Raw genomic sequence first — 72089 nt, forward strand, 5'->3', positions numbered from 1 at the left:
AGGCCTTAGACTGCCCTCACCATTTGCATAAAAGTCCCTCGTCACCGAGAAGATAAAAGGCACTTTTGCCAGAGGAAGGAGGAGGCGAACTCCACAAAGGACAATCCGATGTGCAACCAAACCGAAAAAGTACGTGTCCTCTCCTCTAAATCTCATGTCATACACTTTTTAGTCATTTTTTTCTTAAAGTGTTATTATTGAGGGCCCAGGTGAAACCAGACTTGGACCCAATTTTCGGGTATGATATTGGGTCTGGATCCTGGTTTAATCGAGTCTCATATAAGAGAAACCATACCCGAACCTGATAAGAACTACATGAACTAGACCTTGACTATACCAGGTAAAATAATATTTTTTATTATTTTTATATTAAAAAATTATGGGTCTTAATCGAATCTCAGACCGGTATAAAATTTCACAAACTATACCTGGATCCATGTATTAGTGGGACCTTTGGGTCCAAACTTGGGTCTTAATTGGGTCCTCTTATTTATCACCATACCCCGGTCCAGTCTGGATAAACTTGACCTGTTGACACTTATTACCATTGATTGCCTTTGTCCTCCACCCCTTAATTGAAAAGGGGATAATAAAAAAGAGTAGAATTAGGGATGAAGTGGACTGAAGAAAAAACTAGGATCCATCCTAACCGTCCCATTTAAACTGGGGATGAAGGACCTAAAACAAGAAATGAACCGGAGATGTAGGTGAAAATCAATACCTCTGTGGGGATGAAAGTGGGGATAGACTTACTCTCGCCCCGTCCCCCATTCTTGTTAATGAAATTATATTAATATACCCTTATATATTATAAAATCTTTATATATATATATATAGGATATCTCAAATATAAATAGTAAACTAGTATATATATATATATTCTAAAATTTTACCGTACAATGCAAGATGCTTTGTTTTACTTGAAAATCAACAACTCAAAATTTTTGTAAATATACAACTATAAAAGTTCATATTTCTTGATCAGATTACAATGATCCAATATTTCTTTATCCGATTATAATGATCCAATATTCAATTCCAAGCAAATGGACTACGCTGAATGCATCTATGTGGTTAGATTTTATATAAAACATATGAAAATCTCGGTTCGTACCACCCACAAAGTTCTTCACAAATCAAACCCGCCAAAGCTCACGTTTTTCCCATCTTTTTTCCTTTCTTTTCATTTTTTTTTTCAGAAAATTTTCAAGTTTAGGCAAAAATCTCTTTCAATGTCTTATAATTTGATTTTTATACGAATGAGCAATAGCATGACCTTTTATTGGGCATAAGGGCTCTTGAAAGCCAATGAAAAGCCTTTATTCAAATTGTTTGTATTGTCCTCCCCTCTTCTTGGCTGGCCAATAAAAAGCCACCAAGAGAGAATGGACTGATAGCCTTGGATGACACTTTCATTCTAAACCAAAGATGGTTGAGAGAAAGTATGGTTGGTCGCTTAATTCCCTACCTTCCTCAAAAGCCAATCACATACACTTGTTGAGTGAATCTCTTTCAAAATTAAATTCAAATTTAGATCTAAAAATTTTAAAAATTATCAATGGATCTGCTACACCCTTTAGTACCACAAAATGGATCATACTGGGTACTAAAATTATCCTAACGATAAAACCAAATATCAAAATGAATTTTGTGAAAGTAGGCAAAATTCTCAAAAAAATTATGGAGGATAAAATTATCAATTTAAATTTGGATCTCACTCTCTCTCTGGATCCCTGCTTCCGTGAGAATGAGAGAGAGACCTATAGATAGAACGTGAGTCATGAAAGAGAGGCATGCATGTCATTCCATCATATCGATTGCTCATCACATGTTATTTATATTTCAATTTTCCTACCCTAATTTAATTTGTGGTTTTCAATAATAATACAAAGGCTTGAAGTACTAATTACCCATTGATTACAACTAGGGGTGGCTATTTCTGACACGACCCGCCAACCCGCCTCTTAGGCGGGTTCGGGTTGGGCTTAAGCCAACCCGTTTAATAAACGGGTCGACCCGCATAACTCGTTTATTAAACAGGTCGGGTTCGGGTTGGGGGTATGCCAACCCGCCAACCCGGCTGACCCGTTTAATAAACGGGTTAGGCGGGTGGGTCAACGTGCCAACCCGCCAACCCGACCCGCCAACCTGACCCACGAACCTGAAAACCCGTTTACCCGACCCAACCCATTTATTAAATGGGTTGGCGGGTCGTGTCGGGTTACCCGTTTATTAAACGGGTCGGGTTCGTGTTTGCCACAGCCGACCAATTTAATAAACGGGTCGGGTTCGGGTTGAGGTATGCTGACCCGCCAACCCGACCCGCCAACCCGACCCGATTGCCACCCCTAATTACGACAGTTGGATATGTTATGATCCAATGGATGTGAATAGGGGAGGAGTAGGTGACGCGGGGGAGGGAATTTAACAATGGATGTTACAACCAAATTTAACACTCAAATCTTTCTTAAACTTAAGATTATCAGCTCATGTTGAGGAATGCCAAGCGACAGACATAGATTTTAGTGAAGGGTGAAGCCCCACAACAAACAGCAGAGGATGTAGTCATTGGGGTACCACGGACACACAAAATGACAACACCATCCTTCCTTAAAAACTCGGCATTCTCCACCGAACTCGACCCACCACAAGGGTAGCGTCCGTCATTAATCCCAAGCCAGGGAAAAGCGTTACGGGGGGAGGAGCGGCTCCTCGTTTCAATATGTCGACATCCTCATAGAGAAATTGATCCCACCCAAAAACCTCGAAATAATCTATTAGAAAAGGGGGCAAGAAACCCAAATGGGCACCCATCAGATTCCTTCAACACACCCACGAATTTTTAGTGCTGATTGTTTGATTGATACCAACAATTCTGTTACCCGTCGATTCATAGACTGCTGCTACTCGCCACCACCATGGTACTCTCTCTCTCTCTCTCTCTCTCTGGTTTTATTCTTACATGAGTGAGAGGGATATGTTTTAATATCCCCCTTTGGGTGTATCCTCAGATGGGGATTGAGAGAGATTGATTTGGCTTGATTCAATTCTCTCTCCCTCTGGTGTTATTTTTACATTAGGAATGAGAGGGAGATGAGAGAATTTCTCAGATGGGGACTATTGAGAGATTGAAGTTGGTTTGAATCTGGACTCTGACAGATCGAGTTGGTTTGAATCTCTCTCTCTCTCTCTCTCTCTCAATTCTGTATATCTCAAGTATACAGAATTGGGTAAAGCAGAACAAGAAGCAAAAGTTTCTTACTTTCCAAATTTCAGGATCTAATGAGCGAATGGGGATTCGATCTGTCCCTCACCTCCTTATGGCGCAAGACCAACACCGTCGCAGGCAATTCTTTACATAATAAGCTTGAAAAAAACCTTTCTTCCTTCCTTTTCTGGCCCCTTCACAATACCAAAATCGTTTTTTCTGTTCGGTGGTGGTGGTTTGTGCAGAGGTGGTGGCGCGGTCGGTCGCGACCAGCGGCTGCGAAACGAGCGGGCTGGAGGCGGAGTGCAGGGACAAGCCGGCGGCGCTGCGGCTGAAGAGCGCGTCCATCTTCATCATCCTGGTGGCGGGGACGGTGGGCGTGGCGCTGCCGTTGCTCGGCCGGAAGCGGCGGGTCTTCCCGACGGACGGCAACCACTTCGTCGCTGCGAAGGCGTTCGCGGCCGGCGTCATCCTCGCCACCGGCTTCGTCCACATGCTCCCCGCCGCCGAGTCCGCCCTCACCGATTCCTGCCTCCCGCCGGTGCCCTGGTCCAAGTTCCCCTTCTCCGGCTTCGTCGCGATGGCCGCCGCGCTCGCCACCCTCGTCGTCGACTTCGTCGGCACGCAGTTCTACGAGCGGAGGCATGACGCCGCCCGGGGGGGCGGAGGCGCGGCGGTGGCGGCCGAGGCCGATGCGGTGGCGGACGAGGCCGGGATCGTCGTCGCCGTAGAGGCGGAGGACGCGGCCGCGAAGGAGCGCGAGGACGGATTCGGAGCGGGGAAGGGGATGCACATCGTCGGGATGCACGCGCACGCGGCGTCACACCGGCACAGCCACCCGCACGGCCACCATGCATGCGATGACCTGACCCACCCGCACGTGCACAAGCTGACGGGGCACGCCCACACCTCCTCTCTCGAACCCGATTCTCACGTGCGCCACATCGTCGTCTCTCAGGTCAGCGCTGACTGGGCTTGGTTTTTTTACTTGGCCTTTGACTAGGGCCGGTTCGGGCTCGTGGCGATTCGAGCCTAGGTAGTCGCTTCGATAGCTATCATCTGTTATGGGTTTTGGCTTGAATGGTCCTGCTCAGGTTTACCCACAACGCTATAAGAGGTTGAAAAACGTGTTTTCTGATAAACTGTTTCCGAAACGTTTGGGTAACACAAAAAAAATCTTGGAAAACACGTTTTCCATACTATTCATTTCTCACAAGAAACGTTTGGAAGCCAATTAGATGTAGAAAAAGTGATGCAAAATGAAAAATCTGCAAGGATTTTTTATCCTTCCAAACAACAGGATAATTTTCTCTGAGAGAATTTTTGTAAAAAGTACATTTTTTTTATATGAATGTTCCCTATCCAGAGAAAATTGATGATTTACGCTCTCCACCACTCATCTCACCACTACCAAATGTTTTCTACCAAGAGAAAATGGTGATTTACACTCTCCACCACCCATTTCCCCACATGTCACCATCGCCACCACCACTCATCTCACCACCACCACCAAAAGTTTTCTACCAAAAGAAAATGGTGATTTACACTCTCCACCACCCATTTCACCACATCTCACCACCACCACGACTCATCTCACCACCACCACCATCACTATCTCACCACCACCCACCGCTATCACCATCACCCATCGATGATATCCGGCAATCCAAACCATCTGCCTCCAGCAGCACCGTCAACAGCACGGTGTCCACCTGCCATCACCACCTCTGGCAGAGGCAAACCTCCACCCTCCTCGTCGACCCAGACACCTCTGCCCCCAGTTGGGCTTGCCGTGAGGGAGATTGTAGCCGGTGATCCAGTCACTATGCCGCCGACGTCCTTTTTTATTTGATCCGGCCACTATGCTATGCCGCTGGTGATCATTGTGAGGGAGAGAGGGAGCAGGGGAGAGAAGGAAAAAATTCTCTCATACTACACAAACAAGAGAACTTTTCATTTAGAAAAGTTATATCAAAACTTCTCATAGGCAAAACTTTCTTTTCCTACGAGAGTTTTTCTCGCTTTCAAATGTGTTTCTCTCATGCTACACAAACAAGAGAAAACTTTTCATTTAGAAAAGTTATATCAAAACTTCTCATGGGCAAAACTTTATTTTCCTATGAGAGTTTTTCTTGCTTCCAAATGTGCCCATAGTATGGGAAACACACTTCCCATATTTGGGAAACACGTTTCTCATACCTTTCCCAAAGGTTTCCCTTTAGTGGGATACATGTTTTTAATAATTTTTATTTTATTAATTCATTATATAACTTTTTGTTAAACGTTTTCCATGCGTTTCCCAATCGTTTTTTATTTTTAGGTTGGTTTCCTGTTTCGGTTTTCCTTTCTGATGTCTAAAAAGTGGTGTGGACCACGTCTATTTTCACTTTTTCAGCCGGGCCACCCAAAATCCAAGCGTTTCATTGCTGAACAAGACAAGAAGTTAGTTGATGTGAGAAATTGCATTGTGGAGTACAACACAAATTCTTAATTTATCATGCTTTTCTAGATAAATGGGTGCATTTTTTGCAAATGGCGTGATAAATTGAAAATTTTTGTTTAAAAATACGTTTTATTGTCATAACAAAGAAATGAAATACATTGAGCACATCATGAGTTGCCTTTGACATCTCTTTTTATGAAGACAGGCTAGGTAGTTCCCTGCAAGATATTTTCAAAAAAGGTGATATTTTGCCATTTTCAGGAACGCTTCGACCCATGAGATGTCACAATGTTTTCAAAATATCACCAATATTTGTGTCTCATATTTCTATGCACCACAGTAGCTTTTATCCATTTTCCTTGAAATTTTGCCTACTAGAAGAAAATCCAACCGAAGTTCTCATCAGCAGTAGGAGTCTGAAATTCCAGAAAAATCTTGTTTTTTAAGACATTGGTTGGTACATTAAGCGCTTGTTTGCATGCAACCAACTTGTAGCTATAAAAGTGGGATTTAAGTTGGAACAATGACTTATTCCTCCAAGTGCTATCCAACATATCCTACCATTGTACTCACTATCAATTGAAACTACCTAAAGGTCATCCAAGTGTGGTTGTTGTGCTACCCAAAAGAAAGACAAGTTAGTTCAGGTGACACAGTGTTTATGGGACTCTTGTTTGAGGCAAAAAGATTTTCTTGAGCCACCAAATTACTTTCCACCATAATTTTCTGATGTTTGTTTGAATTATGCTGGATTTTGGTTTGAAGGTGTTGGAGCTGGGAATAGTATCACATTCGGTGATCATTGGATTGTCTCTAGGGGTGTCCCAGAGTCCCTGCACCATTCGGCCTCTCATGGCTGCCTTATCTTTCCATCAGTTCTTTGAAGGCTTTGCACTTGGTGGATGCATCTCCCAGGTATTTGCTGTTTTTTTTTGTGATTTTTCATTTCTTCAGTTCATTGGGTAGGCCATTTATCTTCGGCCTTAAATGGGTGATTTGATAAATCAGTTGCATTCTTCAATTGTTAATAGATATTCATGATTCAATTTGATGTTGAGACTTGTTGCTTTTACCTGATTGTGTTGAGATTTCTTTCCTTGAGCTGTCTTTGCACAAGGAATATATTGTTGTCTTCTTGGCAGTGACACTAGAATTTCTTTTGGTACTTTGGTCCTTTTGGAGGAGTGAAACCTAAAATGGGGTCTTAAGTTCATCGGCCTAGGATAAGAGTTATAAAAGGATACAAAAAATTAAATAAAAAAAATTGTTTAAGAAGCAGGAAAACGATTTGGGAAGCGACACTTCTAAAATTTTAAGAAGCAGGAAGCGCAGGACGACTTAGAAGCGAATCGAGCATCGTCTCGGAAGCGAATCAAGATTTGAAGGGGATGAAGAAGGAAGCGATATAGGCTTCGAGTGGAAAGCGAATATGTTTTGAAAGGGAAGCGAAAATGTAATTATTATTTTTTTTTAACTTACCAAAATATAAGATTTATGCTATTAATTATCATTGACAAAATAAAACATGAGTGTCGAAAAATTGAATCATATATTCATATATGCAAAGTGCAACCATTTAACAAATACATTTGTTGCAAGCATTTAATAAATAATATATCAAGTAAAATTCAGAATTCATATTCATGTTGCAACCATTTAACAAATGCACTATGTCACACAGACTCAGCTAGGGAGGCGCCGCACCCGAGTCGACACGCCCCGACACGGGTGCGGCTTCGGACACGGCCCAAACTCGGTCAACGAGTCCAGACCGAGTCCATCTTTTTTTGGACTTAGTCAACGTTGATTGAGTCCAAAAATTGTCCATTTTTAGGGTAAAAAACAAAAAAATGTTCTTTTTATATATTTTTAAAAAAAATATATATATATATATATATATAGCATGAGTCTCAAACACTCATGTTGGTGCAAGGGCAAAAGTACAATTTGCAAAGTTTATAAAAACACTCATGCTGGTGCCAAACTTTAGAGGACAATATCCACATATATGCACACAGGATATATATATATATATATATCCGAGTCCCCGTGTCCAAAATTTTTAAAATTGCGCCGCACCCGTGTCACACTCACACCCGCACCCGCACCCATGTGACATAGCAAATGCATTATGTTGCAATCCTTTAATAAATAATACATCAAAAAGGTCCATAATTCATATTCTTGTTGCAACTATTTAACAAATGCATCCTGGTACAACTTACAAGCATTTAGTAAATAATACATAAAAAAAAATCATAATTCATATTCTTGTTGTAATCATTTAACAAATGCATGTAAGCATTTAATAAATAATACATTAAAAAAACTAATAAAATTGATTAACAAGCGTAAAAGATAGAAAATGAGAAATCAATAAACTAAAAGATTACATGGAGATATGATTAAAATTTTAAGTGCAAAAAACAAATTACACATTTAAGCACTAAAAAGTAAAAACATAATTCCAAGGGATGATTATAAAAACAAAATCCAATAAACAAGCGAAATCAAGGAATGCCACTTGAGATGGTCTCGACATACCCTCAAGAGACCAGAAGCATTATATGAACGAAGGGATGACTTAAATAATACATAGGACAAATCTTCTGGAAATTTCCAAGGGTTTGTGATAGCGGATAGTCTATGTAAATAGACTCAAAGATTAGTTTAAGATTTAGAAAAAAAATAAACAAAGCTTACAAAACCAACTACATGCAGATAGGAGAATGCTCAGTGCTTACAATGACACATTAGGAGTGCTAATATCTAGGAACAACTTTTAGTGATTTTGTCAAGAAAAATAGCATTCATAAAAATAAAAGACATCTATACCAACTATTTTTGACATAAGTTATATGAACCTACAAAACCCTCAATTGACATAAGTTATGTTAATTAATTAAAGTAAAACCTGATGAAACTTTAAGTGCTTTCACCCAACATGGTGTTGTGACAAATATATAGCTAACAAAGCTAAACAAGAAAAAAGTAGAGAGAAAAAAAAGAGACAGACAAAGAGGGAGAGGGAGAGGGAGAGCGAGAGACAAATAGAAAGTGATCGAGAGAGGGACAACAAGAGAGAGAGAGAGAGAGAGAGAGAGAGAGAGAGAGAGAGAGAGAGAGAGAGAGGCGTACCTTGCAATTCTATCCTTGGTGCTTCGCCATTGTCGGAAGGACAAAAATGACATGATGGAGCTTGCCGGAAAATAGAGAGAGAGAAATTAGGTTTCGACTTTCCCTTTTATAGGGTCTATTTACCATAATACCCTTTAAAAAAGTATTTTAAATTTTAGTTCATTTTTTTTTATAAAAAATCAAAACAGGAGGTCAAAAAGGGAATATTGATTCCCCAAAATGGGAAGTGTGATTCCCTCTAATTGAGAATCACACTTCCCAATTAGAGGGAATCATGCTTCTCATATTGGGAAAGCATGTTTTTCATTTTAGGGGGAAGCACACTTCCCAAAATAAATGTGTGCTTCTCGTGCCTTTTCGGAAGCACGATGTTTCACGCTTCCAAACTGTGTTTTGGAGCACACTTCCCAATGCCAAGTGGCACTTGGCGCTTCTGATAACCCTGGTAAAACCTTTGACATCTCCTCTACCCGACGGGGAGTACACCCAGTCTCAACCTTGTGGCAAGAGATGGCCTTCATGGGTTTTGAATTGCATTAATGTCGGGCGATGAACCATGACCGCTCCTAGCCAGGAAGGTGAAGCCCTTCTGGGACTTTTAGTGGCCGTTTTACGTTTCAAAGCACGCCCTTTTGAGTGTTTGTCTCATGTCAGTGTCCTTGTCTTCTGAGTTGACTTGGGCGATTTGTGTAGGTTGAGATTAAGTTATAGGAATCATAGAATTAGGGCTTTAAGAACCCAAGTCAAGTAAATTGAAGCATGAAGTTTTGATATAGGCAACTAAGATCGTACTGAAAGAAAGAGTGATGAGCATTTTTTAATGGCTACTTAAATCAGGTGTGACATGCAATTTGCTATAGGTGGGGAGTGTATACAAGTCACTACATGGTGTATATCTACATATAACATGAAAGACTTGTCTAGTCCACACGGATGTTTGACATTCAAATGAGGTTTATAGAGTTTATCAGAGGCACTATCTACTCAGAGAAACTTGCCTAAAATCTCAAAATTGTGCATGGGCCTTAGCAACCTGACCATGATTTCTTAGTGCTTGCAATAGGCAATTGCTCTTTATCATTTGTAATATTATTCCTTTTCTGGCACAAGGACAGGATCATCAGTTTATTCAGATTGCCAATAAAAAAATCAGTTTGTTCAGATTAACACAGGACTTACAGAACAGAAGTGTAGAAAAAGCAAAGCAAGTTGTTGAAACAAAGACATGTTTGACATGTTCGGTTCAGCAAAAAGGAAAAAGCTTTTCAGTCTCTTTGTTCATGACATCAAACTATCCTGCTGCTATTATCATATTTATTTTGTCCAAGGTTGCTAGACTAGGAAGCGGAAGTGGGAAACGATGCGGGAAGTGGAAGTGAGAAGCGACACATTTTAAAATGTATAGGAAGAGGGAAGCGAGGAATAAAACGAAGCAATATAAGAATTGCGTGAGAATCGAAATGGAATGCTAATAAAAACTTAAATATATGTGATTATTCTTAAATTTCATGATTTTTTAGTGTAAGAATTAAATTTTTAACAAAATCTAAAAATGATGACAGTCAATTTAGAGAAAGCACATGAAAGTGAGTAAGAAGTGTGAGAGAAAACACATAAAAAACATGAAAAGTAGAGTGAAAAAACATATAAGAAGAATAGATGAAGCGCGTGAAAAGCATAGGAGAAGCGTGGGAGAATCGAGATTCTCATCAAGTTTCGGAAGCGAGGAGCATCATGCTTACGAAGCGAGTTTCCGGGAAGCGGACTTCCCACTTATCTAAGAAGCTTTCGGTAACTTTTATCTTGTCTAATATGGGATCTTCTACAAGAGCCCATTTATTTTTATGGATGGGATTTATATATTTTTAACATGATCCTGCTTTAGCTATGGTGTTTTTGGGTTTAGCCTGTAGTAAGACTGCCAAAGCCATCAATCGGTAGGATAGGACATTGACATCTCCAAGTTGATAATATAAACAACTTGCATCATCCTCTATCCTTTTTCCAACTCACCTTATGTTCAACTTCCCTTCAACACAACCTAGAGAAGTAACCATGATTTCTGCTATTGGTGTCTCCTGAAAGTTTTCATAGGAAAATTCTTAATTTCCTTTCAAAAGTTAGCATGATATACAATCATGTTTTCTTCCTAATCTTTGTTCTTGGTCTGGTTGGTTAGGCATGGTTCTTGTTTTGGTTGGGCTTGAGTGAAAAAGTGTGCCTAATAATAACATTTAGAACCTATGGAGAGGCTTTAGAAATTGATCATTTATAGCATTTAAATGAACTAAGTTACTATCTCCTTCGGTCATGTTGGAAACCAAACTCACATTAGGTTGATTATTCATAAGGTACTACAATTAAAGCATTCTGATGCCAAGTAAGGAAGTTACTGATAGCCTTGAAATTAATAAGACATTGGTTGGACTGATCCTTTTATCCGTGAGCATTTTTCATTCACTGTTATGAGGCTGAATATTCAGAATTAAAGAGATTAATGGTCAGCAACTTTCCTGAAGTCATATATGGAAGCCTTGCTGATATGCTTTATTAGAGGCATAAATCTTAGTTGTATTTTCTTTTTGCTATTTTGAATGACAACTTTTCTTTCTTTGGAAGCATGTTGTATGTCAAGGTAAGTTTAGGGTGCAAATGGTCATGTGCCCCAACTGGTTTGGTGCAGTGGAAGGGGCCTTGGCCACTAGACGGGTGTTCAGTGTAAGTGCCAAACCCCTTGCATTAATGAGGGCAAGGGATAAAAGTCAACGGGTAAGCCCTTGCTCAGCGAATCCTTGAGGGAAAGGTGTGCGCCACAGGTTTACACTGTCGGGAAAGCAGCCGTAAGTACGGCAGGTTTAGCCAGCACAACTAAGTCCTGATCCTGAGGGTGGTTTCCCCGTCCATGGAAGAAAAAAATGGTCATGTGAAACATGGCCCGCTTCATGAAGTTCAACGTTCATGCTTAGTAGAACTGAGTTTGTGAGATATTAATTTGCCTTAATGAACTTTGCCAAGTTTCCCATTATAAATACATTTTTTTTGTTTGTGGTTTAAATTATTGATAAGGAACACTTAAGTGAACTGTATTGGGGTACAACACCCTTTGTCTGATAGGCCATTTGAATTGACTTGTAAATGGGGAAAGAAGAATAGAGAAATCATTTGTTTTGGGCAAAATGACTTTATATTCAATCATATTGGTTAATGCAGGCACAATTCAAGACATTGTCTGCTTCCATCATGGCTTGTTTCTTCGCGATCACAACTCCAGCAGGCATTGGCCTTGGCATCGGGTTATCTTCGTTTTACAACCCTAACAGTCCTAGGGCATTGGTTGTGGAAGGCATCTTAGACTCGATTTCAGCAGGCATCTTGATTTACATGGCGCTAGTAGACCTGATAGCTGCTGATTTCTTGAGCAAGAGAATGAGCTGCAACACCCGGCTACAAGTCTTGTCTTACTTTGCTCTCTTCCTTGGTGCGAGTCTTATGTCACTGCTTGCAATATGGGCATGATCATCTCTCTCTCTCTCTCTATATATATATATATTTTGTTTTCTCCTTTTGGTCTTACAAAATTTCAAAAATATTATTTTTTCTTTTCCCTTCTGTTTTGTAATTTCCACAAGTTTTTCTGTACTTCCTGTATGACTTTAGAGGAAGTAAGCGGTAATTACCCAAACAGCTTGTTCAACATAATAGTGCTAGACTATCAATATCTCTGTGCAATATTAAAATTTGTTTCCATGCATGTTGCATTCATGATGCCAATTACAGCCATAACATTCCATTTGCAGAAACATTGGGCTTTCACCATGAACTTGAATGACACGTTAGGATGTAGTCATTACTGGATCTGTCATAATCAGATCTGTCTAATCGGGATTTGGAGTCTAGTTTGGATACAGATGAAAAAAAAGTAATTTATCAGATTTGGATGGATCCTATCAGCTATTTAAGCTAATCTGGTACAACTTTACGGCTGTGACTGGGAAGTAGGCATCATCATAAATGGGTGGACATTGGAAAGTTTTTCTTGAGTTCAATTTGGAACCGTTTGGGAAAATGGAAACAGGGTAAACCATGCAAAGAATCAGCTGATTCTATTTTTGGAGTCTAGTTTGGATACAGATGAAAAAAAAGTAATTTATCAGATTTGGATGGATCCTATCAGCTATTTAAGCTAATCTGGTACAACTTTACGGCTGTGACTGGGAAGACATTGGAAAGTTTTTCTTGAGTTCAATTTGGAACCGTTTGGGAAAATGGAAACAGGGTAAACCATGCAAAGAATCAGCTGATTCTATTTCCTCCATTTCCATTGTTTTTTAATCCTGCAGTGGGAGAAATATTTGCCATTACAGGGAGTATAGGCTTGGTTGCAAACTAGAAACGTCAGGATTTAATTCCACCTAATACATGATTCAGATCTAAGTAGATGTTGATGGTTCAGCTATAAAACTGAATCAGAATCCATTTGGTCAGGTTTTATAAAGTAAATGCACGATTACATCATTGGATTTGGATTCATTGTTGAGTTTTAAATTGTAATAGGGTTCCAAATGAATATGAATGAATCTCAATCCAGCGGATATGTATCCAAATCTGACTAAATATTAAATGTGTATCTCAGGCCTGTATTCACTATTATCTCTTCTTGCCTGAATTCCGGCATGATTCTGGGTCCAATTAGGTAACATTCTATTAGGTCGGTTTCAGTAATGCCTACAGCTGAACTAATTCCAACCATTATTCAAATTTAACCCTGAATGTTTTGAGTCAGATCAAGAGACCTCATCTGGTCCACTTAACTCTTATATGTAACCCATGTTACAATTAAGAGTTGTTCCCCACAAGATAGAGAACCAGGAGGATTTCAAACAATAAGCACAATCCCTATAATGATTTAGTGGGTGCTTCCAACCAAAAAGCAGAATCCCTATTTCCCTCAAATTTACTTCTATATGAGTTCCTTCTTTTTCACTTCCCATAATTCCTTTCCAATCCCTCCAAATACCTCCTCCCAAACAGATACTACACGCATTCAGACTTGGATGTTAATAAGATCTGAATTCGAAAATTGAAGTTTGTTATAAATCAGAATCCAACCCATTTATTTAATCTGATCAATGGTTTACACGAGGTTAATCTGATCAACAGTTTACACCTTATATTCGGATTCAGATGTATCAGGTATTGGTTTAACTTTTTGTACATCTGGCTAGGCCGGTCAGCTTAAGACATTCTAGTTGAAGGATGTCACGAGTTCCATATCTGGATTGTGCGTCCCCTGCCTTAGGCCAAAACATCAGGCTCCCTGGTGGTCAAGGGGGGCTTTAACCGCTTGGGGATGAGCCATACGGCAGTCTCTCCCATACCCCACCACCTGAACTTGGTGGGGTTTCCCCTTGATAAATATCAACAAAAAAAAGTATAGGTTTGTATTCGAGGAAGAATGTCTAAAAATCATTTAGTTAATCAGATTGATATTTGATGAATCTGATTAAAACAGTAATCGGTTTGGTTGGATATCTAATTCAAACTTAGCCCATTGACATGACAGGCACCAGTGAGAATGTCCCTAACACCTGAAGTTCAGGTGCAAGTAACCCAAGTCTATGGCGCAATCCAACATTCCCAAATTTTGGATATTTTTATGGAATGGTCTACTGGTGCCAACAAGTTTTTTCATGTGAATTGGTAACAAGTGACACTACCGCTAGAACTTTGACGGTTTGGGCATTAGAAAGACAAGGCCTTTTAATAAAGCACTTCACATGATCACCGCGTGGGCGCCTGCATGGCCAGAGGGGTAGTTGTGAAGGCATTGAAATCAAGGCCTTGAATCAAACCTTGCTGGTGCACAGGTGTATCCATAGCTTTATAAGGTCAGCCACTTAAGGTAGTGTTAGTACGCTCCACCCGAAGTTTTCCTCTCTAGAGGGTGGTCTATTAAGTGGCCCAGTCAGTTTGACTGAAGTCATAAAGTTCCTTTTCTTCCTGCAGGACTTCGATCAAGAGATCTATGTGAACATGATACTTCATAGCAAGAAATAACTGCGGTTTTAATGTGCTGGGACATGGTTATCATGTGGTGAGTCCTACTGGCATGATGATCTTCAGGTGACACTTGGGAACTCTACTGATGGAGGCAATATGTCAAGATTTTGGTTTTGGAGTCCTGTTTCTTGAGCTTGAGAGATAACATGTTTGGGACCTACCATCACAGGGGCAGGCAAGGTGCTAGTTGAGGACGTTTCAGGAGTTTGTCTCCAATAGGTAGCTTTCTTGTTAATCATACAAAAAATTGGATTCATCAAATATAACATGCTTGAAAATAAAAGTTTTTCTTCAAATAAGATCATAACAGCTATAGCATTTATAATTTACACTATAACCAATAAATACACATGCTTTTGATCTAGGTGACAATTTTGAGTCAACATAAGGTTTTAAAAACGGGTAACATGTGCACCAAAATTTTTTAAGATACACATACCTTAAAAATAATTTAATAATAACTCATATAAAAACTTGTCACCTAGATTTTGAGCTTGAGAGCCTATTGATCTGGAAAGCATCAACCCAAAATTTAATATCTAAAGATGGATGAACCAAACGAATCATCCCTGTCCCGCGAACATGCTTATGTTTACATTCAATAATTCTATTTTGTTGAGGCGTGTGTTGACAGGTGAACTATTTTTTATCTCATGTTTGTTCAAAAATTCAGAGAAAGTACCACTGACAAATTCATCACCTCGACCACTATGAAATATTTTAAATTTTCTTTCAAGCTGCAACTACAAACTTAAAAATTTCAAAGCAAAACAAAGTATCAAATTTTCTTACCAAAAAAAAAAAAAAATTCATGCAAAATGAGAATAATTGTCTACTAGAAGCAAGCAGTAAACATATCATTCCCATGAAGGAGAAGGAATGGGGCCCCACATATCAATATGCACAACTTCAAGAGTAGAACTAGCAAAAAATTCAGTATTTTCAAAAGGGAATTTGCGATTCTTGTTCATAACACAACTAGGATACAAATATTCACCATCACATGATATCAACTTATTATTTTCAAGCAAATTTAAAGTTCTAAAATTAATGTCCCAAATAGTAGTGCTACACAATTTTAGAAAACTTGCGAGAGACATGAGCAAAATTAGCTTATCTTACGACCACTCCATAATTCTCCTTCTTACCTTGTGGTTGACTTGAAGAACATCTAAGAGAGAAAACTGATTTAAGGAAACATTACCCATGTTTGCAATTGGTAGATTTGAACCGTTACCAACCGTAACTCCATCCTAACTGTTGTATTCTGATTTGTTTACCATACTATGATTATCTGCGACCATGTGATGAGTGACTCCCATGTATGGGTACCATAAACTGTCCTGCAAGCTGTTTAAAGCCATAGTTGCGAAAGCTTTTGAAATATCATAGCATGTGCGTGTTGTGTGGTTTTTATGCCCACAAAACTGGCGCACCACCGGGCCATCATTACCATCATGCAATTGGATGCCTGATGTTTTTTTTTTTGAAATTCCAACTCCATAGATGCGTTAAGCATAGTTGATTTACTAGAGATCGACACAGATCATGCAGTTTAGAAATGAAAAAATGATATTTTGATCCTAAAAAATGTATGAAAATTGTAGGCAGCTAACTTTCAAAATGCTATAAAACCTATCCATTCATCAAAATCAAATGCTTCAAGAAGTGATTCCTATAAAAACAAGCATATAGATCACATATGTAAGATCAGAATTTCGAAAAGAAACTAAAAATCTAATAGCATGTTTCATTTATCATAGTGCTCATTTTAGTATATTCCCATCTCTCTCTCTCTCTCTCTCTCTCTATATATATATATATATATATATATATATATATATATATATATATATATATATATATATATATATATATATATATATTAGGGAGTAGGTGCTTACCAAAGTTAGGATCATAATATGAGTGAACAGGTGTTTTTTGCAAATTTGACCCCCAAGATACATTCTTCATAGTCAATTTGCTAGAAAACAATACTTGGATCTTATTTTTTGATTAAAAAATATGAAAATTTCAACTTGAATATTTATGAATATTATAGACCATCGAATTTCAATCCTTTTAAAGACTTACCCATGTGTTTAAATAAGATAATCCAAGAGTCCATTCCTATAAAATCAAGTACTTAGAACCTGATTTGAGAAAAACATGAAAAAAATCCTTCAGAAGTATGGTAGGTTGTTGGTAGACATGGATTGGAGTAGGTAGCTACTCTCTCTCGCTATATATATATATATATATATATATATATATATATATATATATATATAGGAGAAATGCGTTCGAATAGACCCTTTTTTGGGCTGATCGAACCCGTCTCATATGGACTGTCTGATTGCTTGATTAGACAGTCCAGACTAGTACCCTTTCAAACAACACATTTCAAAAAACTTTCAGGCATTGTTGACACTGATCATGACAAGAGGGGGTCCCAAGGGTGGGATCATTATTTCATTCTCAAATTTCAAAGTTTTTTGACAATGTATGGTTTGAAAGGGTACTAGTCGGAATGGGCCCCAAAATAGGGGCTGATTGAATGCATTGCTCATATATAGAGTAATGCGGTCAACTGCCCACCTTCTAGTTCTTCCTTCTCAAAAAGTGTCATTTTTGAGTTTTTTTCCTCATATCTAACACCATAGATGTGATCTATAGGTTTTGTTTAGTGAAAATTGACTTTTGATTCACGGAAGTCTGACCTGTATACACTAGGCGATTTTTGTTTAACCTAAATCCTCCTGCCATCATGACTCCTGAGGTGGCAATGAGAGTCTCTAATCTTCCTCAAACCAGTGGGATAGAGCATCGATTATGGGGTTCTCTTATCCGTTCTTGTACTACAACTTAAAGTCATGCTCCATCATCTTGGCGACCCATTTTTGCTAGAGGGGTGTCAATATACGTTGTTTCATGAGGTATTTATGACTCTCATGGTCGGTGTGGACCAAAAAATGCCTCTCGAGTAAGTACGACTTTCATTTCTCGAGAGCGAAAATGATTGCGAGCATCTCCTTTGTATAAGTTGATAGTGCTTTGGCACAATTTGAAAGGTTCTTACTGTGGCCTTCCTGCATTAACATTGCTCTGGTTTCGCTATCACATACATCAGTCTCGATGATGAACTCTTTAGAAAAACCCGAAAGAGCTAGCTCCGAGGCCTCATATATAGCTTGTTTGAGCCTTTCGAAAGCAATCTTAAACTTCTTTGACCAAGCAAAGGCATTACCTTCCGACTTTGCTTCCACGAGGTCAGCCATGTTTCCAATTTCTACTTTGCATCCTTGACCCTCTACGATAGGACCAAAGAACCTTCTCAAGGCTTCGAAAGGGCCAAGAGGTCATGGCCATGGTCTTCTCAGGTTCCTCACCTATGCCTTGTTATTCTACATTACGACCATGGTAGGATATTAGAGGATGTCCTAATTTTCAAGGGGTCCATCGAGCCATGAATTCATGCTCTTCGAAGGGTGAGATGACCATCCTTATTAGTTTCCATGGCCCAACCCACACACTAAGCTCCTTCCTCTTGATGCTCATCAGGAAGAGCTCTCTCATGCAAACGAAAGAGTAGGCGATTCCACCTCCCACATCACAATATCACAAGGGCCTTCATACACCATGAGTATGAGCTTTAGGTTAATTATATTTTGGACATGGGAAAACGTGTCTCTAACTTCTTTCCTAAAAAATTTTTGGCATGCGCCTACCAAGGTGGGTTTGGTTCGTACCTCATGCATGATATATAGGTCTTTACAATTAGGAAGTAAAGACTCACTTCAGGGTCCTTTTTTAAACGCGACCTAGTAGGTTTCCCGAGGCATTGCTTGTGCCATAGGTTCCACTGTCTATGCTTGCCATTGGGGCGATCTAAGGCATACCCTAAACTCCTATTGCAAGAACTCGTTAGGATTATACATCATCTAAGATCATTTAACTCAACAAGTGAGTTCATTTATGAGAGAAAGGGAGAAATAGAAGAGATTTCTTCTACTTGTGAAAGTGGAATACCGCCTTGTTGCACTTGTGCCTCTTTCAGTAATCCTTTGGGATCTACATCGACCTCAACAACTACATCAAACTCAAGAACCACATTGTCCTCGAGAATGATGATAAGGTTACTCTCATCTAGTTGGTCAACCGTTGGAGGTAATGGAGTTAATTCACATGTCGAAGGTTGACATGCTCTTTGAGAATATTACCATTCCAGATACGGGTTTGACACAATGATCAGAGTGCTTGCATTTCCTCCAGGCTGCACTCCACCAAGTTGAGAGCTTTCTGCAGACAATTAAGGATGTCTTAATGGACGCTTTAGGAATCGCTTATGCAATGCCCAATTACATTGCACTTGGTGTTACTCCTTTTTGTTGGCAAACTGGTTGGCAATTTTGGAGTCTATCATCAGGGTTAATTCACAAGTTTACACCAGGTGATACCAAGTTGTTATGTTATGAGTGAGCTCAGGGTGAAATTGGGTTGAAACTAGGCTCGAGTTTGGTCGGTAAAGTCAAAACAAGTTCTGAAAATTTTGATAGACTTTAGGAAAAATGTGATTTTTCCTAATTGGCTAAACAAAAATAACTCAATTTAGAGGGTAGCTAGGGGACATGCAACAAAAGACACTGCAATAAATCGTAAGTCAAACTTCACTCGGTTAGGGATTTATGAGTCTGTGATCATACCATAGGAAATATGGCCGAGTCTGATTTTATGTTTTGATAGGTTTTTGTGAAAGAGTGGTTCTCCTAATTGGTTAAGAGTTTATGACTGGTTTTTTATGGTATTTTGGGGACATATGGATTGAGTTAAGATTCAAATTTAAGAACCAAACTCGTTCTGGTTAGAGAGATATAACCTAAGAAAGACAAGCTAAATTCTGCAAATCTCAATATTCATAAGAGATTGGGTTAACTATATCTGGTTTGGGTCAAGAAGGTCAAAAAGTGGGTTTGAGCCTAGGTGAGGGTAGGTTTGACTTACCAGGCCTAGGAGAGATGTCTTATAGTACTAGAAAAGGCTTGATTTGCACAGTTGGGGCTGAGGATGGCTGAAAACATTGCGTAGACCTTGGTCTACTAAGTGGGCTTGACCACAAGGATCGAGCACACCCAAAAGTTGAGCCAAAAAAAAGACTTGACTAGATGAAAGAAAGACTTAAGAGCTTAGGGATTCAAGGTAATAAAGGCCTAGGGGCAAAGAGAGAGAGAATATGCAAAAGCTTAGGAGCTCAAGTATATATATATATATATATATATATATATATATATATATATATATATATATATATATATATATATATATATATATAGACAATATTCCAATATAAAACTTTTTTCAATTCAAAATGCTTAGCTACTTTTTCAGCACAAGAGAGCCTCTATATATTGGTTCAAGGGAGCTCATAATTGTCAAATATAATAACAAGAAATATTAAAGCAAGATTAAAACCAACTTGGAATTCCTAAGAGCCTCGTGAAACCTAAAGAAGCTCCTTGGAGTCTCCACTCTATTTTTGGATAAAACCTTTCATTAATATCAAGAATGCCCCTGCATGGATCGGGCTTAGGTGGCTGGACCTTGGCTTGAAAGATCTGATCCATTTGGTTCTAAAGTGAGCACCAAACAAGCCATACTTCTGCTGCAGTATCATACTCTGATACTACAAGCCATGTTTGCCTGTTGTACATCTCAGACTACTTCTCACGAATCCTCTGCAAAAATAATTCAGCAACTACACGAACCGGCAACTGCCTCTCTGCTCATGTGCATAGCCTGCTCACCAATTACTCACAAACAATACTATGTTGTGCACAAGCACAACAACCAGCCGGCATGCATCCCTTTCTAGCTGAGTGTACTCTCAATTGTGCACCACTTCTGCGAGAATCCAGTTCTGCAACACGTGTCATAGTCCATTGCAGGAAATGTCTGCTCAGCTATTGCATTTACCAGCTGAATCCTTGCTGCACCATAATGGTTGCAGTTTGCATCACCAAATCATCTTCTGAATATAATTGGGTAGTTGTCATGGTTGCCTGCACATCAGCACTCTGTTAGAAACTCATCAAAGAATTGAATCAACCCAAGGGTCCAGTAACCTGCTTAGTCTCTAACTCTATGGCATCCTATGCAGTTAAGCTTGAAAAGTGGTGCTGCAACTATGCAATGCATCAAGGCCAAGGCTAGTATATCATGTTCATCTCCATTGGTTGTTCTACACTTGCCTTGAGGATAAAGCAAATTTCCAAGGGGGTAGGGATATCACATGCCCTTCTGCTCTTTTACCGAGCCATCATTGTTGGCCAAACATGGATAACACATGCACCTCACACCAACCGGTTAGCCTAAATAGGCACTTATATGGGCGGCATGGCATGTAACCGTGGGTCTTTTATGTACAACTTGGAATATGGGGGCATGATTATAATAATTGGATGTATTAGGGATAGTTATGAAAGCTACGGTCTATATAAGGTCCAACCCAAAGCCTCTTAGCTCATTATCGTCATCCATGTAGTTTGAGTTTGCTTCTAATGCAATCTTACGAGAGAGGTTCACTTGTGAAAGCTTTCAGGGAGTTTACCCTACTCTAAAGGATAAGGCTTGACTACTAGAGATTCTTCACAACCACTTACCCAACTCATTTTTATCCTCACTAACCAAACCTAAGCCAATTCCCAATTAAGTCTGTCTCTCTCCCCCTTCCAAGCTAGCTGACCCCCTCTTCCTTCCTCTTTTGTTTACCCTCTTTCATCTCCCATCTCCCATATCCCTACCTCACACCTTTATTACCTACATCTTAGGCCTTCTAAGGTGGGTTTATAACAGACTCCCAATAGTAATAATTCTAAAAATCAAAATAGTGAAGGAGAATTATCGAGTTCACTTAATCAAAATCAAGAGATTCAAACTATTGTCACACATAGCATGCATAGGATTTTCAAGTTGAATCCCAAAGATGCATGAGTTTTTGATGCAGTGAGTTTCCCTGCATCAGTCATCATACCAAAGCTAAAACCTTTGAAGAATAATGTTTAGAATTTATTAGGATTTATTTTTGAATTTTTTATATATTTTTATTTATCATGTAATTTTGTTTTTATTTTTAGTTTCAAATCTAAGCTTAGTTGAACCTAGCCTTAAGTGGGTCTGTGCCCAACCAATGCATATTGAATCTAATAAAGCCTTTAAGGCTTGGACGGTGACATTAAAAAGAGAGGGTATACGTTGGGATCTCTCATTTCCCAACATCTTTCCATGTTCCTTTAATAGGGAAATAGTAGCTAGAGTTTTAAATAGTTTAGGTAGGTTTTTAAAATCTTATTTAATAGTAGGTATATAGGTAGGAATATTTTTAACATAGTTAGCTTGTCTTATATTAGTATAATAGGTTAGTTTCAATATTTATTTGGGTTAGGTAGGATATTTTATTAAATAATTAGTTGACTTAAATATTTTATTAGGTGGGGGGATGACAAGTATAATGTCTTTGCCTCTCATCTTTTTCTTATTTAAATCCATGTAATGTTTTAAGTGATGTATGGGTTTCTAAATGAAATCATTTTTTTTTGAAAGTTTTATTTTCTTTGTGTGTTTGTTATGAGAGACACTAGAGAAAAAGAGAGAGAGAGAGAGAGAGTCAATGAACCGTGCGCCCTAACCCATGCCAAAATGTCCTCACCCCTAAGTGTAATCATGTTCACGCACGTATCTTGGTCGGCCCATGCTTGAGCTACCTTGTTGCAGGACCTCTGGCCAGTCCCCACCTTGTCGTGTGCTACTAGTTTGCTACATGACAACATTTTAGTAGATGTAAGATCTCCTTTGATGTTGATTGTGTTACGACCAACATCCACCATGTTGCGTGCTCTAACTCTGTCTGTCGTGGGCCTCGACCATTGTCATCATTTAGTATCAAAGAATAGGTTATTGAGCTTCTTAGTTTGACATAATCTATGGTGTGAAGCGAAGATGAAGCTGAAACTGCCCCGACAATTTGCGTTAAACCTCAAAGGTGCTGCATGGATTGCGCGCTTCAAGGATAAAGTGAATCGAATTCCAAAAGTCTGATACAGGGAGTTTTATTGCCTTAGTTAGCGTAACAAAGCTAAAACCTTCAAAGAATAATGTTTACGATTTATTTTTGAATTTTCTGTATCTTCTTTTTATTTATCATGTACTTTTTTTATTATTTTTAGTTTCAAATCCAAGCTTAGTTGGATTCAGCCTTGGGTGGGTCTGGACCCAACTAATGCATATTGAATCCAGTAAATCCTTTAAGGCTTGGATGATGGCATTAAAAGGAGAGGGTAGATGTTGGAAGCTCCCCCCCCCCCCCCCAACATCTTTCCATATTCCTTTAATAAGGTAATAATAGCTAGAGTTTTAAATAGGTTAGGTAGCTTTTTAAAATCTTATTTAATAGTAGGTAGGTAGGAATAGTTTTAACATAATTAGCTTGTCTTATGTGAGTATAATAGCTTAGTTTTAATATTTTATTAAATAGTTAGTTGACTTAAATATTTTTTTTGGTGAGAGGATGGCAAGTAGAACGTCGTTGCCTCTCCTCCTTTTCCTATTTAAATTCATGTAATGCTCTAAGTGATGTATGAGTTTCTAAATGAAATCAACTATTTTTGAAAGTCTTATTTTCTTTGTGTGTTTCTTCTGAGAGACACTATATATATAGAGAGTCGATGAACCATGCACCCCGACCTGGGCCGAAGCGTCCTCACCCCCCAGTGCTATTGTGTTCACGTGTCTTGGCCAACCCATGCTGGCGCCACCTTGCTACGAGACCCCTGACCGGACTCCACCTTGCCGTGTGCTATCAGTTTGCTGCATGGTCAGTGATTTATTCGACATAGGATCTCCTTTATCATTGATTGTGTTGTGACCATTATCCACCATGCCGTGTTCTCTAACTCTATCCACCGTGAGCCCTGATCGTCGTCATCAACTAGGCATTCCAAAATAACCAAGGTTTATAAATGATGCTCTTGCATAACCTAGGTGGTGAGCATCTATGGATGAGGAGATTATAGCATTGGATGCCAACAAAACATGAGAACTTGTCCCTAAGTCTTCTGTATGAATGTTATAGGGTCAAAATGGGTATATAAGGCCAAATTAAAGCCTAGTGGTAGTCTATAAAAACTTCAAGCAAGCAATGGATTTTTATGAAACATTTTATCCTATTGTTCAACTAGGAAGTATTAGAACATTTCTAACTGTTGTCACCATTAATAAATGGGAAATCAATTAATTAGACGTTAAAAATGTCTTTCTTCTAGAAATTTTAAAAGCAACAGTTTTTATAAAGCAACCACTACGATAAAAAAAATTAGATTTTCTAAAATCTATTTGCAAATTAAAAAATGCCTTGTATGGGCTTAAACAGGTGCCTCATGCGTGGTTTGATTGTTGGAGTTCCTTCCAATATTCATTATGTTCAAGATAAAGTAGCTAAAAAACCTTGATTACCAGATTTGTTCCTTCACATCAGCAGTTGGCTGACATGATCACCAAGCCTTTGGCAAAGGCACAATTTTTGTTATTGAGAAATAAACTCATCCTTTGCTCTTGGCTGAGTTTGTTTCTCAATGAGAAAAACTGTCCAGAAACACTTTAAGACAAAGTTGTAATCCAACCTTTCAACAATCTATAAGATTTTTTCCAAGCTATGTAAACTAAAATTTGTCCACGTGCAAACTTGTTATAATAGACAAATATTATTTTTAAATATGAAAAGCATACATGCTTTGTAACACTTCCCCGACTTTTGAGGAAGTGTTATGCTTCATGCTTCATAAGCAAAGCACACTTGCTTAGGCACCTAAGCATTTCTGATAACTAAATGGTAAGATTCTCTTAAAAAAAAGATCTATAGGGTAAGAGTTGTGAGATGTTCAAATGTATGGTTTGGGGAGCATCCAATGCTCAGTTAAAAAAATTGTTTCTTATTTTGTGGACATGTTCCTTAGTGGATGGTGTTAACAGTTTTTAAGTGGTAACCGTTGAAAGTGGTAGCTTTCTTTTAGAAGGGGTTTTCTTGTTTGTACGGGTAGTTAGGATCATGCCAATGTGAAGTTAGTGGGTCAGTTATGTGCCATTTTTTTGTTCTTTAAATTTCTGTAATAGTGCTATGCTTTATGTGAAGAAAAACTAGTAAAAAAATTTTTTAGTTTCTCTATTTCCCCCTTACTTTTTACAATGACAACACTCCTAGGCCTCTCTTTTGTTCTCTTATCCTACAGGTTGTGGTATCAAGAGCCAGGTTATAGATACAAGGGTGTTGCAAATGTGTGAAAAAATCAAGCTAAAGCAAGTGATCTTCATAAAAGCTGAAAACTAATTCAAATACCTTGAATTTGTCAGTCTTTGGTGCCCATTTTTAATGGTAAAAACTATGAATTTTGGAATATTAAAATGAAAACTTTTTTCATTTCACATGACCATTGAGAATTGGTTGAAAATGGTTACACACAAATAGAGGGATCAAAGGAAAAGGTTGATGTTAAGGAATATAGAAAAAAAGATGCAAAGGCTCTTTTAGTACTATAACAAGAGTAACTGATTTCATCTTTTCAAGAATTGCAAATGCTACTAAGTCAAAGGATGCATGGATCATGTTGAGACACGAACTTCATGGTGACATGAAGCTAACTACGGTTAAGCTTCAAATCTTGCGCCAAAAATTTAAAACTTTTTCAATGAAATCATGTGAGTCAATTCAAAGTTTTTTCTCAAGATTTTCAGTTGTCGTTAATCAAATGAAAACCTTTGGTGAAGAAATCATTGATAAAAAATTGGTTGAAAAAGTTTTACAAAGTTTACCTTCAAAGTTTGATCATGTTGTGAATGCTATAGAAGAATAAAAAAATCTTTAGGTTTATACTCTTAATGAGTTAATGGGTTCTCTTTTAGCACATGAACAACGTTTGAATAGGGGATCAAAGAATACAGTGGAACAAGCTTTTTCTACCAAAGTTAAAAATAAAGAAAGCAATAATGGTGACTCAAGAGGTGAAGGTAGAGGCCATGGATATGTTGGTGGTCGTGGAGGCTATCACAGTCAGGGAAGAGGTCGAGGAAGACCAAATGCAAATCAGCAAAGATATAATAATATTGATAAAGGTAATCAAAATTACAAAACCAAGCAGTGCCATTTTTTAAAAAATATGGGTCATATTGAGGCAAATTGTTTTGCAAAAGCCAAACAAGTCAATTTTGTGGAAGAATACACTCTTTTTCTTACTTATACTAACTCAAATATTAGCAAAAAGGATGTTTGGTTTTTGGACAGTGTAGTTGTAGTAATCATGTGACAGGTGAAAATGAACTATTTCAAAGTCTTGATGAATCAGTAAAGTTGCAGGTTTGTCTTGGAGATAATAATCATATTCAAATCAATGGCAAGGGAACCATGGCTATTAAGTCTAAGTCAGTTAAGAAAAAATTAATTCATGATTTAATTATGTACTTGTATTAGCACAGAACCTGCTTAGTGTGGGTCAACTCATTAAAAAAGTTCATTCAGTTTTATTTATTGGTGAAATATGTAAAATGAAGAAGGCTAGACAACTTGCTAGAGTTCATATGGTGCAAAACAAAATTTTCCCCTTGATACTTCTTGTCTTGAGGATTATGCACTAGTAGATAATGTTCACAAGCAGTCAAGTCTTTGGCATTTACCTTATGGTCACCTAAAATTGTTAATCCAAAAGAATATGGTGTTAGGACTGCCAATAGTTACTTCTTTGAGTAATGTTTGTGAATAGTGTGTTTATGGAAAACACCAATTAACATTTCTAGTTGAAAAGGCATGGAGAGCTAGCAAGCCATTAGAGCTTGTTCATTCCAATATATGTGGCCCAATGAAAACCATATCAATTAGTAGTAATAGACATTTTTTATTATTCTTTGGCGATTTTACCCGAATGAGTTGGGTATATTTTCTTTCTAAAAAATCGATGGCCATTGAAATATTTAAGGAGTACAAGACTTTTGTAGAAAAAGAGAGTGAACATTCCATAAAAATCCTTCGCACAAATAGAGGGGGTGAATTCTGACAATTTTGGTCTTTTTGTTAAGTAAAATGAAATTCACATGCAATTGATAGTAAGAAAAACTCCTCAACAGAACGGGGTAGCCAATAGGAAAAATAGAACAATGATGAAAATGGCTCATAGTATGCTAAATGAGAAGCAACTTCCAAACATTTTTTGGGCATAAGATACTCCAACACATTTGCCGAACATATCACCTACCAAGGCTATATAAGAGATAAGAGCCCTTATGAAGCATGAAAAAATATAAAGCCCAATGTAAGTAATTTGAGATTTTTTTGTTGTATTGCTTATGCATTACTCAAGTTAATGCTCTAAATTGGATAAAAAGAGCAAAAATGTATCTTTATGGGATACAATGTTGAAACCAAAGGCTATCATCTGTATAATCCTATTACAAAAAAGTTAATTATCAAACAAAATGTTTTTAACGAAGGAAGGGCGTGAGAATGGAGCAAAGAAGATGCTCAACATTCAATTTTTGATGTAAGCATAATAGAGTTTATGGAATGCAAAGAAAAAGAAATTGAATCTTAGTCCTCTTTGGATCTTGATGACAAGATCATGCTGAGCTTAGAGCCATCACCCATTGATGATGTAACACCTATGATATTGTTTTAGTTTTAACTTTGAAATTCAGGTTAAAATTTGTTTTTAATTCAGGTGAAATTTGAGAGTCTAAGTTGGCTAAGCAGTATTTTGGAATCAAACTAGGTTCCAGAAAAGGCTCATAGGGGTCACGCCCAGCCCAGTGAGAGTGCCAAGAACGGTCAGTATGGCCCACAGGGGTTCAGGGGTGACTCAGTGCTATTTGGATCTTGGATGAGTTAGGTTCAGATCCAAACCTGAGTTTGGATCCAATGTGGATTTGGATCTTATATTTAGATATGGATATTTAAATGGATTTTAGATTTTGTATTTTTTTATTTAGTTCCTAGATCTAACCCAAATGGAGATTAGATCTAGATTGAGTTTTGAATCTGGATCGATTTTTTGGATCTGGGTCATTTTAGATCAAGACCCAAGTGGGATCCATTCTAGACTCTAGAGACCTTATTAGGAGGGCCTTTAAAACTCTATAAGGATCTAGAGATGGTGGGATGCCTTCCTAGTGGACCCCTCAACTAATTAAATTAATTAGTTAGTAATTAAAATAAATTAGTAGTTAATTAAATTAATTAATTATTTAATTAAAGGGTTAGTTAGTGAAATTCTAGAATAGGATTCTTAGGGATGAGATTATGTTAGTTTTGAAGAGGATTGGACTCTAAGGAAAGGGACCCCCCCCCTTTTGTAGACTTTCTAATATAAAAACAAAAAAAGAGAGAAGGACTCTCTCCTATCTTCTTTCCTATTCTCTTATTCTTCTCCTTCTTTCTTCTTCTTCCTTAGGATTTTTTCAACAGCCATTGAAGTTTCTTTAAGGTGCTAGGATATGAGACGAAGGTGTTGGAGGTTTCAAAAATATTTTCAGGTAGGATTCAACCTACTCGTAGCATAGATCAAATGCAAATGCATAAACCATGCGTCTTGCCGATTCTATGGGCTGATCCATGATAGATTAAATCTGAAATAGGTTTGAAAAATGTTTTGAAAGTATTTTTAATTCATTATCATGCTTTAAACTAGATTTACAAAATCATTTTTGGTAAATCTATACCCGAGTGGCTAAACTAAGAAATCAGGTAACCCAAAACGCATAGTTTCATGTTCCTACACAATTTTAGATGGTTAAATCTTTGTTTTTAGCATGAATATATATTTTCTTTATTGTATATGTTTACAACATGAATCATGTCTCTGCAAATTTATTTTATTCGTTTCATGGTATTTTCACATGCTAACATCTTAAACTAGTTATTTTTGTGCAAAAATCATGATTTATTTTCATAGATTAGATTCCAAAGCATGTATTATGATCATATGGTGTCTCTTTATGACTCTATATAGTGTTTAGATACTGTCCATGTGTTGATGCATGATTAAAATTTGATATTTCATGTTTATGGTTGAGTTTTCTTGTTTTTCTCATATTTTATATTATATTTCTCATGTTGTCTTGATTTTTTTAACTGATCCATCGTAGTAAAATAAATTTACCTCTCAAATCGAATCACCAATGGCCAAACCCTTTTATGAAGACCTTTCAGATATCTAGAAGGTGTCTTAAAAAAATATTGGGCCTTATTGGTAGTACGAAAGTGAGGGTTATGACTGCTGCATCCCAAGACAAAAATTTTGTCCTCCGTGCAGAGTGATTTTTGAAAGTTGATTTTGCAGAAAATCTAATAAATCAAAGATTTAGAGTTAATGGCCGATTTTTTGATATGTCATTTACATCATATGAATAGATCTGATAAAAATAAAATAAAATTACATTTTATTTTTTGTAAATCTTGAAAGCTCACACAAATCATGTAAAATTCAAGATTTTGCAGAAAACATAGATCTAGAACTGTCTCGGGTAGAGTCTGATCCAGAAAATATAGAAAATTTATATAATAGAGTTTTTTGACAAACTCAGATGATTCTGAAAGCTAACAAGCATAGATTTCTTCAAAAATTTTGGGAGATTGAAATCTCTATCAGATTGGATCTAGTGACAGTTTCTTTGAGAAGCAAGATTCTGGCAGGTTTTGTCAAGAATAGAAGAATAGTTTTGGGTCTGTGAATTTTTACGGGCAAATAAAATCATTTTCTGAGATATACCACTTGAAAGTGAAAGTTAATATCCTCTGATATGATTATAAATTTTTAGAGTTATATCTATTTTTTTATAGTTTGTTAGATCCATGAACAACATACAAATTCTAATATTATACAATTTTTTATTTTAGATAATATCTTGACTTGTGAAATTATTTTTCTAAAATCATGTGCTTGATTATGATATGAAATGTTAATCATGTATATATCACTATAGAATTTGCCATGAATATGTTGTATATATACATGTGGATTATTTGTGCATGATGGCATATGAGACTGCATATTAAACATGAAAATTAAGCATCATAATTAGACCAAATGATATGCATGATCATGTATGTATTATTCTATAAAATTTATGGTTCATGCTAAATTAAAATGAGTCTCATGCTTCATGGAGTATGGGATGTGGCATGAGATATGTTGTAAGTCTTGTGAGGCATGCATACATGGGAATCGAACGCAAGTCAGGTTTAGTGGAACCAATGGAGTGCTTGTGAGTACTTGGTTTAACTATGTTAAACATGCTCACATACACACACTTTAACTAGACTCATAGTTTCTCCTTATTAGAGAGCATGTGCCTTAAGTTGGGTCTAAATGAACTATGTTAGGACACCTCAGTGACTATAGGGGGTGTTGGTTCTTGCTTTGTGAGGCCGTGGTTTGAACTGCCCATAGTGGAGCTTGGGGCTGTTAAGCCTGGTGTAGAGTGCACCTAATGCGTAGTTGAACCTATTGTAAATAACACCTAATAACTCATTTGTTTCAGTGACCTACCTTGTAGAGGGTATGAGATACACTCGCCGACTAACATGTTTTAAGAGTATTGACACCTCTTGGGCCCCCAGTCTTAGGTGTAGGGGACTGGGGCTGTCAATTTATCCTAGGTAGACAATCAGGCTCTGCAGAGTAAAAATCGATTCCCTAGACTACTGTAAGTTTCTCTCTCGGTTAAAGACAACTTCAGTGGATGTTTAACCTGGCTCTTCGAATTGATGGGTTAATTAAAATATATAACATAATAAACTCGTATCTGATTGTTGAGTCAGGATTAGGTCTTGAGTGTATACCCTTTAGAAAAGAAAAAAAAATGCATTAGATTAGGTTCACCAGTAGTTAAATGATTCATTAAATGTTGGAATAAATTTCTATGCATGTCATGTATAATTTCTAGTTCAAGTATATGTTGGCATATATGTATCTGTTTGATTGTGATTTTAACTACTAATGATATTATGCAGGTGCATCACTTGATGATAAGAATGAATTATTGTGTAATCTTGTATAATTAAATTATTATTTTTGTGATCTTTAACTTTGTTGAGTTTATATGCTATGATTTGTTTGCCTTGAGAAAAATGTATGCTTTGTGTATTTGTATTCTTTCCATGACTATGTGTAAGGTGTTTTCTTACTTGAGTTGTGACTAATGCCCCTACATTTTAATATTTCAGGTAATGAATAAGCTACAAGGCGATCAGAAAAGGCTCAGGGTAACATCAAGAGGGTCATAGTCCTCTAGGTTATTGGATAAACTAAATCATTTTATTTACTTTATTATTTTTTTATAGTCTTGTAAACTCTGATATTTGGAAGACTAGTAATTGATTTTTGGCAATTCAATTGATGATTTAATTAAGTTATTCTAGTCTTTCAAGTGTGTGTTGGTAACTGTAACCCACCCAAAGGTTTGAACTGAATCTAAAAAGAGATTCCATTGTATTCTTAAAAATCGTGTAAAGGGATTTAAAAAAAAATCCTAAAATTTCTGATTTAAAAAATTAGAGCGTTACAGGTGATAGCAATTTTGACTCTCTACTAAAAAAAGGTACATTCAATGAAAGAAACTTATAAGTGTGCTTTTGCACTTATGATTGAGCCGTTAGGTTATGCACAAGCATGTGAGAATGAAAATTGAAAGCTCTCTATGAAAGAAGAATTACATGCCATAAAAAAATGATACATGGGAACTAACAAATTTGTCACCAGAAAAAAAATTGATTGGTATGAAATGGGTGTATAGGGTAAAATATGATGAAAATGACAATGTATACAAATATAAATCCAAGTTGGTAGCCAAGGGATATGTAAAAAAATATGGAGTGGATTTTCTTGAAACATTTTTCCCTGTTGCTAGATTTGAAACTGTTAGAATGTTTCTTGCAATGGTAGCTAAAATGAAGTGGCATGTATTTCAATTTGATGTTAAGTCAGCCTTTTTGAATAGGTATCTAAAGAAGGATGTGTATGTTGAACAATCCCATGGATTTAAAATTAAGAGAAAGGAAGAGAAAGTTTATAAACTTAAAAAAGGCTTTGTATGACCTTAAACAAGCCCCACTAGATGACATCATATATATATGTACAGGTTCTTCCAACATTCTCATGGAATGACAAAAAAATTCAAAATGACTGATTTGGGTCAATTACATTATTTTCTTGGGTTGCAAGTGAGACAAACTAATAATGGAATTTTGTATCATAGGAAAGATATGCATTGGAGTTACTTAAAAAATTAGCATGTCAAATTGCAAGGTTTGTTCGACTCCCATGAATGCTAAGGTGAATTAAACATATTTTTGAAGTTTGGTTGGTGGTTTGATGTATTTCACTCACACCCAGCCTGATATTATATTATGTTCTCAGTGGGACTTATTTCCAAATTCATGCGAAATCCTTCAGTCCATCATTTGGGAGTAGCAAAACAAATTCTTCATTATGTCCGAGCTACATCTAACTATGGAATTTGGTTTAAACCAGTTACTAACTTTAAATTGCTTGGATTTATTGATAGTGATTGGGCAGGTTCTTTGGATGATGAAAAAGCACATGCAGGTTTATTTTTGGACTCGATCTGGTGTAGTATCTTGGAGCTCTAAAAAGCAAAGTACTACAACCTTATTGTCATCAGTACATTGCCGCAACTGCAGCGACATGTCAAGCTATTTGGATGAGGCACATCCTTGATGATATGCATCAATCACAAAATCATGCTAAAGAAATTTTCTGTGATAACAAGTTTACAATTTTGATGACACGGAATTCGTTGCTTTATGGAAGAATGGAGCATATATAGCTCAGGCATCACTTCAATAGAGAAGCAGAAGCAAATGGTGTAACTGAAGTCAAGTATTGTCCGTCAAATGACCAGATTGCTGATGGTTTTACAAAGGCACTCCCATATAAAAAAAAGTGTAAAATTTAAGGAGTCATTGGGAGTGACTGAGTTTTCACATCAAGGGGTTGAACTGTGAGATGATGTTCAAACGTATGGTTTGAGAGTGGCCCAAAAGTTTAGGAGCATCCAATGCTCAGTTAAAAAATCGTTTTTCTGATTTCGTGGACATGTTCCTTAGTGGATGGTGTTAACAGTTTTTAAGTGGTAACTGTTAGGATCATGCCAGCGTGAAGTTAGTGGGTCAGTTATGTGTCATTTTTTTGTTCTTTAAATTTCTAAAATTGTGCTCTGCTTTATGCAAGGAAAAACTAGTAAAAAGATTTTTTAGTTTCTCTGATTCCCTCTTACTTTTTACAGTGACAGCACTCCCAGGCCTCTCTTTTGTTCTCTTATCCTACAAGAGCACCTTCGGTTCAAAGTGAAGTAAAGCATAAGAGAAAGGCAAAAGAGCAAAATTTTATTTCATTTGGAATAAAAAAACAAGCGGCCAAGTTTGTGAACCGAAGAAAAGATCATGAACACCACTCAAAAATCACTAGTACTATCTGAAACACTGACGTTCATTGACTTAGTCATGTTTTAGATGTCATACATGTGACCATGCAATGCACCTAACATATAAAGTTAGAACACGTGTTGGTTAGACAAAGGCCGAAAAATCAAGGGAACCCCAAATAAAGGCCTCATGGTGAGCCTGATGGCTGGAGAGTGAGAATAATTTGGCGACAGAGACCATGAAAAACTAGTGAGAATCATGGACAGGACAAGCTTGTATTCCATCCTGAATTGGTTTTGGCCCAAACACATCCTCGATCCACATCCAAAAGGGATGAAGCCCATTCTATAATTGCAGGCCAATGACTGGCCCTCCTTAAACCTCTCTGGCTTGAACTCATTGACATCCTCGCCCCACAGGGTTGGGTCATGGTTCAAACCCACAATGTCCAACCAGACGTTTGTCCCTTTAGCAACCAACAATTCCCCAATTTGTATGTCTTCCTTGGCTTGCCTTTGTGCATTGGGCCCTGGTGAGTAAAGCCTCAGTACCTCATTCATCACACATGTCATCTGCAAGCGTATATCAAGAGTTATTCACCTATCATTTTCTCACACATATATATATATATATATATATATATATATATATATATATATATATATTCAAACAGTTCAACTGTTTAAAGATACATTGGAAGAAGCACCACCGTTGATTGGGCATGATCAAATGGTGATGCTGCACCATTTTTTTGTTTGCACACTCAGGAGATTTAGGTCTTGACCGCCGTAAGTCTCTAGGCAGAAAAATGACAGCAGCTAGATGTCAGTTTTTTGAAAAAATAAAAGAACACACGACATTACGCTGTGCATTTGAACATGCTCGAAGGAAAACCCATTCAACCAAAGAAAGGTCCAAAATCTACCAAAGCAGGTTATATGTCCCCCCCCCCCCGAACAGGGCAGTTAGCTACATCTCATGTTCGGGGGTCCCAAAGAGCACCACGTATGTAAGAATGTGCGTCTCGTATCCCCATGTTTGTCAGCATTAATTAGCATTGGAGTTTGATGCGATTGCAAAGACTTAAGTACCCTCAACTCCATTGGTGCCAAAAAAAATGACGATTCTTGAAAAGGAGTGGTTGTAAAGACTTAAGTGCCCCGAAGATGATTATTTAAGACCCAGTCTCTGCACTGCAGGATTATCTGAGAAAGAAATCTCCCCTGGAGGAGGCCATGAACATCAACCCTCTCACTCTCTCTCTCTCTCCCTTCTCTTTATGCTTTTATGCACATCCAATAGAAGATCTTACATTGCTCCATCAAGCATCGACTGACCTGCACATTGACTGTTGTGGAGCCGGATTCAGAGTTTTTACCCTTACAGGAGGAGGGTTTGGGGGCTCCTCCCAGCGTGGGTAGCATCATTCAACTAAATGAGTTGTAGATCCTGATTCAGAGTTTTTACCCTTACAGGAGGAGGGTTTGGGGGCTCCTCCCAGCGTAGGTAGCATCATTCAACTTGATTCGTTCTGGAGCCTGATTCAGAGTTTTTGCCCTTACAGGAGGAGGGTTTGGGGGCTCCTCCCAGCGTGGGTAGCATCATTCAGCTAAATGAGTTGTAGATCCTGATTCAGAGTTTTTACCCTTACAGGAGAAGGGTTTGGGGGCTCCTCCCAGTGTGGGTAGCATCATTCAACTTGATTCGTTGTGGAGTCTGATTCACAGTTTTTACCCTTATAGGAGAAGGGTTTGGGGGCTCCTCCCAATGTGGATAGCATCGTTCAACTTGATTTGTTGTGGAGCCTGATTTAGAGTTTTTGCCCTTACAGGAGAAGGGTTTGGGGGCTCCAACCGATGGTCATCCGACGAAACAAACCTGAGCCATAAAAAATGTTTGTTTGAACTTTTCATCGTCATCTTCTTCTTCTTCCTTCTTCGTAAAACACTGTAAAACCCTCTCTCTCTAGAGAAGAAATCAAGAGAGGCAAAGAGTTCCCCCTGAAGAAAGCCATGAACATCAATCATCTCACTCTCTCTCCCTTCTCTCTCTACTTCTGTGCACATCCAACAAACGATCCAATATTTCTCCATCAAACACCGACTGACCTGCACACTGACTGTAGCATCGTTCAACTTGATGAGTTGTGGAGCCTGATTTAGAGTTTTTGCCCTTACAGGAGGGGGGTTTGGGGGCTCCTCCCAGCGTGGGTAGCATCATTCAACTTGAAGAGTTGTGGAGTCTGATTCAAAGTTTTTACCCATTCATGTTTTAAGGCATTTAGCTCTCATGTTTGAACATCCACGCATGTGCAGTTTGCTTTCATTATGTTTAGTTGCTTTCTAGATTATACTTTAAATTCTGGTGCATTTTAGATCTATCGATTTATATGTAACCAGAGCTCATTTTAATCTGAATTTTTTACTGCAACTTCATGCATATGTCTTTATGCTCTCCACCAAAAATCAGATCATTCTGAGTTTGTTTGACCCACTTTAAAAATCGAGATTCAGAACCTGTTATTTTGCACCGTCAGGATTTTAGCAGAATCTGGACCAACTTGCGGAAGTGATTTCTCCCTAACCAGAGATGATCTTTCCAATCCGTAAAAAGGGTTGTTTTTTAAATTGAATCTAGTTTGTTCATACCAAATTTCAGCAATTTCTATGGTGTTTTTATACCAGTTTTGGATCAAAAACCATAACCTTGTCACCATGTGTTATTTTAATGGCTCAGATTTTTATCCATTTTGTTTAAATTTTATTTTCCTAATGAGAGATCATTTTTCAATTATGTAAAACGGGTTCTCTTATTTTATGTGTCTAGTTCATCTCTGTAAATTTTCAGAATTTTTCATGGTAAATTACTATTTTATTTTGATTAAATACTAGAACCTTGTATATAGATTTTATAAATGTTCTGATTTTGGCCCCCATATCATGACTGTTGTAGCACTTCTTCAACAAATCGCTATTTGATTGACAATATTCTTCAGCAAATCGTTGTTATGATTTTTTTGGGTCTCTAATGAGTCCCTATAATGATTTGTAGTATTTTTGGGTCTCCAACGAGCCTCACAATGATTTATAGTGTTGTCCGGTCTTTTAACTATGATTTATAGTGCTTTGGGGTCTCCAACGAGCCCCACAGCGATTTGTAGTAGTTTTTGGTCTTTTAACTATGATTTATAGTGTTTTCGGGTCTCTAACGAGACCCACAGTGATTTATAGTGTTGCTAGACCTCGCTATAGCGATTCGTAGTGTTTCTCGCTAAACACTACAGCGATTTGTGATACAAATCGCTATCCGAATCAGGACCAAATTGTCTGGGCCATATCTCCCTAACTAGAGATCGGATTTCAAATCCGTAAAAAGTGGTGTCTTCGTTATGAAGTCTAGTTTATTCCTGTAAAATTTCAGCGATTTATATGGTCATTTGATACCCCATTTGGATCTAAAACCAGACCCCTATCAGTCTGCCTTATTTGAGTGACATAGGCTTTTATTTCATTTTGTAAAAGTCATATCTCCCCAACGGAAGATCATTTTCCAAATCCGTAAAAAGGGTTTTCTTCCTCTATGTGTCTTGTTTATATCTAAAAAGTTTTATAACTTTCTATGCTCATTTGATATTTCAAACCTATTAAAAACTGAGACATGTTATTATTCCCTTTTAACTGAGTGGATGGAAGTTAATTATAACTTGTTGGAGACATGTCTCGGTTTTTAACAGGTTTGAAAAATCAAATGAGCATAGAATGTTATAAAACTTTCCAGATATAAACTAGACACATAGATAAAGAAAACCCTTTTTACGGATTTGGAAAATGATCTTCCGTTGGGGAGATATGACTCTTACAAAATAAAATAAAAACCTATATCACTCAAATAAGGCAGACTGATAGGGGTCTGGTTTTAGATCCAAATAGGGTATCAAATGACCATAGAAATTACTGAAAATTTACAAGAATAAACTAGACTTCATAACAAAGACACCACTTTTTACGGATTTGAAATCCGATCTCTGATTAGGGAGATATGGCCCTGACAAGTTGGTCCTGATTCGGATAGCGATTTGTATCACAAATCGCTGTAGTGTTTAGCGAGAAACACTACAAATCGCTATAGCGAGGTCCAGCAACACTATAAATTGCCGTGGGTGTCGTTAGAGACTTGAAAACACTATAAATCATAGTTAAAAGACCAAAAAATACTATAAATCGCTGTGGGGCTCGTTGGAGACCCCAAAGCACTATAAATCATTTTTAAAAGACCGGACAACAATATAAATCATTGTGAGGCTCGTTGGGGACCCAAAAATACTATAAATCATAGTAGGGACTCATTAGAGACCCAAAAAAATCATAACAATGATTTGCTTAAGAATATTGCCAATCAAATAGCGATTTGTTGAAGAAGTGCTACAACATTCATAATATGGGGGCCAAAATCAGAACATTTATAAAATCTGGATACAAGGTTCTGATATTTAATCAAAATAAAATAGTAATTGACCATGAAAAATTCTAAAAATTTACAAGGATGAACTAGACACATAAAATAAAAGAACCCGTTTTATAGAATTGAAAAATGATCTCCCATTAGGGAAATAAAATTCAAACAAAATGGATCAAAATCTGAGCCGTTAAAATGACACAGGGTGACAAGGTTATGGTTTTCTACCCAAAACTGGTATGAAAATACCATAGAAATCGCTGAAATTTGGTATGAACAAACTAGATTCAATTTAAAAAACTACCCTTTTTACGGATCAGAAAGATCATCTCTGGTTAGGGAGAAATCACTCCCGCAAGTTGGTCCTGATTCTGCTAAAATCCTGACGGTGCAAAATAAAAGGTTCTGAATCTCGATTTTTAAAGTGAGTCAAACAAACTCAGAATGATCTGATTTTTGGTGGAGAGCATAGACATATGCATGAAGTTGCAGTAAAAAATTTAGATTAAAATGAGCTCTGGTTACATACAAATTTATAGATCTAAAATGCACCAGAATTCAAAGTATAATCTAGAAAGCAACTGAACATGATGAAAGCAAACTGCACATGCATGGATGTTCAAACATGAGATCTAATGCCTTAAAATATGAATGGGTAAAAACTTTGAATCAGACTCCACAACTCTTCAAGTTGAATGATGCTACCCACGCTGGGAGGAGCCCCCAAACCCCCCTCCTGTAAGGGCAAAAACTCTAAATCAGGCTCCACAACTCATCAAGTTGAACGATGCTACAGTCAGTGTGCAGGTCAGTCAGTGTTTGATGGAAAAATGTTGGATCGTTTGTTGGATGTGCACAGAAGTAGAGAGAGTGAGATGAGGTTTTACCCCTCTCTTGTAAGGGTAAAAACTCTGAATCAGGATCTACAACTCATTTAGTTGAATGATGCTACCCACGCTGGGAGGAGCCCCCAAACCCTCCTCCTGTAAGGGTAAAAACTCTGAATCAGGCTCCACAACAGTTAATGTGCAGGTCAGTCGGTGCTTGATGGAGCAATGTAGGATCTTCTGCTGGATGTGCACAAAAGCAAAAAGAGAATGGAGAGAGAGTGTGAGATGGTTGATGTTCATGGCCTCCTCCAGGAGAGATTTCTTTCTCGGATAATCCTGCAGTGCAAAGACTGGGTCTTAAATAATCATGTTTGGGGCACTTAAGTCTTTTCAAGAATCCTCCCTTGATTTCTTCTCTAGAGAGAGAGAGAGGGTTTTACAGTGTTTTACGGAGAAAGAAGAAGAAGACTTTGAAGAGTCAACATCATCCTCGACTTTCTGGATGGAGGACATGTTTGTCCTTTTTTTGAACTGTTTGTTTTTTCTTTTTTGAATGAAGGGCATTTTTGTCATTTTCTCAAACCATCACTTTATGAGAAGAATAGCAAGAAAGGGTACTTAAGTCTTTGCAACAACACCAGAATCTGATGCAAAGTTATGTCAACATACACGGGAATACGAGCCCCATGTGCTTGTATACGTGGTGCTCATTCAAAGCCCCGAACACAGACGTGGGATTCAGTGAATCATCGGGGGCGAACATACACCACCCTCTCAAAATCTACAACCAATGACGACATGATGACTCTCTTCCTCCAATGCTTCAACGTCTTGTCGATAGAACTTCATATATTTGTCCTTTATAATTTATTTAGTAAAAAAATATGCTTTACATGAAGACTTTACTACATATAAGAATGTTTTCCAAAATGTAAAGAATTCATGGCTCACAATGCAGTTAAAACTTTACAATACTAAGTATTGTGGGCCGTTGATTTTTAGTGCTTTCAAAAGTGCATCTAAACATTAAAAATTCATAATCCAAAACATATAGTTCATTAAATAAATGATAGAAATCCAATATGTAAAGTCTGATGGATAAAAACTCAATCATTAGAGGAGAAACGCCATCAATTATTATTGTTTGTAGATTATGGATCTTTTAGTTGGATGGTCCCCTTTCCTATATATATATATATATATATATATATATATATATATATATATATATAGAGAGAGAGAGAGAGAGAGAGAGAGAGAGAGAGAGAGAGAGAGAGAGAGAGAGAGAGAGAGAGTACCTTTTTAAGCTCAAGAAGCATGTTGGCATCAATAGGCTGGCCTCTACTTATTTCTGCAACTTCTTCCCTGAGCAAGTGTTGCCACTCTGGATGCAAGGCTAAAAGGAACAAGGTCCACGAGAGTGCGAGTGCAGTTGTTTCATGCCCACTGAAAATGAAAGTCTTGCATTCATCCACCACATCTTGGTCCGAGAGCTGCTTCTCTCCATGCTTTAAGTCAGACCCTTTTTTCTCAAGTAGAAGGCTCAGCAGGTCCCGGTGGGGACTGGGCACTCCAGGCCTTGGTGCCTTTACAGCAGTGAGAAGAAGCCTGTCTATCTCCTTTCTTAGTCTTTGGATTTTCATGAACTTCTTGGGGTTGAAAACATTGCCAAAAGGGACACCAACCAGCCGCTTGGGACTAAAAAGTACATTCTGCACCATGCTCATCTTCTCAAACACTTCTTTCAAGTCTTTGTAGCTCAGACCAATGCTGGCTTTAGCTATGATATCAGCTGTTATTCTTGTGAGATCCCTTTCAACATAGATCTCAACACTACCAGCCTTCACTTTATGTCTCCATTCATCCAACATATTGCTCGTTGAATCCACGATTAAACTTGCCATGTTCTACGAATAAGGAGAAAAAACAATTAAGGGACTTTGAGAGAGAGAGAGAGAGAGAGAGTCGTTAGAAGGATAAAAATGTGATTAAAAGATAGTTGGCTGGTTTTCTAAAATTAGCCTTAAGTTTGCTAATAACATGACCGGAGTTCATGGAGACAAACGTGATCTACATCTTTCCACTCATCCCTATGTCATCCCTTCATACTCCTCTTTGAGATTTCATTGATGCAAGTTGTTTTGGTCAAATAGAACTCCATAGATGTGATCTACATCATTCATTTAGTGAAGATTGATTCAAAAATCAACGGTTGACAAAACACAAAATTGTCATTAAAAAAATAAATTTTTTTGTTGAAAAAATACGTTACAAGGGTAGTTTTTTTATTACATTGATCGTGCTAAATCCATTTATAAAGTCAGATTTTATCAAAACGACTTGCATCATAAGATTTAGGAGGGGTATGAAGATGGAGGATGACATAGGGGATGAGTGAAACTCATCTCTGCTTTGACACTGCTTATATTCTCTATGGTGCTTCTTTATTTGCAAATTTTCAAATTGCTGAGGAAGGTAGAAAATTGTCTTATTAATACTTTTCAGCGATTTATTTGGTCTGGTAAATCCGAGAGCACATTCACTTCTTTAGTGAGTTGGTCTACTGTTTTCAAGTCTAGTGATTCAGGGGGTTCGGGAATTCATAATTTGCATAATTGGAATAAGTCCTTGCTATATAGCTGTGGTTGAATTGTAACAAAGAGGGTTGGATTGCGGTTGGCCTTCTAGTTAATTGGTCCAAAAATCAAAAGTGAAAGAAGGGTTCGGGAATTCAGAACGGTTGGGTTTCGGTTCTGGCCAACTTCTGTCATGGTGTCCCATTGATCATTGGGGACGGCCAGGTGGTCTTCCCTTTCCTAGAGACACCCTAATCGCTCCACACTTGGATGACAGAGGGAAACGTTGAAAATTAGTCTCATAGCTTATGACGTGCTCAATTCATTTCAAACAGGGTGAGTATCGGGGATGTCCACAGATAGAATTTTATCTGATATCTAACCGAAGCCAACATCATTTAGCCGGATTAGGTAAGCTAAAACCATATATAACTAATACGAAGCAGGTTATATGCCCCCCCCCAAGACGGCCGTTAGCTACATCGCGTGTTTGGGGGTCCCAATGAGCGTCTCATATGTAAGCACATGCGGCTCGTATCCCCATGTTTGTCAGCATCAGTTAGCGTCAAAGTTCGGTGTGGTTGCAAAGACTTAAGTACCCTTTCCTCCATTGGTGCCATAAAATGATGATTCTAGAAAAAGAGCAGTTGCAAAGATTTAAGTATCCTGAAGATGGTTATTTAAGACCCAATTTCTACTGCAGGATTATCCGAGAAAAGAATCCCTCCTGACGAAGGCCATGAACATCAACCATCTCTCTCCCTCCCTTCTCTTTCTGCCTCTGTGCACATCCAGCAGACGATCCTACACTGCTCCATCAAGCACCGACTGACGTGCACACTGACTATAGCATAGTTCAACTTGATGAGTTGTAGAGCTTGATTCAAAGTTTTTGCCCTTATAGGAGGAGGGTCCAGGGGCTCCCCCCGGTGCTTAATTCAAATTTTTTTTGGGCCTTATATAAATTTTTTCTTTTTTTTCCCTCTTGTAACTATCGAAAAAGAGCAATAAAGTGTTTTGTTTGATCGTGACGCTCATATGTTTCCTTCGGTTGTTTCTTGCTCGAGGTTTTCGTAACACCCTTTTCCGCGATTTTCTATTTTTTTTTGCTATGCGATTTTCGTAAATCGCTACTCGATTTAGCGATTTTTTATTTTTTTTGCTACATAATTTTCATAAATCGCTACTGGATTTAGCAATTTGCCATTTTTTTGCTATGCGATTTTTGTAAATCGCTACTCGATATAGCGATTTACGAAAATCGCATAGCGATTTGACATTTTTTTTTTGCTACGCAATTTTCATAAATCGCTACTCAATTTTGCAATTTGCCATTTTTTTGTGCTACACGATTTTCGTAAATCGCTATTCTGTGCAAATCATAAATCGCAATGTCGAACACCGCCCCCTTGAGCACGATCTTCATCGTGATTAGGCTGTAGTCACCAGCCGTCCTGATGGCAGTCTTGAGGTCCGTGATAGGGAAGCCAGAGGGGAACGTGTCATTCCTGACGTTGGTGGGGAGGTAGGTCCTATCGAAGAGCACAACGCTGGAGGTCGAGATGATGACCTTGCGGTGCTAGAACCTGATGAATGCCTGCCAATACTTGAGGGTGCGAACACCCGTGTTGAGCAGCGTCAGGGTGGCCTGGAAGGCATAGCCCTGATCGAAAGTATTGCCGACGTAGGGGTAGATGAATTATACTTTGAAAGAATCTGTTGTAGGTGTACTGGAGGAAGATTTCGTTGTAGGTGTCCCTCGAATGCGGCGGAGGGGCCGCCGCAGTCGGTTGCCCGTTGGACGAGGGCAGCATTCCGACCACTGCTAGCAAAAAGAGGACGATGATCACCATCGAATCGCCGACTCTTTGCCTCCCTTAATTTCTTCTCTAGAGAGAGGGGGGGGGGGGTTACAGTGTTTCACGAAGAAGAAGAAGAAGAAGATGACAGAAAGTTCAAACGGAAAAGAAAGAGAGTGTTTCATGTTTGTTTCGTTGTTTGGACTTTGAAGAGTTAACATCATCCTCGACTTTCTGAATGGAGGATATTTTAGTTCTTTTTTTGAACTGTCGTTTCTCTTTTTTGAATGGAGGACATTTTTGTGATTTTCTTGAACCGTCGTTTCATGACAAGAATAGCAAGAAAGGTACTTCAGCCTTTGCAACCGCACCAGACTCCGATGCTAAGTGATGCCGACAGTCCATCTTCGGGGGAGAACACACACCACCCTCCCTAACTAATAATGATATTAGGATATGACTTTTGATTTCCGCTATAGAATTTGATGGATATCCAGGTTTGATGGATATCCATTTATGAATATATGTAAAAAGTTAAATTTGGTTGTACCTTTTCTCCATCTGAATCAAAATCTGTTTAGCCAATATCTGAATAAAGTTGGATCTAGTAATGTCGACATCCAACCCAAATCCAAACCGCTTACATCCCTAACGAGAATCAACGTTTAGTTCAGTCACCAATCAACGCTTGAGCCCCAACTATCTAAATGATGAACAACACTACCTACCTATGTGACACATGCTAATCACATGACAGTTCTCTCTAAATGTTAGATTGTCATGTGATTGGCATGTGTCACTTACTCATGCATTTAAGCGATCCTTGTATCCCTGCTCGCTCATTATCTCACAGATGTCAGTTAGCCTTTCCATCCTCATACATATCTAATGAGTCTATTCACGACAATAGATTTAAGAGATCAGCTCCAGTGATCATGCTGATTATACAATAAAGTACTCGCCACGAAAAATCTTTATGGGAGAGTGATGATTACTCAGCCAACTACTTTGTTACATATGTGGATTGATGCTCAGGTCTTATTAAATGGGCTTATGTTTGTGTTAAAAGCATTTGGTTGGACATTCAGATGAGGGTCAATAGCGGCGACTCTTTAACAATGACATAAAAAGTTGCTATTATTGACTAAGCAATAACTACGACTTTAGATATCTTCGTTAATACCTTGGCCTCAAACAAGCGTTGCCATTATGGACATGTCTATAATGGTGCCTTAAGATATTGCCATTATAGATATGTTTATAACAACAACATTATATGGCTATTAACTATGTCATCGTTGTAAACATACCTATACTGGTGACCTTAGCTATCGCCGTTAGAAGTATGTTTATAACGACAACATTATATAGCCATGACAAGGATGAGGTCAATACCAATGACGCTTTAATGGCGATAATAAAAGTTGCCACGATTGATCAACTACGACACACATGTCGCCATTATAAACATACCTAAAACAACAACTTTATATATCCCATTAAATATACATTTTTAACAACGATATTATTTGGCCATTAAATATTGCCATTAAAAACACTTTAACGGAACAACCGATAATCTTGCTGTTAAAGATGAATAACGACGACGTATAAATGTCATTGTTATAAGGTTTTACTTAATAACGGTGATCTTGTATGTCGTCATTATATGGTATACTTATAGACTCTATAATGGCGACATAAATGTCATTGTTATTGAGCCTATAATTAGAGCCCGATGGGCCCTTTTGAATTTCTTTCACTCTCTTTCTCTCTCTCTGGCCTCTCTCTTCCTTGCTCGGGTGATTCTGTCGAACCCCAACCTCCCTCCTCCCGCTCGGGTGATCGATGTCATTGAACCCCAGCCTCCCTCTCGAAGGTATCTCTTTCTTCTTCTTCTCCCCTCATTGCCATAGGTGTTGAGGCTGGGTTTGAATCCATCAAACCCAGCCCCGACATATTTAATAATTTATATTTTTTTGTTATTTCACATGACACTTCACCAAATCCTTGAGTACATTGGATTGCTCTCTTTGATTCTCTTACCTAAGTAGTTACTACCATATTCCCTATGTCACATGGGTACAAGTACATGGAACTTTTAAATGTATGTGTGAGTTGGCGCTTTTTTGACAAAGTTTATTTGTTTCCATAGTTGGGGCAGAGTTTAAAAGAGAAGAAAAATATACTTTTCTTATTTCAATTAAAATATTAGTAACAAAGTTCATGTTGCTATGCAATAAGGTACTCTTCACATCTAGTTGATATAAAAGCCCCAATCTATGAATCATTGGAGCAAGGATAACCTAAATAGAGTTCAATTTTGCCATATGACAATTGTTTTACATAATTTATGCTTTAATCTTGTGTATATCCTTTTTTCACCAATCTAGCCTTTTATCTCTATAGATCATTTGACTTGAATTTCAATATGTGTGCCCACTTGCATCCTATAACCTTCTTTCCTTGGATAAAGAAACAAGGTCCCAAGTTTGATTCTTTTATAGGGCATCCATTTCAGTGGTCATGACATCCCTTTACTGAGAAACTTTAAAGTTTCCTTCATATTCTTAGGAAGAACTAAACCATAATTAGGAACAATTATCATGTAGGACAAGAAAATGAACAGATAAGAAACAAAGTCATACAAAGGGTAAGTAGCATAATGTCTCTTTCCTTTCTGGATAGCTTTGGGAAGGTTTAGGTCGATGTCTTGATAAGAAGAAATTTTTAGCTCTTCAACTGGCACTTCCTCTAGGTTTTTACAATTAGATATCTCTTCATGCATGCATATTGATAGCATAAAGATAATTTTTTTACCTCTACAACACATCCTAACAGTTTCAAACTTAGAAAAGTGATTGCTAGTAGGAAAACATTCAAGAGGAACTCTGCATAAATATGGTACTGGAGTGTCAATAAAAGTTCATTTAATGACTACTTCTTGTCATAGTATGGTGTACTTGAAAAAGATGATATTCATATAAAAAAATTTCCTTGTCTATGATATTATAAAAAATTTGTTACTTCTTTCGAGATGAGGAATATCAATAGTTCTATATCTCTTATAGAACTTCTAACTTCAATTACTCCAGCATGTCTGCATTACAAGCGGAGAAGGAAGACCCTGTGTCGCCAGAAAGTCTTAATTGGTTGGTGGACTCATGACTAGATCTATAAATTGATATAAATGCAATTGAACATCTATCTATTGAAGCGTTGACAAAGCATCTAGAGTCACAAATGAATTGTATTGTAAGTGCATGTGCTATTGCTCTGTCTAATATTGTTTTATATAATATAGTATGATATGTTTTTGATATTTTTATATGAATTAATATTATATAGTGTAGTGTGATTTAATATTGTTTGCATAAAATTAACAGATGTTGATACATAGTCGTTCACGACAAGTACATGCACATTTCTTCCCGTAAAACGGTTCACCACTTGCCAGCTAAGGTGAATTCATATCACATGTGGGTGATACTTCAAGGGAGGAAGAGATGCCCCCTCAAACACCACAAGCCACTGCAACTTCAGAGTTGTCCACAATGACCTTAGATAAATATTAATCCAATAAATTTTTTTGTATAATTAAAATTTTATTATTGTCATTCTTATTAATATATATTTATTTTTTACAATAAATTAACAACTATAGAATCTTCTCAGTGCAAACGTGGGAAGAAAAATGTGTAGTCTACCAAAAGTAAATTAAGCAACAAAATGTTGTATTAAGTATCAAGCCTGGGACACAAGAAGTCGTAGGCGAGGGCGTCTCTGTATTCTCTAGGAGGCTTTCCTGCATCATCAGGGAGCAGGCCAACATGACTCACAAGTTGTAGATAAAAGTTTTAGCTGATGAGAAAATAGTGTTGCGTGAGACAATTTATGTAAGTATATTGCCTAACTATGTTTTGATAAACAGATTAATCCATAAAAAGAATGTCACTAACTATATTATGATAATTTGGTACAAGCGGAGTTTGATTTAGACAAGGATATAACGTAATATCGTTCTACCGCGGATAAACAATTTTAGCTATCATATTCAAGGGTGAAAAAAAGTTTTTACAAGCATTATAAGATGTTTGAAAACTATGATGAATTGAAGCAACAAAACATCTTCTTGAAAGAGTAGATTATGAAGCGTAGAAAGGGATTTGCAATAGTGAACTGATTTGTAGTTATGGGATTGTGTTTAGCTAAGTTTTAGGAGACTTTTTGTGGTTACCACTTTTTGTAGGAAGTGACTAGCTAGTTTTTAGGAAAGACCATTGTGGTTAACCTATCCTTAGAAAATGGTAAAATGGTTGTACTAGAGAGTAGAAAGCGGCCCAGCCACATTTCATGATTTGTTTTTCTATATAATATAATTGAGTCTTATCTTTTGAGTGTGGAAATGAAATATTAGTTTTTGAGTGTTTTTACATAATGCTCGGTGTTTTTATATTCCATATTGGTCCCTTGTTCTACTCTTTACGTCTGACACAACATATTCGGCCCCAGTACTGGATAGATGGATGCAACAAGTGATGACATCCAAGATAAACGATCACATATCAGGAACGGATAAAAAGAAGGTAAATACCTTCAAATTGCCTGAAAAAAAAGCAGGTGAAACAGTATGTCTGCGATGGGACCAATCGTCTCCGTCGAGCATAATCAAGCCGTTCCCGAACAAGGCTTTTCTGTCTCGCCTAAAAGCAGATGGTTTGCTCCAACTCTTGGACTCAACTGTTGACATCATCTGTTTTATGAACTCTGGCTCAGCTACATACAAAAATGGCTCTGTGCCTATCCAGTAAACAAAAATTTTCCCTGCAAAAAAAAAAATAGACCAGAACTTTTAGGACGAGAGAGAGAGAGAGAGAGAGAGAGAGAGAGAGAGAGAGAGAGAGAGAGAGACTATACGAGGCAATGCCATTTATGCCGTTAAATTAGATTCAATGCCCTAATATTTAGTATTGATTAAATCTAGAGTATTAGATTAAATCTAAACAAGGCTGTCAATGGTCAGGTTTTTGTTGGATACCAGGCCCACGCCAAACTCTGACATCCAGGTGTGGACATGAAAAACCTTGACCTCATGAGACCAGAAGCTGACCTGAGAACTTACCATATGTTTTCCTCCACTTTGCAAAGTGAGGGAAAACCAGGGGATGGATATCATGAGTAATGCGTGGAGATTCAAGACCTTCACTGCTGGCTATCTTCCTCATGTCTAGAATGTTTCCAAGAGGAAACAAGGGTGATGGTCCTTGGAAACCACTCTTCTGTAGCCTTCTCTTCAGTATAATGGGACGAATCCAACACCTGTGAAGCGCAGCAATACAAACGTAAAGGAGGAAGCAAATAAGGGTTAGGTTAAGAAGTTGCATGATTTCCATCTCCAGTGGGTTTAGACTAAAATTTTTTTTTTTAACTTCCACAGTTTACATAGAGATGCACATAAGTGTTGTATTTATAGAGAGAGAGCATATGCGTTTGAAACTGAAATGTGAGTGGGTTGCGAACAAACACAAATGATCATGACTCATGAGAGCAGATCATTGATCTGCCAAATCATTTTTGGCATCCTCACCGTCCACAATGTACACATGGACTAACGGAACGGACCTAATCTGCTCTCTTTGACCACCGGCCTTTGTCAGAGATGATTTTGTCACACAGTGCACATTTTAAAGGTTCTATTGTATACCTGGCGGCGTCCAGGTACAGCAGCACACTAAAAACGTGCTCACATACCCAAGTAGTAGCCACACGATTTAAGGTTTTGTGTTTTTTTGTCTTCCATATATATATATATATAGAGGATGTTTGATGTTTGACGGCCTCCTGTTTGTTGTACCAAATTTGGGGTCAACTGCAAGATAAATGTATTCAATTAATGTATCTAAAATAGAAACATTTTAAAAAACGGGCCTAATGTTTTGGCATTAATAAAAAACACACTGAAGTTTTGGATATTTAAAAAAAGCCCCTGGCTAAATAATATTGCGGTTAATTAAAAGGGCCCAAAGTTTACTTCCACCAAGTTTGCCATTAAATGTGAGGCAGATTTACCATTTTATCATCAACATCATATTTAACACCTAACTTTATATTAATTTTTAGAAATAACCTATGCTTCCAAAATCTATAAAAAAACACACCTAAGTTTTCCAGCAATATAAAAAACATAAAAAATACACCTAAGTTTGAATAGTGAATTAGTGTAAAGGCCAAGAAATAGAAAAAACAAAGAGGGAAGGAGAGTTTTAAAGGTAAATTAATAAATTTACACTCTTAACTCAATCTAGGGTAGTGATAACGGTAGACACCCCAATTTTGATCGAGTTATTTCACGTAAGGAATCATACACCAAAATTCAGTGTTTTGGCTCATTTTAAAGTTAGCTAACTTCAACTTTATTTTTAGTATGCAAAACAACATCCTCAAGATTTTTATTCAAAATATCAATTAAACTAGAACATTTTAGCTTGCGGACAAAACATAAATCAAGTGAATTTGACATACATAAGAGTCAAAAAGTTATAAAAAAAAAATGACTTGTTCCGTAAAAATCATATTTTCATGTATGACCTACTTTAAGAACATTTTTTATCATCAAAATGATTGAATTTGGGTTTTTACCTAAAACATGAATTAAAGTAGATGATGAGAGTTTTCCAAAGCATAAAAAATCACCTCAAAAGGATATCCAAATAAAAGTTATGGCCAAAACAAGTTAATATATTGAATCTTTCAACCATTTTTTGCTAACGACAATCCATGTGTCATTAGCAACATATGTCATTTATAGTATGTGTTGTTAACAATTAGTTTAGTTCAAAAGCACACCATTTGGAGATAAAACCTCTCATTTCTTTATTCCTATCTCAAAAAATTGTGAGATAGAATCCAATGGATCTAGCCGAATCCTAAAATCCTTAAATCTTATCTAGCCTACCCAATCCTTAGATATTAGGCTATAAAACCCCATTGCCAATCAAAAGAGCTATTTTGAATTATGGCCAAAAGGATCCCGCCATCTTGGTGTTTTGCTTACTTGCTTTAGTTTAGGGAATATAACTAGAAAACACTTGTTGGAGAATATCGTGAGACCGTTTTTTTAGTAAAATTTTGATAACCTCTAACAAGTTAGACTTACATTTTGTGCGGGACCTTGTTTGCATTGTCTTTGTTGTCTCTTGACTTATCCATATTTTGTTAAGACTTTGATTGTAGAGTCATTGTTTTCTTGCTTGAATTTTTAAAACACCCTTTCATGTCCTACATTTTTTAATCATTAGATCCCCCCACTAATACAAGAAGCTATCAACTTGGGTATATCGAAGGTAGATCAAAGAGGTTGAGCACCTGCTTGCATGTACAATGAGCCATAGTTTGAGTATATATCAAAAGGTTCAGCAAGAAGGAACTCCTAGCCATTAGAACCTATTAAAGTGACCTCGTAGATCTGTGAAGCATTCGAGGAGACCTAAGAAGCTTGGTTTTCAACAAATTGATTTGTGTGTTATGTAAATTGTGTGGACTTGTTTGTTGGTTTAGAAGAAAGATTCCCATATGGATCCTCTTAAGAAACCAAGCTCCTCTACCCCCACCCAAATATGCAACTTGAGTCTATAGCCCAAGATCCACCTAGAAACCTTGGAAATAATGATGACTTTTTCATCTAGAGAAGATTCAATATGAGATGTTAGATAGGGTGAAAGGAATAGTGCAAGATTTCGCAAGATGGTCTACCTTGGAATAATTGAAAAACTCCAACACCACCTTGAAATTAATGATGCAAGAAATTTAACAGAAATTTATGGAAAATGAGGTCAAATTAAGGAACTACAGTTAGGTGCATAAACATAAAGGCCATAGTGTTCCTATTAGAAGTGTCCAATCTGCTAATGTGCCAAAGATAATAGTCTTAACAGTTAGGTCCCCATCATCTCAGTTCAATGAATATGAGGAGCAGGTTCAAAATTTGGAAGAGTTGAGGAACATGAGTTGCTAGATAAGGGAAACAAAATATGCAATAAGACTGTATGAGATCCAGGACTTTATCCTGAGTCAGGATAATGAACCTCTAGGAATTACCTCCAGAAAGTTTGTCAAGTTCAATGAGAAATAAAATCTTGAGACCCATGTCATTTTGTTCCCGGATGCCTCTTCAAATTGCTTAAAGAATGACCATGCTCTAATCCGTTGATTCACCATAAGCCTGGGAGGGGAGGCCTTTTCATGGTTCTTCATCTTAGGTGTGATGACCAAAAAATTAAGCCATTTTTTTAAACTAAAAGGAGCACACGACAGAAGGAAAAACTATTTCAAGTTCTTTTTGAAACCCAGATGAAAGAAAATTCAATCATAATGAACAATATGATACACAATGGAACAAAACATTTGTATATATTGATTTTCAAGTTTTATTCACAAGATTTAGTGAACTACAAGTACCTTTTACAAATTTTTCAAAAATCATATTACAACAGTGATGGTCCCAAAATACACAAAAGCTCCAAGACTAGAATAGGTCTACGATTCAGCTCCAGAGATACTCAAGTCTACCATATCCATCACCACCAAAGCATGCCTACCCATGGGTACTTGAAAAAAGAGAATGTAAGTAGGGGTGAGACCAAGCACATGTCTCAGTAGGAAACTCGACCTCCCATCTCACGATAGCAAACATGGATAGGTTGATGAGCCAAATGGGACTCCAACCAAGTCCACAGCTCAACATGAGTCCAACACCTGACTCCATGCAAGATCTAACTCGACTCAACCTCTAACTCAAGAGGGAAAAATACAACACATGCACAACCTAGATGCATGAACATATTTTTAATTTATTTCTCTATTTAAGTTATTCTTTTGCTTTTCTACATGATGCACATACAATTATTTTGTTTCGATATTAATTATTGTTTTCACGAGGGCACCATTGTCTCAAAACACTATAGGCTCACCGGTCTATATGGGGGTGAATTTTCAAACACCAGTATTTTATATCTTTTATTAACCCCAAGAAAACTCGATTACACCAGCACCAAGGTCCAGTACCCTTCATCAAAGTATTCCTTTCCTCAAACAAAGTCGTAGTGTACTACCACTGGCGTACGTAGTAGGACCTCAAACACAAAGGAGTCCTCACCCCCTAAGCCACCATGGTTGAGGATTGGTCCACGATAGTGACCAAGACGGGACCCACAACAATAATCTATCATCGTTAGCTAAGGAGTCTGTCAACAACTCAGCACATCCCACAGGGTTGGTGCAAGCTCACTCACAAGACGAGTACAAGGTCACTCACAATGATAGGTTACCCCATCTTTCAGGGTGTAACCAAACAATCTATGTAACTTATTTCATATTAAATAAGTGTTCATTTTCATACTTGTTTTAAACGCACCTTTTAGGTACATAGGGCAATGCCCAACAAGCAACACTAAGTTATTAACATAAGAGATTAATTATTTAACTTGTGCAATCACTTTATTGCATACATGGGGTCACCTACGTACCGCCAAAAGCATCATGTTCAACTAAGGCCTTACTGTCATCCTACAGTAGGCTCACACTTGAAGAATTATTTTTTATGATAGAGTCTTGACCGACAACTGCCAAAGGCATTCTCAAGTAGTTTAAATATTGATAGTTTGTCAACCACAATAACTTGTTCTCCATCATTATTACGAGGTGGGCAAGTGTAACATGTTGGAATATGAGACTCAAAATACATAAATGAGAAATTTGAAATCTCTTCTAAAGTGTACGCCTCACAAATTGAACATTCTACTCTTGCTTTATTCTGAACATTTTTTTTGAGGTCAAACATGCATCTGTCAACAATATACATCTCGTAATACTATAAATTTCCAATAGCATTAGAGAGAAAAATATAAATAAAAATATACCTTTCAAATGGATACATCCACTAATATTGCACAGGACCACCAACCTTAAGTTCATATGGCAAGTGTATGATCACTTGTTCCATAACATCAAAAAATGTTGACAGAAATATCTTTTCTGGCTGACAAATAGTAGTGACGGCAGAATCCTCAAAATTCTTTACTTCGGTTACTACAACTTTCAATGCATACAATGTTCTAAAAAATCGACTCAACTCGCATAATACCTCCCATATAGGTTTGTCTAACATATCATGGAATGCTAAGAGAATCAACCGTTGCATGATGACATGACAATCATGGCTCTTCAACCCATATAATTGTTCCTCGTCTATCTTTACAGCCCGAGCAATGTTAGAGATATATTCATCTGAAAAACTCAACTGTCTCAACCACTGACATACCTGCTTTACTTGATCTAGTCCAAGCACGTACCTGTCCTTTGATTTCAGTACTTTGATATTGTACTCTTGGAGTTCCAATTCTGGTCTTTTACATATTACTTTTAAATCCATACGGGCCTTCGGATTATCCTTCATTTTTTCTTTGACATTCATTACTGTATTTAACACATTATCAAACACATTTTTCTTCACATGCATCACATCTAAATTATGTCGTATCAATAAGGTCGACCAATTTGATAGTTCCCAAAATATAGATTTCTTTGTCCAATTGTACTTCTTCTCAAATCCAAAGACGGGTGTCGCATTACGGGCATCTGTCAGTTCATATGAAAAGAATCACAATCATCTTAAGATCTTTATGTCAGACAACCGTGTAGGTGGACCTTCTATTTCAGTTGTGCCTGCTCGAAACATGTTCCTTTATCGTCGAAACAGATAGTTGCTGGGTAGAAATCGACAATGACAATCAAACCAACACAACTTCCTTCCATGGGTCAATCTAAAAGATTTTGTATCCTCCATGCAGTACGGACATGCCAACCTCCCATGTGTGCTCAAACCAAATAACATGTCATATGCAGAGAAGTTATTAATTGTCCATAGAACAACAACCTTCATATTGAAGTTTTGTTTTTGTCGGCATCGTACGTGAGAACACTGTCATCCCACAGTATTTTTAATTCATCAATCAATGTCCTTAAATATACATCAAGATTTTAGCCCAGAGACGTCGGACCAGGGATCAATAGAGACAAGAAAAGATTTTGATGCTTCATACACAAGCTTGGAGGAAGGTTGTATGGGGTGACAAATACTGGCCAATACGAGTAAAATGTTGATCTACCCCCAAATGGATTAAATTCATTTGTACATAAATCGAGCTTAACATTTCTCACTTCCATTGCAAAGGTCTGATGAGTACGATCAAAGTGCTTCCAAGCTTCCGCGTCAACAAGATGCATGATCTTGTCTTCATCATGTCAAACTTTATTTGCATGTCATCTCATGTGTTTAGCTATGCTCAAAGACATATACAATCGTTGCAATCTAGGGGTGAGAGAGAAGTAACAGAGTGACTTGTATGACACTTATTTTGACCGCGTGCTAGCATTGCCCCTTGTCTTTGGCTTGAACCGAGGATGCCCACATGACGGACATGCTCTGCTATTTTTTTGTTCTTTGAAATACAACATACAGTGATTTGGACAAGCATCTATCTTTTGATACCCCATACCTAGAGTGTTGACTATAACCTTCTCATGGTAGAAAATTTGTGCAATTTCTCATCTTTGGCCAACATACTATTCACAATAGAGCACAGACGGTCAAAACATGATTCACTCAAATTATACTTTGACTTCAAATTCAGTAGTTGAAGAACTGCAGACAAGATGGAGGCGGGGGTGGAGGTTCGGATTTTGAGACGAAGCCGGGGTGGAGACCTCCGCGTCCGCCCCCACCCCGGTCCATTGTCATCCCTAGTGGTGACGATGGTCAGAGGGGCATATAACCAACGCAAATTTTCCACGAAGAGTCCAACTTTTGCCAGTTGCCGTTAAAATCTCTCTCTCTCTCAAAGGGTCTAGAAGTACCCAGCAAGAGAATTTCTCCCCCCCTTGAATTGCTTCAGCAGAGAAGTTCGGTCGCAAAAAAAGCAAATTGGTGCAGTAAATATTAGAATGATCTGAAAATTCAACATCTTGAATATCCAAACGAGTATGCTTCACCAGATATGGTTAGGATTTATCAATTATCATAGTGCACGAGGAAAATAATGTTAAGTGCTGAAATTGGTTTGAGCCTTAGGTGTTGTGACCAACTTGTCCCTAGGAGCAAAATAGCAACAATGACATAAGAAAATTACCAAACAACAAATAATTCCTTGGTAAAAAGGAGAAATAGAGTAAGAAAATAAAAATCACCTTATTCATGGCATATAAGGTCCTTTTCTCTGGTAATGATGCAACTCGTGTCATTGACTCCAGCAAAACAAAGGAATTTAAGGAGAACAAGAAGAAACAACTGAAGGTGCTTCTCTGCATCTACCTACGCATAAGAATATCGATCTTTCCCTGAATTATGAATGCATTTACATCGAAAGAAGCTTGAAATGTTTTAAAAGTTGAATTCCAAGGCTCAAAAAATACCATTTCTATCAAACTTCAATCTTTGTGGAGAGAATTCTATACAATGTCCATGAAAGATAGTGAAAACCTACTTCGAAAAACATGAACTACATGCAGCAAAAGCAATATTCATTAAGGCATGCATTGGGTGTAAGAGCCGATGCCTGTACTTCTTAGCAGGAAATTGACTTAATTAACATTAGTTAGAAAGTAAATCTTTCTAGAAAATGTGAACTGCATGCAACTAAATAAGTCATTAAAGAAGGAATCCTTAATTGGGTGTAAAAGACGATGCCAAACTTATTAAAAAAGAGTTAAAGTTAATGAAACTCATTATTAACAAAAAATGTGTACAGGAGACTTGGATGACTCGGTGGAGTTTTCGTATAAAACTCAACTGACTCGAACGAGTCAAAACAATGACTCGGCCGAGTTTACCCCTAACCAAGTTATATCAGTTTTCTAACTCGGTTGGAGCCCTATACGAGTCAAATTGGTCGTCGCGAGTTGGCTCGCCGAGTTCTCCAACCTTAAGCAAATGAGGATGGTCATCGGACTCCCTTACATTATTGAAGAAAACAAAGTCTGTGAAGCCTGCATCTATGAAAAACTTCATATATTGTCATTTTCAAACTCAACGTGAAAAGTAAGATGCTCACTTGAGTTGTTCATGTAGACATCTATATAGACCTATGAGTCTCACAATGAAAGTAAATATTTATTGCTCTTCATTGATGACTATATAATTCCTCAAGCAAAAATCAAAGGCTCTTTAAGTTTTCAAGCAATTCAAAGTGTATGTAGATAAACAAAGCATTTTAAAAGCTCTATGGGAAAACCAAGGTGAAGAGGACAGATCAAGGCAGTTGACTAGCAAAAATACTACAACAAAATGGTGTGGTGAAGCGCCAAAATTGAACTATTGTGAAGATGAGAAGAAGCATGTTGAAAGGTAAAAAAATATTCTTAAATACTTTTTTGGCAAAAGCAGTCATGCATATTTTAAACTAATGTCCAACAAAATCCGTACATAATCGAACTCCCCACAAGGCATGGTATAAGCACAAACAAAAAGTACATTATTTCAAAGTTTTCAGGTCCATTGCTTATGACAAAGTTGTCTCAAAATAATAAAAAAAAAGTTTGATGAAAAGGGAGAAATTGCATTTTTATTGGCTACAGTGATGCCTCAAAAACATAATATCTCATTAATCTAATTAAAAAAGAAATGTGATTTTTTAGAAAACAAGTGAATGGAGCCAGGAATCAAATTCCAATCAAAGCTCAGTAAACTTCAAAAAAGCTCCAGCTACTGAGCACCCTTTAAAAAGCAAAATTGAACTAGACTCAAGCGATTCGTAGTCTAAAACTCTTCCAAGAAAGGCAAGATCTCTTATAGATATTTATGATTCATGTGATTTGGCATTATTTTCCTGTGAACCTCAAAACCATAGAGTTGTTATTCAAGTTGACATGTGAAAACTACCATGAATCAAGAAATCTTTGTAATAGAGAAAAACTAGACCAAAAGTAAAAGATACTGTTGGTTCAAAATGGATTTACAAAACAATGTTAGCCACTGCAAAAGAATTGAAAACTTTAGGCTACCAAGTACATGTTAAATCGGCATTTTTAAATAAAAATCTCAAAGAAGAGGTTTATTTCAAACAACCTTTTGGATTTGAAAAGAAATGGCACGAAGAAAAAGTTTACATATTAAAAATGACCTTCCACAGCTTAAAATACCCCCCCCCCCCCCCCCACACACACACACACAAGTTTGGAACGGAAAAATTGAGCAATACTTTCGAGTCAAGGAAAAGAAGATTTTTTTTTATTATGTGCTTATATATGGATGATTTAATCTATGTCAGATCAAATTCAAAAATTACAAAAGAATTCAAGGAGGCTATATAGAAAGAATATGAAATGTCAGATCTAGGGACTATGAAATACTTTCTTGGGATTCAAGTCAAGCAAAAAGAAAAAGAAAATTTGTATTTCTCGAGAAAAATATATTTAAGACTTGCTGAAAAGGCTTAACACGTCCAACTGCAAAGTGATGAGCACACCAATGGCCGTAAATGAAAAACTTTTGAAAAATAATGGAGCGAAAAAAGTGGATGAGACGATGTATCAAAGTCTAGTTGAATCTCTTATTTATCTCACAAAATACAAGACCTAACATCAGGTTATGTTTATAAAAGTCATCTCATAATATTCAAAAAAGCAAGATACAGTATCACTATCATCTACCAAAGCTGAATATATTGCAACCATCACATGTAAAGCAGTTGGGCCAAGGAGAATCCTCACACTTACAACAGAAGCAGGCTGGATCAACGATCATCTACTGTGGCAACAAGTCAGTAGATTGAAACATATAGAAACAAGTCAGTTGGGCCAAGGAGTAAAAGAAGAAATAACTCCAGAGTTCATCACAGCAAAGATCAAGTCACCGACATGTTTACAAAGCCAATCCCAATAGATGGGTATGTAAATTTTAGAAAAAATTGGGGAACGTCAAATTAAAGGATGGAATGTTTTGTCAAATTAAGGTGAAGCTTTAGTATTTATACCCAACCGCACCACCTTGTTGGATCACTTCAAGTGAGCGCAAGAGAGTGGTGTTGGATTAACCACCATGATTGACGTGGTGGTTATCCACGATGTGGATACATCCCCACATCAGGGATGATCCATCCGATAAATATGCATACAATAAGGGGAAACGGTTACGCAAACTGTTCCCACCGTATGCTTTATAAAGCCTGGGTATCATGAGCGACCAAGGGGAAGTGGATACAGAAGGGAAATTCGGGTTTACTCACCGACTGCATCCGGAAGCCTGGGCTCGTGGAAGGGCAGCAGTCCGACTAAGCAGAGAAATATTTCGGCAACCTCCCTTTTTCCGGTAACCACCGCAGCTCAACAATGGTTGCCTCAGGTACGCTCTGCCTTTCTGTTTTGTTTTATGCAGGGCCACCGCCACACAAGGATGCCGACGGTTGCCGTCGCCGGGAAAACCCCCAGTCGGACCCAACATTGGGTTATGGGCCCACACCCCGCTTCCGCTGCGGGGTGTGCTCTGGGTCGACCAGCAAAGCAAGTCACCGTGGGGTGACACTGCTGCTGGTCACCGGCGCCTGTCGCCGGCACCGGCGACTGTCGCCGTTGGGCGACAGACTGATTAAAAAAAAAATCTCTAACCTCTGTTTTTGGGGGTTTCCTGTCAGCGAGGACCCCGCCGACGTTTCACTCCTCATTCGCCATTTAAAGCGCTGCTGAGACCGTCGTCGGCGACTATTGAGTCGCCGGATTTCTGAAAAGGCCCCAGCAGTTCCCAGTTTTTTCACTGGCGGATGAATGGTTGTTTTCGCCGGAGAAGAAGCACCATCAGGCGGCGGCGTTGATCGCCGGCAGGCGACGGTGTTGATCGCCGACAGGCGACGGTGTTGATCGCCGGCAGGCGACGGCGTTGATCGCCGGCAGGCGGCGGCGGTGAGTGAAACTGCGAAATACGGTTTTTTGAAAAAACCTATTTCGTATTTCACGTGTTTATCGGGATCCATTTATCGGATCCGGTATGCCCCGGGTCCGACCCGGATCAAGGAACCCCCGGGTCAGACCCGGATCCGGTAAGTACCGGATCCGACCCGGTAAGTACCGGATCCGACCCGGATAAGGTATTAACCCGGTCTGACCCGGATCCGAATAACCTCGGGTCTGACCCGGATCCAGATCTTAACCGGGGCTGACCCGAATCCAATCATTATCGGGTCTGACCCGGATCCGGTATGTACCGGGTCCGACCCAGATCTAGTTGCAACCGGGTCTGACCCGGATCCAGTCCATACCGGGTCCGACCCGGATCCAGTCCATACCGGGTCTGACCTGAATCCGGCCTGTACCGGGTCCGACCCGGATCCGGATAACCCCGAGTCTGACCCGGATCTAGTTTGTAGTTGGGTCTGACCCGGATCCAGGAGGGTCCAGGCACTATTTGGCCTAAACCGGACCAGGGACTGAATCATCCATTTCCGGGACCGGTTCAGAGCCATTTTTGGTCGGTTCCTTCCAGTTTTTCATCGGTTTCGAGATGCTAAGACCATGTTTTCTTAAATATAAGAAAATACAGGGATTTTGGTATACGGTTATAGGGTTTTTATGAACTTTTGTCCATATTTGACCCGGTTCAGACCCTTGGATGACCGGTTCAGGGTTGTTTCAGACCGGTTCAGAGTGCTTTAAGACCGGTTCGTGGAACATATGACATGTTCATTCAGTTTTAGAACCATTTCAAGAGTCATATGTCTGGTCCATTCGGTTTACGGACTATTTTAAGATATAATTTTGCATATTAGCATTAAGGATAGTTAGATGAATCAGTGTTTTCATGTCACCAAAGTGACTGAATACACGTGAGTCATAAATGAATTTTATACTATCATACAGTTCCTAAGCCAATATGCACATTGTACTTAGATTCATGAAACGATAGACGACCCAAAGGTAGTTTTATCGTGTTTGGAATTTAAGTATAGTAGAATAAGGTAAATCTGTCGAGATACATCACACATGAGTATCCAAAGGTACCTTGTGTTGATGGTCTAACTTCACAAGAACCTTAGTTTTACCGAATATGGTTGGTAGGTTAAGTGGTTTCGCGTGTCAGAGCTCTTACCAAAGTAGGACTCTGATGACCCCCTTCACTCGCCTGGAAAGAAGCATATCAAGGGCCTTTATTATTTTGCTTTTTTCACTAAAGTTTTAGTCTCGTATGAATGCTTCCTGATACGTGTCTTTTGTCATGTAGTTTCTAGTTCTGTGATTTTAGATGGCTCTAGCTCTATACCTTTTCTAGATGGATCCAATTTTAGTGATTGAAAAGAAACTGTTTTATTTGCATTAGGGTATATGAATCTAGATCTGACCCTAATGATAGATGAACCCGCTGCCCTCACTGATCAGAGCACTGCTGATCAAAAGATTGCTTTTGAGAAGTGGGAGCGCTCGAATAGGCTTAGCTTGTTGCTTTTGCAATCTAAAGTAGCTAAGAACATTCGAAGTGATATCCCACAATGCAGAACAGTGGGGGAATTCATGAATGCCATTAAGGCACAGTTTGTGAGTTCAAACAAGGCCAGAGCCAGTACCCTGATGTCAAAACTGATATCTATGAAATATACTGGAGGGGGAAACATTCGTCAGCACATTTTGGAGTTGAGAAACATAGCGTCTCAGCTGAATGACATGAAGCTCACCATCTCTGATTCTTTCCTAGTGCATTTAGTCCTAACATCCTTACCCTTGGAATACGGACCTTTCAAAATCTCGTACAACACACATAATGATGAATGGACATTTAATGAACTTATGTCCAAGTGTGTTGAAGAAGAAGAGAGGATGAAAGGTGAGAAGGTACAGAGTGCACATATGACTTCTCATACGTCCAAGGTAGGACCAAGGAAGAATGCATTTAAGAGAAATACTAGGAAGAAGCCAACTGGGGATAAGTCATCCCAAGACAAGCAATCCAACTCTGCTCCTATAAAGTGCTTCTTTTGTAAGAAGAAGAGACACATAAAGGCAGATTGCATAAAGTATAAAAAGTGGTTGGAAAAGAGAGGTAATTTGTCATTTGTTTCTCATGAATGTAATTTATTATAAATTCCTGAAAATAGCTGGTGGATTGATTTTGCTGCTACTGTTCATATTTCCAACTGTCTACAGTTGTTTCTGAGTAGAAGGGAACCAATAATGCATGAGAAAAGCATCTATTCGGGAAACAAGATGCGTTCACATGTAAAGGGTGTTGGAACCTGCAGGATTACTCTGAATACGGGCGTAGTTTTAGATCTTCATGATGTCTTTTATATTCCATCGTATAGTAGAAACTTAATTTCAATTTCAAAGTTGGATAAATTTGGATATTGTTTTAAGTTTAAAAATTCCAAATTGTTCATATTCAGAAATTCAATTGAAATTGGTTCTGCATCAGTTTATGATGGTTTATATAGATTGAATGTGAAGATCCAAACACAAGAGTCTTTGACTTCTGAATACACATTGGTTGGAAATAAACGTAGCATGACAGATGATAAATCTTACATGCTTTGGCATCGAAGGTTGGGTCATATCTCTGAAAAGAGAATAAAGAGACTGGTAAATGAAGGAATCTTGCAATCTCTAGATTTTACTAACAATGACCCATGTGTTGATTGCATAAAGGCTAAGTATACAAACACATATAGAGAGGGTGTCAAACGCAGTAGTGAGATATTAGAAATAGTCCATACGGATGTATGTGGACCATTTTCTCCCTGTTACACAGGCGAAAAATATTTCGTCACCTTTATTGATGACTATTCTCGGTATATGTATCTCTACTTGATTTTCGAAAAATCTGATGTTTTTCAGATGTTTAAGGAATTTAAGAAAGAAGTAGAGAAACAAACTGATAAGGTTATTAAAATAGTCAGGTCCGATAGAGGTGGCGAATATTATGGTAGGTTTACTGAGATGGGGCAAAGGGAAGGACCATTAGCGCGATTTCTTAAAGAGAAAGGCAGTGTGCCTCAATATACCATGCCTGGTAGTGCCTATTAGAATGGTGTAGCTGAAAAGAGAAATCGTACGCTTAAAGAAATGGTCAGGGCCATGTTGAATTATTCAACACTTCCCATAAAGTTGTGGGGTGAAGCCTTAAGGGCAGCTGTGCATATTTTGAATAAGGTTCCTACGAAATATGTGCCTAAAACTCCTTACGAGTTATGGACAGGTAGGAAACCATCATTGTCTTATATGCACATATGAGGATGTTCTACAAAGGCTAAACTATATAACCCCTACATTAAAGCCTTTGATCCAAGAACAACCAGAGGATATTTCATTGGTTATCCAGAAAGATCAAAAGGGTACAAGTTTTATTGCCCATCTCACTCACCACAGATTGTTGAAATGGATAAGGCTAAATTTCTAGAAAATGGTTCAGTAGGATTGAGTGCACTTTAAAGCATTGGTTTTGAGGAAATACAGGATCTAGTTTCATCACCTGTTAAGGAAAACATCGAAAGATACCACATTGTTATTCCTAATGATGGTGTGGTTGATCATTCGATTGTTAATGCACAAATTCAAAGTGAACCTATTATGGACAATGCGGAAGAGCACGAACAGGATTATCAGGTTCAATCTGAGCCTGAGGAACGACCTGTTTGGAGATCCACAAGGATTAGGAGATCTGCCACACATCCTGATTATGTGGTGTACCTTCAGAAGCCTGGTGATTTCATAGATATGGATGATGACCTGTTGACTTTTATAGAAGCTGTTGAAAGCAAACAATTTTCACACTGGATAGAAGCCATGAAAGAAGAGTTAGACTCTATGGCTAAAAATCAAGTGTGGGATCTTGTCACGTTACCTAAAGGAGTAAAGCCCGTCGGGTGTAAATGGGTCTTTAAGACCAAGAAGGACTCCAAAGGTAACATAGAGAGACATAAAGCAAGATTGGTTGCTAAAGGATTCACCCAGATGGAGGGCATTGACTATAATGAGACATTTTCTCTTGTCTCAACTAAAGAGTCAATGAGGATTATTCTAGTCCTTGTAGCTCATTATGACTTAGAGCTACATCAGATGGATGTGAAAACAACATTCCTCAACGGGGATCTGAATGAAGAGGTATACATGGAACAACCTTTTGGTTTCTCTGAAAATGATTGTTTGGTTTGTAAGCTTAACAAATCAATATATGGACTTAAACAGGCCTCCCAACAGTGGTATATTAAATTTTCTCAAATCATTTTGACTTTCGGGTTTACAGAAAACACTATTGATCAATGTATATACCTTAAGAAAAGTGGAAGTAAGTTCATTATATTGATGTTGTATGTGGATGACATCTTACTTGCAACCAACGATATAAAGTTGCTTTCAGAGACAAAACAGTTTCTTGCATCACATTTTGATATGAAAGATATGGGTGAGGCTGCTTATGTTCTTGGCATTGAGATTCGTCGAGACCGAGCAAAAGGGTTTCTAGGCCTCTCCCAAAGATCCTATATAGAAAAGATGTTAAAGCGATATGGGATGGAGAATTGTTCTCCTACTTCTACACCCATATCAAAAGGTGACAAGCTGAGCCTAAAGGATTATCCACAGAACGATATTGACAAAGCACAGATGAGTGTTTATCCATATGCATCAGTTGTTGGCAGCTTGCAGTACACGCAAACATGTTCTCGACCAGATATTTCTTTTGCAGTAGGGGTACTTGGCAGATTTCAGTCTAACCCAGGTTTACCCCATTGGAAGGCTGCCAAGAAAGTCTTGCGGTATTTGCAAGGGACAAAAGACTATATGTTAACGTATCATAAAGTTGATCACCTCGAGGTCATTGGCTACTCAGATGCGGATTTAGGAGGATGCCTTGATAGTAGAAAGTCTACTACTGGGTACGTCTTCTTACTTGCTGGGGGAGCGATCTCTTGGAGGAGTGGAAAGCAGACGACCACTGCTGCCCATACCATGGAGGCAAGAATTCATAGCATTGTACGAGACTACATCGCAGGCTATATGGTTAAAGAACTTCATGTCACAGTTAATGGTGGTCGATTCCATTGGGAAGCCACTGAAGGTCTACTGTGATAATGAAGTTGCGGTGTCCTTTTCAAACAACAACAAAAGTACTATGTCATGCAAGCATATGGAATTGAAGTATTTTGTTGTTAAAGAAAGGACGGAGAATCATTTAGTGCATATTGTCAATATTGGTACCAAAGAGATGATCGTTGATCCTCTTACTAAAGGGCTAGCACCGAGATTATATTCCGAACATGTAATGAGGATGGGATTGTTAAACTCTTTTTGACATATGCATATAAATAAAGTGATCACTTTCAGTTTTTTGATTCTCATTATGGTTGTTGTCAATCTCTTAAGGATTAGAGATTCAACTAAGGACCTTTAGAATAGATTATAAAGGTCATTCTATTCATCAAGTTATTCCCATAAGGTTTTTTGGTTAAAAGATTTATCGTCGGATCAAGTGGGAGAATGTTGGATTAACCACCACGATTGACGTGGTGGTTATCCACGATGTGGATACATCCCCACATCAGGGATGATCCATCCGATAAATATGCATACGATAAGGGAGAACGGTTACGCAAACCGTTCCCACCGTATGCTTTATAAAGCCTGGGTATCATGAGCGACCAAGGGGAAGTGGATACAGAAGGGAAATTCGGGTCTACTCATCGACTGCATCCGGAAGTCTGGGCTCGTGGAAGGGCAGCAGTCCGGCTGAGCAGAGAAATATTCTGGCGACCTCCCTTTTTCCGATAACCACCGCAGCTCAACAATGGCTGCCTCAGGTACGCTTTGCCTTTCTGTTTTGTTTTATGCAGAGCCACCGCCACACAGTGATGCCAACGGTTGCCTTCGCCGGGAAAACCCCCAGTCGGACCCAACAAGTGGGACATGTGAGTTGGAGTGTTTTGTCCTTATGCTCCTTGTCTAATTTCTTGAGTATGAAAGTGTTCTTTTTATGCAAATAAGTACGCCTTCTTTGTTATTTTGAGGTCCTTCCATTGCATAAAATGTGTGCTCTATGCATGCTTTTCATGTGAGTGCATGAGTTTCAAATTCATACAATCTCCTAGCCTCCATTTCACTGTGCCAACATTAATGAATCGGTCATATACAATATAACTTGATCTGCCTTTGTGTCTACCTAAGGCCAGATCAAGTCTTATTTTTGTGCAACCAATCATCAGTTATACCCATTTTCTTCTGCACGTCTCACTTGGGAATTGTGGAGAAGGGGGGCCATGCTACGGGTGTCAACGGGTCGGTTTTAGTTCGGACCCATGTGGAACCAGACTTGGACCAGATTTTTGGGTATGGTATCTAATCGAGTCTACTATAAGAGAAACCAAACCGGGACTCGATAAGAACTACATGAACCAGACCCGGACCATAACTGGTAAAATAATAATTTTTATTATTTTTACATTGAAAAATTGCGGGTCTTAATTGGAACTCGGGTCTGGTATAAAATTTCACAAACAATACCTAGATCCATGTATTAATTGGACCTTCGGGTCCGGACCCAGGTCTTAATCGGGTCTTCTTATTTGTCACCATAACCGGACACTATAGGTTTTGGTCCGGGGCAGGACCGGGTAAACCCGACCCGTGGACACCCCTAGGCCATGCACATGTCCATCAAGTGAGATGCTTGGTGGGGGATTGAATATATATAACTGATGAGTCGGTTATATGAAATATGACCTGATCTCTTCTAAATGTCAAAAAAGGGTGGCCAGCCATTCAACAAGGCCGAAGAATCAGCTGGGCATACCTGAATCTGATCGAAGTTCTATTTTCTTGCCACTCAAAGGAGAGCTTTTCCTAGGTGGGTTGTTTTACAAAATTAGAAAGAAGGCTTTTTAAGGAAATATATCCCGAACGTTACACATCAAAGACTTTGTTGTGCAACTTGCAAATACTTATAAAATAGGGCAGGTGACATTTGTCTGACAACTCGTGAAGGCCCTTGTAGTTTTGTTAGTTGGAAGCAATTGACCCATCAGTGAAAAATAAACATTAGAATTTAATTTTCAAAATTGAAATTATCAACATGCCATGTTGATATATGATACTCTATGACAAGACGCCAATCAATCATGCAATTATGGCCGCGTGGTAGGCTGCATTGAAGAGATTTGGTAGCTGAGAATGCTACAGTAAGTTAAATAGGTAGAAACGTGCATTAACAGCCATGCAGGGTAATGCCAGTAATGTCTTCATTTCTTCACGACATTTAATTCAATTTTTTCTTGATTCGATATAATGAGTACAACCTACTTGGCTCAAATAATAAAACCAAAGGCATCTCATGTATGGTAACTCTAGTTCAAAACAATCTTACATCATATCTAACGTCCCAGCTCATTCTCAACCTGAATGGTAGATTTGTCTACTATCACGAATTTGAGAAACTGTGTTATAAATCTATCTATGATATTTCTCCAACTTGACCAAAAGCCTGTCAAGTTAATAAAAAATGAATTAAAATGTGGGGGTGGTCCATGGCATTAAGGTTTCAAACCCTCCCTTATGAGTATTCAAGGCAGCTTGGGTGGCTAGTTAAAGTTTTATGTCCAACCTGGAGGCCAAGCTGATAAAGTTGCACCGGGACCCACCCAGTTAATCCTAAAAGCATATTGAATCAAGGGGGTTAATGGATAAGCCCACCTGTGTTTTGATCCATGTGGATGCCAGAGTGGCTTAACTGGGTGACCTTAAGCTCTGTGTCAAAACCTTTATTTCTTGAATAGACAATTCCAACCGTTCATGCAACATGATGCCGTTTTCCAGTGATTATTTGCTCAAAATCCTTTATTTTATGTTATATTATTCCCTATGGTGCTGGTAAATTTTTTATTTTATGTTATATTATTCCCTATGGTGCTGGTAAATTTATTTGTACTTAAACTAAGGACAGCTCTCATTCATTAGCGGTTTATGACATTTAGCTGTCGCCTGTTCCTCTTTCGCTACACTTCATTCTATATAAGTCCATGCATTTATTGAGGTTGCCTAGGGCTAAGAGTAAGATGATCTTGTAGATCACATCATGCCCCACAAGAACAAGTGTTTGTAGGAGTTGGATTAATCAGCCTGACCTAACTGGTTTCAATAGGCCAGTTAAGTAAGTGAAGCTTTGCATGATAGGGCTAGAGTCTCACCGTATTGTGGTTAGGTGATATGACCAAAAAAGGATCCCAACTTTTGACGAAGGATAAAAAGATCCTTTGTGGATCCTAGTCATCCAGCTGATGCATCTGGACGGTTACGATAAGTCTATATCCAGGTGAGTTGCACGGCCAAGCTAAAATTGATTAGAGGATGGAACCCATTCTAAGTCAAATTATGGGATCCGTACTTGAGGTAACCCCAGCTGAAAGAGATGCAAGCACCATTTGGTAGGGCATCCTTAAATAGTCAAAAACAATACATGAAGCTACCTACCAACATTAACCAATCTTAATCTCCTCTAATAATTTGTGTCATTATCTGCTAGAAATGAAAACTTAGTTATTTTCTAAACTTTCTCATATTAAGATTGATTTAAGACAAGGGAAATGTGTGGTTCCTTAGTTAATCTCAATCTCAAGAGTTGTTTGGACTTAATCACTATCATTCTTGCTGTCACGGGCCTATTTCTTTCATAGGCCAGTGTGTTACTATAGTTCTTCCTTACCATCACAAGCCTTTTTAGTTGTTCACTAGCAACTAATTTTGTCATGGGCATAGAATGCTTCTCAAACCAGCTATGCACCAAGCTGGTCAGCCTAACGGCCAAAGGCCGCGTAACAATACCTTTCCATGTGCTGAATCATTTCATTGGCATGTACACTACCTTGTGCGTAGCTGCCTAACGGAAGCTGATCAAGTGCATTTTCAAATGTGTACTCTATATAGTTTATGCCACTTAGTGTATAGTCGTCTCAATACCAGCTATCACTTTCAAATGGGGCACAAACTTTACCTTATCCTTGCTTGTCATGGAGCGTATTGTGACTCCATGTGCACGCCACAACAAAACCTCATCATTGAAGGAACAAGACCTTGTGGTCCCCCATCTGAACACTACAAGAATTCTGCAGATTAGCAACGGACATTATCCATCATTAATTCATCATAATTTCTTGATCGCTAATTAGCGATAGAACTGATATGTCGCTACTTTCGTCGCTAATTCATGATGGATTAGTAAATTTCATGATCTGCCGCTAATCCATCGCTAAATAAGCATTTATTTGGTTTTATGATAGATACATATTCGTCGCTAAAATTTAATGATGAATATGTATCCATCACGAATTTAGTGATGAATTACATTTTGTTATAAAACATCGGCTGATTTAGTTTTTTGAGACAGATAAATATTTGTCCATAATCTGTCTCTAAATTGGTGAAGGATATTAGCGACGGATAATATTGGTCGCTAATCCATTGCAAAATTTTTAAAAAAATAAAAAATTTTGTTTAAAATAAAAATAACAAGAAAAAATTTCTCGTTATACAATTTATATAACCTGTGCATAAAAAACAAAGTACACATAAAAACTACATATACAAAGCAGGTGAAACAAATTTAACAAACCACTATAATACTTCTCCATTCCTTTTCATGAGATAAATCGTGACTTCATGCGCAAGATTCAAAAGAAAGAAATTGCAGAGGCTTTGAAGAAAATGAAATCAAGAAGGGCAGTTGGCCCAGATGGTATACCTTTCGAGGCTTGGAAATGCTTGGGAGAGAAAGGTTTAGAATGGTTGACAAATCTTTTTAACTTGATTTGGCGAACAAATAAGATGCCTAATGAGTGGAGAAAGAGTACTTTGGTGCCTTTATATAAGAATAAGGGTGATATACAAGATTGCACAAACTATCGTGGTATAAAACTCATGAGTCATACTATGAAACTTTGGGAGAGGGTGATTGAGTCTAGGTTGAGGAAGGTTGTCATGATATCGGAGAATCAATTTGGTTTTATGCCTGGAAGATCAACTATGGAAGCTATACATCTTCTTAGACAACTTATTGAAAGATATAGAGAGAGGAACAAAGATTTGCATATGGTTTTTATTGATTTAGAGAAGGCATACGATAGAGTACCTAGGGACGTTCTCTGGTGGACAATGATGAAGAAAGGTGTTTCTCTCAAGTACATTAGTATAATTAAAGATATGTATGAAGGAGTAGTAACCAATGTCCGCACTTGTGGAGGGGTGACAACCAATTTCCCGATAACGGTTGGGTTACATCAAGGATCTGCTTTAAGCCCTTTCCTATTTGCGATAGTGATGGATGAGCTTACGAGATCAATTCAAGAAAATGTACCGTGGTGTATGTTGTTTGCTGATGATATTGTTTTGATTGATGAGTCTAGAGCTGGGGTTAATGCTAAGTTAGAATTATGGAGACAGACATTGGAAGCTAGAGGTTTTAAGTTGAGTAAGAGTAAGACTGAATATATGGAATGTCGGTTTAGTAAGCAACAAAGTAGTGATGGGAGTGTAGTGAAGCTTGGTGAGCAAGATATACCGGTGAATGATTATTTCAAATATTTGGGATCCATCATTCAAAAGTATGGAGAAATTGATGGAGATGTAAATCATAGGATAAAGGTTGGGTGGATGAAATGGAAAAGTGCTACTGGAGTGCTGTGCGATCGTAGAATGCCATTGCGGTTGAAGGGAAAGTTTTATAGGACGACTATTAGACCCGCTTTACTATATGGTACGGAATGTTGGGCTGCCAAGAGACATCATATTCAAAAAATGAGTGTAGCTGAGATGCGGATGCTTAGATGGATGTGTGGAAATACAATAAAAGATAAGATTCGGAACGAAGAGATACGTAAGAAGGTAGGTGTTGCACCCATTGAAAATAAGATGCGAGAGAATCGTTTACGGTGGTTTGGACATATTCGGCGAAGGCCTAATGATGCTCCAGTTAGAAGGTTGGAGAAATGGGAAAATATATTAGTTAAAAGAGGTCGGGGTAGGCCTAGGAAGACTTGGATGGAGATGATAGGAAAGGATATGAATGCTTTGAACCTCACCGAGGACATGGCGTTGGATAGAAATGATTGGAGGAAAAGGATTCATGTGGAAGACCCAAAATGAATTTCTTTTTTGGTTCATATCGCTGACCCCAATTGTTTTGGGATGAAGGCGTAGTTGTTGTTTGTTGTTGTACTATAATCCTCGTCAAGTACTAATTAGTTATAAGTGAATATATACAAAGAGTTTCGTTTGAAACAACAAGTATGTGAAACAAATTCAACACATGAGTCTAATCCTTGCCAAGATTCGGAGCAACATTCTCTTCATTGTCTTGATCTGCCCCTTCATCCATGCCTCCATCAGCTCCTCTACGTTGATCATCTTCAGCATCCTACAAGAGAACCGAAATGTTAGTATTGATAAACAAAACATAATAAATTAAATTATATGCAATGCAACTAATCTAAGGCAATCAAATTAACATGGTTGAAATACACATAGACTAGCAATAAAGTGAAGCACATTAACAAAATTCAAATATGTATTTTATGGCTGAAAAAAAAAATCATAGTGATTCAATCATGCAGATATGTGTTCTAAGGTTGTCAAAAAAATATCATAGTGATTCAATCATGCATATATGTGTTATAAGGTAGTCAAAAAACTTTATAGTGATGAAATTATGCTTATATGTATTCTAAGATTGTCAAAAAAAAATTATAGTGATGAAATCATGCTTATATATGTTCTAAGGGTGTCATAAAATTTTTATAGTGATTCAGTCATGCATATATGTGTTGTAAGGTTGTCAAAAAAAATCATAGTGATTCAATCATGCATATATGTGTTCTAAGGCTATCATAAAAATTGTATAGTGAATTAATCATTTATGTATGTGTTCTAAAGGTGTCAAAAAATTTTATAGTGATTCAATCATGCATATATGTATTCAATCATGCATATACTAGCTAGAAATGTAACAACATAAAACAAATGACATGAAACTTTATACCTGATGGGCACCGGAGCTCATGCTGAATGCAAACGAAGCTCCTCTGTCCCGAAAAAAGTTGCACAACTCATTATGGACAAGGTTGGGAACGACTTCATGTAAAAAGTCATGCATTGTATCTTGAAGAAGCTGGTGGACACCATCTCAAAAAATAGTAGGGTCAATCGGATGGTGAGAGTTGATGTTGGTGGGAGAACTTTGAGATCTCTGGTTGCAAGAGGCAACGACTGGTGTGATGTTTATGTTACACTCAAACCCGAACACACGACCCTTTTTGGGTTCACCGGTTGTAGTCACTCGCAGGATCAAAAGGTGGATGCTGAATAGAGTCATCACCATATTGCTTTACCATCTATTGTTCATATGACTCCTACAAAGTAATGATAACAATATGAATTAATAATTAAGAATTATAATATTTATGATAATGTAATTTATGGTAACTTGTATATTACAATGTTTATTAATACAATAAATACATACTGATGTCGCTCTCGCCTTCTCTTATACAAACTCTCTCGTGCTCTTACCTTTATGTGTTTCAACAAAACATCCTTGTAAGAAACAATGCTATCTTTTTTGGATTCCTACAAGGTTAAATGATAAAAAATTAATTAAAAAGTATGCAGAAATATTTATAAATTTGATAATATATATATTGATGAGTTACCATTTTCTTCTGGTGGCTCCCAAAAGTCCTAAATTTACCTGTGTGTAGATGGGCATCGAGCATCTTCGCTTGGTCTTGTGCAGCCTTTGCTGAGCGGTTTTGAAATTCATGACTTACCCACTTGTCACACATTGCATCTCAATAATCTGACCTGATAGTAGAAGGGTCATGGCCCTTCCACTACAGTGGATCATCTATCCCACAAGTTGCAGTTATTGTTGCAGTCTTCATATTGTGCAGCATGTCAGCAAACCAACTGGCAGCCACCTTCTGTCACACTAGCCTTGCATTCCACTCCTCCTTCGCAATCGCAAAGCGATTCGAAGCCTATAAATAATTTTAGAAAGATAGTATACATGACTATAATAAAAAATTAAATATGAAACA

At 37.9% G+C, this 72089-nt stretch overlaps 2 protein-coding genes across 5 annotated transcripts; one reads left to right on the forward strand and one right to left on the reverse strand.

Moving 5' to 3' along the window:
- Window positions 1-2693: 2693 nt before the first annotated feature.
- LOC149815017 (zinc transporter 7-like) lies at window positions 2694-12526 on the forward strand. Of its 3 annotated transcripts, none has more exons than XM_089989113.1 (5): window positions 2694-2921; window positions 3277-3346; window positions 3454-4166; window positions 6417-6566; window positions 12000-12526. In XM_089989113.1, exons 1-5 carry the CDS (start codon window positions 2919-2921, stop codon window positions 12303-12305), a joined length of 1242 nt encoding a protein of 413 aa, XP_089845239.1. In that variant the 5' UTR covers window positions 2694-2918; the 3' UTR covers window positions 12306-12526. The 3 variants fall into 3 exon arrangements, with proteins under 3 accessions (XP_089845239.1, XP_089845240.1, XP_089845241.1); XM_089989114.1 differs by lacking the exon at window positions 2694-2921 and adding an exon at window positions 2992-3168; XM_089989115.1 differs by lacking the exon at window positions 2694-2921 and adding an exon at window positions 2992-3164.
- Window positions 12527-33274: 20748 nt separating this feature from the next.
- LOC149815018 (cytokinin hydroxylase-like) lies at window positions 33275-48388 on the reverse strand. Of its 2 annotated transcripts, none has more exons than XM_089989362.1 (4): window positions 48107-48388; window positions 47579-47808; window positions 39908-40516; window positions 33275-33896 (listed from the first exon to the last, which is right to left on the reverse strand). In XM_089989362.1, exons 1-4 carry the CDS (start codon window positions 48375-48377, stop codon window positions 33453-33455), a joined length of 1554 nt encoding a protein of 517 aa, XP_089845488.1. In that variant the 5' UTR covers window positions 48378-48388; the 3' UTR covers window positions 33275-33452. The 2 variants fall into 2 exon arrangements, with proteins under 2 accessions (XP_089845488.1, XP_089845489.1); XM_089989363.1 differs by having other exon boundaries at window positions 33275-34120.
- Window positions 48389-72089: the final 23701 nt, after the last annotated feature.

Source organism: Nuphar pumila, chromosome 15 (genome assembly GCF_984573655.1).
Source record: "Nuphar pumila chromosome 15, dmNupPumi1.hap1.1, whole genome shotgun sequence".
NCBI lineage: Eukaryota > Viridiplantae > Streptophyta > Magnoliopsida > Nymphaeales > Nymphaeaceae > Nuphar > Nuphar pumila.

Bases quoted from the DNA above. Each gene is read 5' to 3' on its own strand.
- LOC149815018 (XM_089989362.1), bottom strand. From the start codon at position 48,377: ATGGAAATCATGCAACTTCTTAACCTAACCCTTATTTGCTTCCTCCTT. The intron at 47,809-48,106 runs GTAAGTTCTCAG...TTTTTTTTGCAG, and splicing joins AAAGTGGAGGAAAACATATG to GGAAAATTTTTGTTTACTGG. The intron at 33,897-39,907 runs GTACTCTCTCTC...ATACGCTTGCAG, and splicing joins TGCTTCTTGAGCTTAAAAAG to ATGACATGTGTGATGAATGA.
- LOC149815017 (XM_089989113.1), top strand. The intron at 4,167-6,416 runs GTCAGCGCTGAC...TTTGGTTTGAAG, and splicing joins GCCACATCGTCGTCTCTCAG to GTGTTGGAGCTGGGAATAGT. The intron at 6,567-11,999 runs GTATTTGCTGTT...TGGTTAATGCAG, and splicing joins TTGGTGGATGCATCTCCCAG to GCACAATTCAAGACATTGTC.